This window comes from Trifolium pratense, linkage group LG5 (genome assembly GCF_020283565.1).
Source record: "Trifolium pratense cultivar HEN17-A07 linkage group LG5, ARS_RC_1.1, whole genome shotgun sequence".
In the NCBI taxonomy this organism is placed as follows: Eukaryota; Viridiplantae; Streptophyta; class Magnoliopsida; order Fabales; family Fabaceae; genus Trifolium; species Trifolium pratense.
The window spans coordinates 766,182-838,270 of NC_060063.1; the positions used below are offsets into that span (position 1 = coordinate 766,182).

The 72,089-nt window shown below is 33.9% G+C and overlaps 3 protein-coding genes and 1 pseudogene across 3 annotated transcripts in view; 3 read left to right on the top strand and 1 right to left on the bottom strand.

The window, feature by feature from the left end:
* The window catches only part of LOC123884179 (protein CfxQ), a 4,483-nt gene extending 644 nt beyond the window's left edge, over nt 1–3,839 (bottom strand). The window contains exons 1-6 of the mRNA XM_045933211.1: nt 3,396–3,839; nt 2,159–2,269; nt 1,944–2,042; nt 1,448–1,558; nt 925–1,368; nt 1–489 (exon numbers count right to left, since the gene is read on the bottom strand). The exon at nt 1–489 is cut by the window's left edge and continues 644 nt beyond it. Of these exons, the coding sequence (XP_045789167.1) occupies nt 1–489; nt 925–1,368; nt 1,448–1,558; nt 1,944–2,042; nt 2,159–2,269; nt 3,396–3,533 (1,392 nt within the window). The 5' untranslated portion in view covers nt 3,534–3,839. The remainder of the gene's footprint in view (nt 490–924; nt 1,369–1,447; nt 1,559–1,943; nt 2,043–2,158; nt 2,270–3,395) is intronic.
* A 20,899-nt stretch (nt 3,840–24,738) lies between these two features.
* Nucleotides 24,739–25,287, top strand: LOC123884306 (secreted RxLR effector protein 161-like). Its single transcript, XM_045933378.1, has one exon. The coding sequence runs from the start codon at nt 24,739–24,741 to the stop codon at nt 25,285–25,287; it is 549 nt and encodes a 182-aa protein (XP_045789334.1).
* Nucleotides 25,288–25,919: 632 nt separating this feature from the next.
* LOC123884316 lies at nt 25,920–27,299 on the top strand (annotated as a pseudogene).
* A 3,678-nt stretch (nt 27,300–30,977) lies between these two features.
* Nucleotides 30,978–36,351, top strand: LOC123882925 (probable chlorophyll(ide) b reductase NYC1, chloroplastic). Its single transcript, XM_045931579.1, has 10 exons — nt 30,978–31,552; nt 32,132–32,210; nt 32,621–32,756; nt 33,093–33,167; nt 33,269–33,464; nt 33,749–33,817; nt 33,931–34,070; nt 34,441–34,563; nt 34,941–35,133; nt 35,811–36,351. The coding sequence occupies exons 1-10, from the start codon at nt 31,211–31,213 to the stop codon at nt 35,994–35,996; spliced, it is 1,539 nt and encodes a 512-aa protein (XP_045787535.1). The 5' UTR covers nt 30,978–31,210; the 3' UTR covers nt 35,997–36,351.
* Nucleotides 36,352–72,089: the final 35,738 nt, after the last annotated feature.

A 72,089-nucleotide genomic window follows, 5' to 3' on the forward strand; every position in this document is an offset into this window, starting at 1 on the left:
GGTAAGAAGTTCTTCTGTATCTATACAGTCAAAACTAAGTCTTAGGTCCAAACTTTCTCTTGCATTTATCAACATCGTATCTACCAAACCTCCATTTGATTCTTTGCGCTGTTTTTCGGTTGTTTCCCTTCCTATCAATGCTGATATAGTTTCTATACTACAATTGGAATGCAACTTAAATCCATATAACAAACTACTTTCGGCTAAATTGTTCATCTTGATGTGAAGGATTGTTGCTAGTTCCTTTGAACTGAAATCGATAAAATGAAAAAACTTGGTCACCCGTCTGCAAAAACCTTCGTTAGAAGCAATTACTCGTTTCATCGGTTCGCTGTACCCTGCAAATATTACTACAATTTTTCCACTGTCCATGACAGACATAATCTCCTCCAAGGCTTCCAAACCATAGTCTTTATCATCTGCCTTCTGCATTGGTATTAGTCTATAAGCTTCGTCGACAAAAAGAATTCCCCCTTCTGCTTCTTGGATCTGTATAAAACACGGTTATCAAATCGTGAATCAGAAGACCTTTTTTCTGTATCATGAATAGAATCTTATTATGAATCGCACGATACATTGCCAATAAAAATGACAATTTAAAGTAAAAAACAGAGGAAATGCAAGATTCAAGTCTATATTGAGTGACAAAAGAAAAGTGGTTGGCTATACTAGGTTGAGTTGGCGATTTCAGTAGAATGAATCAAGATTCAAGATAGGATACATGTCCAAATAGATACACACTAGAGATTCATAATGATTAGGTTCAATTTAGTATAGAATGAGATATGACTCACAAGTATCCTAAGATACTAATAACCATGGTATAAAATGTTTGAAGTTTGACTGTTAAGCAATGCAGACAAGTCTAATTTCTAAAACCTACGGAAAATGTAGTAGAAAAAGATTCCAAAGCCAATAACATACCTTCCTTCTCGTTTTTGGACCGGTATGACCGACAAACTCGCCAACTAAATCTGTTCGTTGTACTTCTGTGACTTTATCAGTAGGTAGAATTCCCACCATATGAAGTAATCTTCCAAGGATCCGTGCTACCATAGTTTTACCTGTTCCAGGATTTCCAAGAAAGGCCATATGAGGTGGTCGTCTTGTGCCAACATGCAGACCAAGAGCTCTACGCCTCTCATCCAAAAGCATGCCTTTCGCCCACTTGCGTAGTTGTACTTTTAGATCGTTAAGACCTACAATATTTGAAAGTTCCTTTTCAAGTTCATCCATTTTAGCTTTGGTTTCACTGCACGTTTCAATAGCTCGCTTCTTTCTCTGCTCTTCAAGATGCCAGTTTAATAGTTCCCTAAGTTTGTCATTTCCAGGGCCTTGCGAAAGATGATTTAAAGGCGTCATTCCCTCCTGCAATTCATAGGCTTTAAGCATTGATGATTTGACCAAAAAGATATATAACAACAAAAATAGAGATAAAATTCAATACATTGTCCTTAGCGCTGCAATCTGCATTATGTTCAAGTAATGTTTTCACAGCTAAAAATTCTTCTGCTCTTAATGAGTGCCAAACTGCTAGGTGTAAAGGTGTCATACCGTTCTGCAAGAAAAATGTCAGAACAAACTTATATATGAATTATTACAAAGTATAAAAATATTTCTTGTTTGGGTATAAACTAGATCATTTAGATTATCTTATTTGAGTTTATCTACCGGCATAAGCACTTGTGAGTCTGTTTGGGAGAGCTTATGGAAATAGCTTATGATATTTCCATAAGTTGTTTTCAGCTTATTTCCCTTAGCTCTCCAAGATGGCTTATGAAAACAGTGTTTTTTTTAAAATCAAACTTATGAAAACAGCTTATCAATCCTCTCAAACAGTTTGACTTAGTTTTATCTTTTTTCATAGAAATAGTTTATACATAAGCACTTATACTATAAGCTTCTGATTAAAGGATAAATGAAGTGACGAGAAAAAGAATTACATTTGCTCTTGCTTCAACAGAAGCGCCATGCGCAAGAAGTAACTGTGCGGCTTCACTACAGCCGTTCTTTGCTGCCATGTGCAATGGAGTTTCTCCATACTGTAGAAGTGATAGAAAGAAAACTTTTTACAATTATGAGACAATAACTGGAAATCTAGATCATCCATATTTACATTCTAACAATAACTTCAGTAGAAAAATTTATGGGTACTTACCATATTCTTGGCCTCTATCTCAATCTTCTCTGGTCCTTGCAACTCAAGAAGAAATTTAACTATATCAGTCCTATTGTTACCCGCAGAAACATGAAGCGGTGTGTGTGCCATCTGCATTTAAAACAGGTTTGATCTTCAGCGTATAATTTGAATTCAAGATAAATCCTAAAGTAAGAAATCAAAATGACGGTAAGAAACTACATGGAACCGGATCCGGATCCAGATCCGCTACAAATAAAACATGTAGTTTCGCTCATTAATCGATCTCGGCCATCAGCTTGAGATCGGTCAGCCAAGATAATTAATTGTGTTACATAGTTACTGCGTGGAATCCAAATCCATAACTACATATGCATGCCAAGCAATAAATTTCCTAATTCCCTTCAAACTCCCGTCTCTTCCCTTCCAAACTCGCAAACAAAGCCTTAAAATATTTGTCGCAAAAACCTCAGGAAAGGGAAAAAACCCCAACAAGTGATGAGCAAAGAGAAGCCATAAAAATGCCCCTTAAAGATCTACTGAATTCCACTTCAACCAAATACACTAACGAATGACATAAAAATCACTTTCCAATAAGATGTACTCTCCTAAGCAATCTCCATTGTCGCTAAACCTATTCAAAACCCATTGCACCATGCTTGTCTCTCATTTTTCTTTTGATTAATGTATTAGGCATATTGCATTGAAAAAGTACAAGTATATCAAAAAAGCAATACTAGCAATAAGCAACCTACGTAACACCGACACTTTACATAGATTTTCAGATTGAACACCTACACATGTAGTTACATTCAATTATACTACTTTCTCAAATCATTATCGGTGTGAACATGTCAGTGTCGTGTATGTCGTTTCATAGCTAGCAAGCAAGCAATCAAATCAAGCTAATCTGATCTTTCCTAAGACAACCATTCATCACATACATCAACATCATAACATCAACAAATCTTCCATTAAATTAAAAAAAATGAAACAGATAACACCATGTTGATTAAGCCACAAGTTACAACAAATCAGATCTAAATGCAACACAACCATTTCAAATCCTCAATTCACACAACAAAAACATCAACATTTTTTCTTACAAAAAACCTTAAAGATCTAATTTTAAAAAAAACTTAAGGAAGATCATACAAAAGGTTATCTTAAAAACAACAAAAACAACAAAAAAAAAAGATGAAATTTTGAAGATGGCCCATTTGATTAAAATGAAGAGAAAAGAAAAGGGTAATCTTACAACAGGGTTTTTATCATTGAGAAGAGAAGGGTTATCACGAAGTAGCTTCTGAAGACCAATAAGGTCACCTGATAAAGCAAAGGTATGAATTGTAGCTGGTTTTGTAGGTCTTGACCTTTGATCCTGAGACCTGTTCATTGTTGAATGAAATGAAATTCCTCAAAGAAGAAGAAGAAGAAAGAGAAAGAAGAGAGAGAAAAAGAGTGTGATTTTGTTTTATATAGTTATGAATATTTTGTGCTAAATTTGCGTTATGAGTGTTTGATGGCATATAGCAATTTCCGATTCCTACTCATACGCGTCCTCAAAATCCAATCTTCCTTTCTCCTTGCTTCGCTTCTTCTCTCTCTCTTTTCTTTTCTGCCGCAGACAACTATAGTTATTATTTCCTAAATTAAATATAATTAAAAAACATAAACTAAGAAATTAAAGTAAAGAGTGTGTGTTCTTTTTTCTTTATCGTGTTCTTAATTTAAGAAATAATAAAATATAATTTAAATGATAAATAAACAAATTAAAATATGACTTGACAGTCAAATGATTAGAGCCGGGTATACGGATCAAGGTCCGCGGGCCGACCCGTTAAACCCGTAGCCCCACGGACTTAAGACTAAATTTTTTTGGTCCGTTTATATTTTTGCTCGTGTGGGTTGGACCGTTAAAACTGCGGGTTAAATTCGCGGGTTCGCGGGTTAGCCGTGGCCCACCTTTTTTATATATATAATTAATTACAAAATTTATGATATAAATAATTTGGTCCATGTCCAAATTCAACTTTTTTAACCACACAAAAAAAAAGACTTAGTCTAAACCCTAATTATAAAAAGCAACAACACACTCCAATTTTAATCAAATAGACAATAACACAAAACATCATGATTCAGGCATGTTCTTCTACTTATAATCTTTTGTTCTTTTTCACTATCTTTTTACTTTGTCTCAGCTGTATATACATTTGCTAGTATTTAAAAGATACATGTCCAAATGAGAAGTTATTTTTCTTGGGGGTATTTTCCGCTATTATGTTTTGAATAATTCGGTTACCTTGATGTGATTTAGTTAAGTTGAATCTGTTAATCTTTTTATGCTTTTTGAGGTACATGTAGAAAGTTTTTCTCACTAAAATAGACAATACAAAAATGACGATAAAAATCAATTGAATTTGATTTTAGTTGCATTACTTACAAAGAGAAGATAGATAAACTCAATGATATCACAAACTTTATTTAATTTTATTTGTTAGTTACAATTTATATGTTATAACATAAAATTATTAATAATATAATTTTTTAAGCTTTCATTATATAAATATTTTATTAATTTAGTTTATTTTTTGAAAAAAGTGATTTTTTTTTTTTTTTGTAATAGTCCGCGGGTTAACCGTTTAACCCGCGGGCTTATGCGGACTGGACTCGGACTTAATATTATAACTCGTTTATATTTGACGGTGAGTTAATATGCGCAACTCGTTAATATGCCGACGGGTTAGTATGCGGGCCCTTTAATATGCGGGTTTATGCGGGGCGGATTAAACGGGGCGGGCTAGCCCGCATACCCAGCTCTACACATGATCATGTATCATGTCATTTAAAGAATGTGCAACTCGTCAAATGTGAAAGTTAAATGAAGAAATAGGACCAAATATCTGAATTTTCAAGAATGCATTTATATTTTTTTTTACCTAAAGTTTAAAGACTATTAAAATTTTGTATTTATATTAATATAGTTTTGTGCATAAGATTTATCTCTTTCTCATATATTTGCATTTTGCCTATTCTTTTTCTTAGTCTATTCTAACACAAAAATGTTTTAAGCAATTTTTTTTAACATAAACAATGCTTTTATTGTGTGCCATCAGCTAAATTGGTATAAAGTAAATTGCTACAGCCACAAAACTGTATATAGATAAGCAGAAGAATTAAGCAAAACAAGCATAAACTAAACCCTCAAATAACTATGCAGTAAACCTGAAGTTTGGTAAACCAAACTTGTCCCGAATTAATGATGGATTCAATAAGTTCTTGGCAATAACCGCGCCCGTTGAAAGTCAATAAGGTTTAGACCCATGTTAGCAAAACTATCTACACCATCATATCTTTCTCTGAAAATATGAGTTACAATAAAGTTCATATTTACCTATTTCTTACGGTCCAAGAAATAATTGTAGAAGAATTAAAAGCCTTTACAACAAGAGAGGAGTCGGTTTCAATCCATAAATTATTCCAATTATTCTGACTAGCTATCTCAATAGCTCTCATAACACTTGACAATTCAGCAACAAGAGAGGATTGGTGGTAGGCATGACAATGGGGCGGGGCGGGGACGGATTTTGCCCTCCCCAAACCCAACCCCATAAAGTTTTGGTTTCCCCAAACTCATCCCAAATTTTAGCAGGGATAAAAATGATAACCCCAAACCCATACCCAATGGGGATCGGGTATCCCCATCGGGTTTCGGGTATCCTCATTACGCCTCTTTCCACATGAATTTAGATTGTATTTTAGTATTTTTTTTTATTAAAAAAAAGGTTAAATGTCCAAAATTATTTTCTCTCAACAATATTTTTTTAAATAAAGAAAAAAAATAGAGAAAATGGTTTGTTTAATACTCAAATTAAAAATAAAAAATAAATATATGAATGTAATTTAAGAGATTGTTTAAACGTTTTTAATTTAAAAGAGATGAAATCTAATTTTTAGTATAAGCGGGGCGGGTTCGGGGACGGATTCGGGGTGGGTATCAATGTACTCATTACCCGCCCCAAACTCATCTTTTGAAATCGGGGAAAACCCAAACCCGAACTCAAACTCAGTCAACTCGGGTTTTCCCCGTCAAAGCGAGTATGATTTGGGCGGATACCCGCGGGTATGAGTTTTATTGTCATGTCTAATTGGTGGCCTATGTTCTCAACAAAACAAACAACCATATCTCCAAAATGGTTTTTAAAATCCACCACTAGATGAGGAAAGATTAGAAGCACCATCAAGAAAATTGACCAAAAGAGGATGCCATATAATTTCAACAATGGAAGGGCTCTAGGAAAATGATTTTGAACATTTAATCTCTTAAAAGAGTCAGGATCTGTTGACACCAGATATCAAAACAAATTTTAACACCAAATCTTATTCCTTCATTTGTTTTAATCCAAAGGTGTATATTTATTCATTCATCTATTTATTTTTGCTATTTAATACCTATGATTTATTTCCTTTTTGTTCATTTTGATATTTTTGGAAACATTCTCTCTCTTCTCTCACCCACTCTTCGATTCTTGCTTTCTCGACATTGTAAGCTTCAGTTTTTTTTTTCAATAATGAAAGCTTCAGTTTATATATATATATATATCGATTATTGTGACTTGACAATTATATGTGTTTCTATTTAACAATTATATGTTTTTTTCTTTCTATTTTTTAATAATATGTAAGCTTCAGTTTGCTTTACGTGACAAACAAAATGAGAAGAATGTCTTTCTATTCGATCATGCATAACATTGTTTTGCTTTCTATTTGATCACCATCATATTCTATGGATATTACAATTTCAATTCCTTGCGAGAAAGAAAAAAAAAATGTAATCCTTCACCATAGGTTGAAGAGACAGAGAACATGGGTTGATTACTAACCGATTTGGATTTTATTGCAATAATTACTTACCAAAAATTAATTGATCCCATGATTTAAATGAAAAATATAGGCCTTTGGATTAAAAAGAATGAAGGTACAAGATTTGGTGTCAAAATTTACTGTGACACCTGGTGTCAACGGATCCTGACTCCTCTTAAAAATGGTAAAGTCTCTCATAGAAGATCTGTATGTGAGCTTGGTTTTATTGCCAGAAATTGAGGTATTAGTAGAGGTTCATTGAAACTGCAATCTTCTAATAAATGATATTATTAAACTTTGCCTGATTTCTAGCAAATCAGATGGTGCTAATTAAAATAACCAATATATACTTCAACTATTAAATGTTATTAGTCAAAAAGTATATAGTCAAGAAAACTATTAAATGTTTAGTAAAAAAAATGCTATTTATGAGATATATAATTTTTTTACTTTTAAATATAGTCAACGCATATTAATTAAAAAGGTACAGTCACATATATTTTTACTCATTTATAGGCTTATCACGTCTATATAAACATACCTTCTAAGGAAAACATTCCATACGAATAAGATGGAGAGTACAAAAAAAATTTCTCTAACAATGTCATTCTTGTTGGCTTTTTTTATCATCGCCTCGGGTCTAAAACCAATGAGTAATTTCAAGCATTTTTATCAATTGTCTTTTGATTTTTCAATTTAACTTATTTACTTATAATATACTTTAATTTCATATATAATTTCTTAATCTATTGTTTATAATTTTGTATATATGTAGGTTTTCCTATGGATTCACAAGTTGGGAGAATTAGTGAGGATTACTACATGAGGTGTGACACAAGTCAAGATTGTATTAGACATCACTTTTATTGTCGATCTCCACTTGTTGCCCTATGTGTTCTTCACAAGTGTACATGTGGTCATTGATCTCAATAATACTTCACCAATAATAAGTTTATATTGTGAAATAATCATTGTGTTGTGTTTGGATTACAATAATAATAATATCATTGTGTATTCAAAATCAAATCTCACAAAAATGTTTCTGTTTGGTCTACTTATTTTTTATTTTTTTTCTTCTTCTTAAAAATAGTAAAGAAGTAAAAAAAATTATTTGATCCAACTTCTTATTTTCTATTTCTTTACTTTATTTCTCTAATTCTTAAGGAAAAATAGGGCTATTTATCTTGTTATTATTCGTTGAGGCAAAGACTTTCTCTTGTAATAGTTTCAATTTTATATATATAGAAGTTGTTTGTTTATTCTTTTGTTGTATTAGTTAGAAAGGTTTGGACAATATGAACGATATAATCATGGGGAAATACAACCACTCGAGGAATTTTTTAGAGTTGATTATTTTTTTGTGATTGTTGATACGATAATAACTTCATTAAAATATAGATTTGAGTAGTTAGAACTTATTAAAAGTATTTGAAAATATTTTTTATTTTTATTTAATGCAAAAATGTTGAAATCATTGGATAATGACGAATTAAAAAAATCTTGCACAATTTTTAAGATTTATTTTCTTCATAAGGATTTGTTAGATGTTGATGATATCTTTTCCGAATTGAAAATGTTGTAAATGTGTCCACAAAATGTGTTGATGTCAGCAATTAAAATTCTCGAGTTTGTTAGAGTCGTAGAGGTTATCCAAATGTTACAATTGTCTATTGATTTCTCTTAACTATGTCGGTGATTGTTGCATATGCAAAAAGAAATTATTCGAAGTTCAAATTTTTGAAAAACTACTTGAGATTGTCAATATCACAAGAAATGTTAAATGATCTAGCCCTTTTATTTATTGAGAAAGATATGATAGAACCTATCGATATAGACTCACTTATTAGTTAATTTGCAACTAAAAGTGTTTGTATGAAGTGTTTTGTGTGAGTATTTTTTATATCATCTAGTAGTTAGGCCCAAATTATAAATTCACTCATAGGCCACCAAAATCATAGAAACAAGCCTCGCGATAGCATAACTAACATGTACTACATTTTTGTGTTTTTTACCCCAAAAGTTTTGATTATATTTTAAATAGAGGAACGTAAAAATAGTGCATACCATTAGTTGGATTTCGCCACTATTAATGATTTCCCTTATGGTCTGTTTGATTCGGGGGTTTTGGAGGGGAGGGGAGGGGAGGTGACGGGAAATTTTAAATTAATTGTGTTTGGTTCAATTTTTAGGAGGGGAGGGGAGGTGAGAGGAGGTGAGCAAAATACCTCCAAATCTCAATTTTTGCTTCCCCCCAAATTGGGGGGATTTGGAGGGGAGGGGAGGGAAGGAGAAAGATATCATTACCATTTTAATTATTTTGACATGATTGTCCTCATAATTATTTTAAAATGCCAAAATTATCCATTTTTTAGTTCTAATATGTTTTTTTTCAAACTTTTTTTGATTGTTAGACATGTCTTTTTATATTCATAAACTGTTGTGCTAATTTTTTTTATATTACATTGTTATCTTGTAAAGTTCATATAATTTTTTGAATCAACGTTGTTATTTTTTTTTTTATAGAAAATCAACGTTGTTACTTACTTTGTACCCGCATCATATTAGTATTTATATGCACTATTATATTTTTTAAAATATCATTAAGTTTGTTATGTTATAACTTATAATACAAGAGTTTTTTTTTTTTTTTACAATATTAGTATTAGTACAAGATCTTTATACTTATAAATAAATATTACTTTTCTTGTACAATATTAGTATCAGTACAAGGTTTTTTTTGTTAATAATTATCAAGTAGCTATAAAATTGTCGGACTACATGAAAATTATAAGGATAAAAAAGTAAATTAGTTTTAAAATCTCTCTCTTCCTCCTCTTGAACCAAACATATATCTAATTAAAATCCCTCACCTCCCCTCCCCTTCCTTCTTTTGAACCAAACATATGTGTAAGTACAAATTTCACCTCCCCTCCCCTCACCTCCCCTCCCCTTCATTAAAATACCTCCCCCCCCTCCCCCTATGTTGAACCAAACATACTTACATACCCTTAATGTGTAGTTGTGTGACATGTGACAAGGTAAATTTAGGGTTGTAGATTTAAGATTTAGTATTTTATTAATTAAAAAAAACATAAGAAGAAGATAAAATTTTAAATTTAGTATTTCACCCTGACCCTTAAATTTTAGTTTCTCTCCCCAACCCTTCTTTGGAGGTGTGCATGGTTCGGTTGGACTCACCGTTTTGGGTCGGATCTTGTTGAGCATGAGTTGGGAATTTATGATGATTTCTGATCAAAACCATGTTACCGCAGTGCTTGCTTCTGTTGGATCTGTTCGTTGCGGGTTTGGTTTGTTTGGCTTGAAACAACCTTTTTTATTTTGCTTGATGTGTTTATTGCAGTTGTAGGGGTTGTTGGAACATGGATTTGTCCTGACGGTTGATTCATTCGTCATCCCGCATGACTGCAAAATTCGTGTTTCATTCTTTGATCCTTAATGTTGTTTAAGACTGCATGTTTCAAATGTTTGGATTTCGCGTCAGTGCCGCATGTTATCCGTATCAGTCCTTGATTTCAGACTGATTTGATATCCTCATCATTAAATGTTGGATTGTATGGGTCTAAAGAGTCTCTCTACTTGCTATTGTACACATGAGGGAGTTGTTGGTTCTTGGACCAGCTTCATCTTGATGGTCGGTCCATTCACCACAAAGACCCGAAAACCACTCAAGTCCGCCATACCCGATATTATAAACCCGAAACGGGTCGGATTCAACATGCAAAACGGGTCCAAATGTCCAAAAACTCGGTTTATTGTGGATAGAAACGGGCGGATCCGGTTTAGTTTTTCCCATCCATGGGTAACCGAACCGACTCATGCCTAGTTCTTCTCAATACTCAATAGTCAATACACGTATAACTAGAAGAAGGCTAGGAAAAAGTAATTTTTTTTAAGGCTTAACTACACATTTGGTCCCTTACGTTTATTTTAGGTTTCAATTTGGTCCCTTACGTTTAAAAAGTATCAATTTGGTCCCTTACGTTTATTTTAGGTTTCAAGTTAGTCCTTTCCGTTAGTTTTGTCACTAACACCGTTTGAACAGTACACGTGTCAGCATGTCAAAGTGCCACGTGTCAGTCCACGTATGCAAATTGATACTTTTTAAACGTAAGGGACCAAATTGACGGAAAGGACTAACTTGAAACCTAAAATAAACGTAAGGGACCAAATTGATACTTTTTAAACGTAAGGGACCAAATTAAAACCTAAAATAAACGTAAGGGACCAAATGTATAGTTAAGCCTTTTTTTAATAATTATGTCATAGTGTCTAGATACAAACAACTATCTCCTAACAGACACATCACTCCACCATCAACTTTATATTTTTTTATACTATTCTTTTTTTACTAAAACTTTATTACTAGTATTATTTATTACTAACATTGAACACAAATCAATGTTTTCAATCCCAATTTTTTTTCTTTTTCTTTCTAACCATTTGTTTTCTACTTTTTGTTTCTCTTCCTTCCCATTGAAACTACCTTTACTATTTGGATTGTTTCTCTTCTCTATGATTTGTTTCCACTTCGCATGCCTTAGATTACACTCTAGATTGGTTTATATATGTCTCTATTGAACTAGATCTGTTTGATTTCTGTCTTCTGCTTCACAATCGAGTGTTTGATTTCTGTTTTCTACTTCACAATCCAGTTCTTTTGCACTAGATCTGTTTCCATCTCACAATGACAACGGGTGTTTATGATTTTTTTTCATATTCATATTTCTTTGCTCTATTTCATGATATTATTGGTTTTTTTTTGCAAGATCTATTTTTTCTTCTTAAACCGTTTGAGTTCACCCGTTTGACCCGTGACCCGTTTGACCTGAACCCGTGTCGCCCGAATCTAAAAAATGGTTCGAAATGGGAGAAATGTTTTTCTACCCCTACATTTATCCCTTTAACCCAACATATTTTATTATAAATTCACTCATAGGCCACCAAAATCATAGAAACGAGCCTCGCGATAGCATAACTAACATGTACTACGTTTTTGTGTTTTTTAAATAGAGGAACATAAAAATAGTGCATATCATTAGTTGGATTTCGCCACTATTAATGATTTCCCTTAATGTGTAGATGTGTGACATGTGACAAGGTAAATTTAGGGTTGTAGATTTAAGATTTAGTATTTTATTAATTAAAAAAAACATAAGAAGAAGATAAAATTTTAAATTTAGTATTTCACCTTGACCCTTAAATTTTAGTTTCTCTCCCCAACCCTTTTTTGGAGGTGTGCGTGGTTCAGTTGGACTCCCCGTTTTGGGTCGGATCTTGTTGAGCATGAGTTGGGAATTTATGATGATTTCCAATCAAGACCATGTTGCCGCAGTGCTTGCTTCTGTTGGATCTGTTCGTTGCGGGTTTGGTTTGTTTGGCTTGAAACAACCTTTTTTATTTTGCTTGATGTGTTTATTGTAGTTGTAGGGGTTGTTGGAACGTGGATTTGTCCTGGCAATTGATTCATTCGTCATCCCGCATGACTACAAAATTCGTGTTTCATTCTTTGATCCCTAATGTTGTTTAAGACTGCATGTTTTTCAAATGTTTGGATTTCGCGTCAGTGCCGCATGTTATTCATATCAGCCCTTGATTTCAGACTGATTTGATATCCTCATCATTAAATGTTGGACTGTATGGGTCTAAAGAGTCTCTCTATACTTGCTATTGTACACATGAGGGAGTTGCTGGTTCTTGGACCAGCTTCATCTTGATGGTCGGTCCATTCACCACAAAGACCCGAACACCACTCCAGTCCGCCATACCCGAACTTATAAACTCGAAACGGGTCGGATTAAACATGCAAAACAGGTCCAAATGTCCAAAAACTCGGTTTATTGTGGATAGAAACGGGCGGGTCCGGTTTAGTTTTTCCCATCCATGGGTAACCGAACCGACCCATGCCTAGTTCTTCTCAATACTCAATAGTCAATACACATATAACTAGAAGAAGGCTAGGAGAAAGTAAATTTTTTTAATAATTATGTCATAGTGTCTAGATACAAACAACTATCTCGTGACAGATACACCACTCCACCATCAACTTTATATTTTGGCTTAATTAGTCTATTGGTCTCTTAAAGACATTTTAGGTTTTACAATGGTCCCTTAAAGAAAAAAAGGTCCGGATTGGTCCCTTAAAGAAAAAAAGGCTCGGATTGGTCCCTTAAAGACATATATTTTTGTCGTATTGGTCCTTTCCGTTAAATTTTAACTCCAAATATAACAAAAAATTCCAATGGTTAAAATTTTAAAAATTAATAAGGTTTTTGGTGGACCACTTACACTTAATGACATCCACAATTCAGTCTACTAAAACTAACGTTTTTTGTAAAAAATTGACCGAAAGGACCAATTGAGAAACAAATGTGTCTTTAAGGGACCAATCCTGACCTTTTTTTCTTTAAGGGACTATTGTGAAACCTAAAATATCTTTAAGGGAGCAAAAGACTAAATAAGCCTTATATTTTTTATACTACTCCTATTCTTTTTTTACTAAAACTTTATTACTAGTATTATTTATTACTAACATTGAACACAAATCAATGTTTTCAATCCCAATTTTTTATCTTTCTCTTCAACCATCTTTTTTCTTTTTCTTTCTAACCATTTGTTTTCTGCTTTTTGTTTCTCTTCCTTCCCATTGAAACCACCTTTACTATTTGGATTGTTTCTCTTCTCTATGATTTGTTTCCACTTCACATGCCTTACATTACGCTCTAGATTGGTTTATATATGTCTCTATTGAACTAGATCTGTTTGATTTTTGTCTTCTGCTTCACAATCCAATGTTTGATTTCTGTTTTCTACTTCACAATCCAGTTCTTTTGCACTAGATCTGTTTCCATCTCACAATGACAACGGGTGTTTATGATTTTTTGTCATATTCATATTTCTTTGCTCTATTTCATGATATTATTGATTTTTTTTTTTTGCAAGATCTATTTTTTCTTCTGAAACTGTTTGAGTTCACCCGTTTGACCCGAACCCGTGTCGCTCGAATCTAAAAAATGGTTCAAAATGGGAGATTTTTTTTTTCTACCCCTATATTTATCCCTTACCCCAACATATACCCACCCAAACCATACCCGTTTTGACGGGGAAAACCCGAGTTGACTGGGTTTGGATTCGGGTTTGGGTTTTCCCCGATTTCAAAATATGGGTTTGGGGCGGGTAATGGGTACCCACCCCGAACCCGTCCCCGAACCCGCCCGGTTATACTAAAAATTAGATTTCACCTCTTTTAAATTAGAAACGCTTAAACAATCTCTTAAATTACGTTCATATATTTATTTTTTATTATAATGTGAGTATTAAACAAACCATTTTCTCTATTTTTTTTCTTTATTTAAAAAAATATTGTTGAGAGAAAATAATTTTGGACATTTAACTTTTTTTTTTAATAAAAAAATACTAAAATATAATCTAAATTCATGTGGAAAGAGGCGTAATGGGGATATCCGAAACCTGATGGGGATACCCGATCCCCGTTGGGTATGAGTTTGAGGTTATCATTTTTATCCCCGCTCGAATTTGGGATGGGTTTGGGAAAACCCGAACTTTATGGTTTTGGGTTTGGGGAGGGCAAAACCCGTCCCCGTCCCGCCCAATTGCCATGCCTACATGCAAAGCCAACAACAAAAAAAAAGATTTAAAATTTAATTTTTTTTTTAGATAGGTGAAAAACATCTAGACATCATGGGACAAATCATGCTTCACAGGGGTGGACAACGGGTCGGTCGGGTTCGGGCCCAAAAATACCACCCGGCCCAATCCATAGGTGGAGAAGCGTAGTCCATTTCGAGAAAAAAATTTCTTCTACCCTACATTTATCCCTTTACCCCAACATATTTTTAAATATTCTCATTCTACGCTTATCTTATTATAGTATATTTTATTATTTTTTTACTTTATTGTTTTCTCATTTTTCTGGTAAATTGTTCACCCCTTCAAATACAGTGTTCCGATAAACTTCAAGTGTTCCTGTACGATATTTTCCAGTTTGCAAAAATTTTCATAATTTTCATCGTTTTTATTGAAACACTCATAACAAGTGTTCCAATTTGTATATTATTCGGAACCTATTAAAATTGGTTATCGGAACACTTTTCACACTTTGAAAATGTGTTCCGGTATAGGAAAAATTGCAAAAAACTTTGGTCGTTACCGGAACACTTTTTTAAAAGTGTGTTACTTATGTTAAACTGGAACACTTTGTTGTTATCGGAACACTTTTTCTAAATCTATTATTATTTAGCAACCGATGTTCTGGATTGATAGTTTATCACTTTATCTGGTACTTGTCATCCATTCTTTAATCTTCTGTAGTATATGTCTTGTCTTTCACCATAACCTGGACGTATTTTTTTGCAGATTGATTTAATTTTTTTTTCTTTCGTGTTTTATACTTGAAGAAATAATTATTGTTTGTGTTAATTCTTGTGGTGTCTATGCACTCAATATAGACATGTTTTGTATTTCAATTATCACGGGTTTCTTTTGGGGAAGGGTGTTGAGTGCTTGATTGAACATAGGAAGAAGGTCGCCTAATGGTGAGTGTAGTTCTTGGAACTAAAGATATATGTTGGATTTTCTGGATACAAACATGTATTGCTCTCCAAACTCAGTGATGAGGTGAGAGCTGTTCATTCAATTTGATCTTGTTCTACGTTAACATACCGGAAGATACTTTAAAAAAGTGTTCCGGTAACAACAAAATTCTTTTTTCAATTTTTCTTATACCGGAACACATTTTCAAAGTGTTTCGTTGAGCAATTATAATAGGTCCCGAATAAAATATTGGAACACTTATTATAAGTGTTATGGTAAAAACGATGAAAATTCTAAAAAATTTTGCAAAGTGGAAAATATTGTATCGGAACACTTTTGAAAAATATTCCGATAAAATTAACAAACCGGGAAAAAAACTTATCGGAACACTGTGTTTTTTTTACCAGTCGGAACACTGTGTTTGACGGGGTGTACAGTTTACGGGAAAAGTGAGAAACCGACAAAGTAAAAAATAATAAAATAAACTATATTAAAATAACGGCAGAATAGGAATATTTTAAAATATGTTGGGGTAAGGGATAAATATAGGGGTATGGGTTTTTTTTTGTTGTTGGCTTTGCATGCCGCACATAATTATGAACTTTTAAGTCAATTTATATTTATAAGAGAAAAAAATATGCACTGACAGTGTAAATAATTTTACACTGTCAACTAATACCAACTATGTTTTTCGCCACATTATCCTACTAAATCTCACTTTCTTAATATGATGTGGAAGAATGCTTCATTTTTATTAGTTATCATTGTCAGTGTGAAATTAATTTACACTGACGGTGCTTAGTCTTTAAACTCTATTTATAATTGTTAATTTCAATCGATTATTGGTATTTGAGTTCCAGTATGTAAATCCTAAATGACTCCGATTCGGAAGAACCGTACCAAAATCACTCTAATTCTTAATCCTTAATTCTTGATCATAATCGCATAATCTATTGTAATTCTCGTTTCTCTCCCATCGTGAAACTTCATTGTTTGATGTTGTAAATAGCATAGTGAAATTAGTCAATCTAGGCATGCAGCAATGTGTGCCATTTTGTGGAACTTCATTGTTTGATGTTGTACATGCTAGCTCTTTGTTGAAGTCGCAATAATGCAACCTCTATTGTTTTTTATGTCATTGTACATTCTACTATTGTTTCTTCTACTCTTCTGCAGTGGTGTGGAAATTTTACTTTAGTTTAATGTTGTTGCGCTATTAGTGTAATGTTGTTGCAGTGGTGTGGATAATTTTCTTTTTCTTTTTTAATTAAAAAAATTAATTTCCACATTTGCAAACAAAGGAGATGCCATGTCATTATACGTAGCCACATCACTATTTTTGGGTTAAATTTGGTATAAAAAAAAATATATGAGGGGTACAAAGTGCAAAAGGGTAAAGTTTAAGGGTAAAAATCGTTCATTTTAAACTGACAAATTAATTTTTATATTTAATTATTTATATTTACAATTACAATCAATTAAGGGGGGTGTATTCAATTAGGATTTCAATGGATTTTAAAAGACTTTTTTATGATGATAAAATCTTGTGGTATTCAATTAGGATTTTAAAAGACTTTAAAAAAGTCTAGTGGTATTCAATCAAGACTCTTTACAACTTACAAAAAGTCTTGTGGTATTCAAAAGTATTCTAATTTCGATGGATTGTTTAAAAAATATGATTTTAATGGATTTTGATGGACTTTTTAGTGAATTTTGAGCTACAAAAAGTCTTTCCTCATATCATGAGATTTTGATGGATTCTCTTTTTTTTTTTTTTTTTTCCTTTCACTTTTCCTCATGTTTCTATTTCATGTTTCCTGATTATCTCATGTTTTTTATAATAGCTTATATTTTTTCCCTACCTCTCTATCACGTTTCCTCTTCATGATTGTTCTGCTACCATAGATAGTGTCACGATTCATTATAGGATATAGACATTGAAAATATATACAACAACAACATGTTTCAACAACAACAACAAACCTTGTTCGTCATTTTTTTTAAATTGTTTTTTTGTTTATTCATTGATTTTTTTTTGGTAGAATTTTATTCATTGATTTTTTTATTATATTAATGATTGTTGATTTTTTTAAGGAATGATTAATTTTCATTGATTAATTCATTATTATTTTAGAAGAAATTTATATCGAATTTATTGACTCATTTAAATCTTAAAAGTCTATAAAGTACTTCAAAATCTCAAAAGTCTGTGTCATAAAGTCTCACAAATTCTTGTGTTAAGAATCTTGATTGAAAAAAGTCATTCAAAAAAGTCTTCTAAAATCTCATAAAATCAATACAATCTCACAAAGTCTTATCTTCAAGATTTTTTTTGCTAAAATTGTCTTGTGAAATCTTAATCCAATACATCTCCCTAAGTCTTTATATTTTACAACTTACTATTAATTTGGTTTCTAAATTTATCTATTTATTCTTATTTTAATCCTTAACATATTTTTTTTTAAAGAATTAACATAAATAAAATTTAACAGAATTATATATATATTTTTTAAATATTCATAAAAGACATCTTTAAGAATATGTTATAAATATTTTATTCTAATCTCTTTAGGATAATTGATGTAACACCCCAATATGTTATAAATATTTTATTCCTTTTTCAGTAAGTTTATTGATCAATTATTTTTCTTTTAATAAAAGATTTAATGAAATTGTGATGCTATTTTATTTATTTAATTGAGTGCCTTATTTTATCTTATCAAATTGGTGTGTCTAGTGTATCGTGAGTTGTCCTTAGCAAGTAAATTTCATGAAACTAATTACTCCTATTTAATAGAATCATTTAAGATAATTATTAGCCTAATCAAGCTTGTCCTATAGTCACGTTCCCCATGAACCGTTACATACACACCTCTTACCCAAGTTTCTTTCAAGTACAACTAGCAAGTCAAAGGGATCTCTTTTAATTGACATTATTTTAATTGATTAGGAGATCATATCAATTTATTGCCTTGCCATATTCCAGAATATAATAAAGCTCCTCTCTATGATAGTAGTTCCACGGCCAGCTTTTCTAAATTTCCCTAAAGTCTTCAAAACACATTCTTGCATTATCCTCTTGGCTTACACCACAACTTTCCAAGGTTATTAATCCCCTCAAATCTGGTGTAGCATCAAGCTTTAGTTTTCTCTCTTTGTGTGAGCATCATTTTGTGGACGATAGAGTTTCTTTGCCTAGGAAGTAAAGCATCGGAGGTAAGAGCTTTTTCCCCATACATTCATGCTACATAGGGATTATGTTGTGGAATGATAGTAGAACATTTGTCTATTAAGAGAAAACAAATTAAAAGAAACTAGTAAGAAGAAATTTAACTATTATTTATTTGAATTATTGTTCTTAATTTGATTAATATATGTATACTGTAAAAATTGTCAATTGATATCTCTTGTTTTGTGAAATAACTCCTTGTATATACTGATTCCAATTTGATCATGTTATATTTGCATGTATTGTGAGGCTGAACCAATCCGTATAAAGCTTTGTTTGGGGATTTTATTTCATAAACTTGTGTTTAGTATAAAGCAGAGTATACGTATAATATACGGAAATCTGTTTTTCTATTTATATTTTTTATAGAAATATACAGAAGGCTAGTTCCCGCATCTCTGGTTTGATATGCTTGTTTATGAAAAATATTTTCTTATGATTTTATTATAGCCTTTGTGGCATTATTATATTTGTGGCTTAGTGGCTTAATGGATGACCTTGATGGCAATTATTATGATGGTCTTTATGACATCATTATTATCTTTGTTGCTTAGTGACTGAGTGGCTTAGTGGAAGGTCTTAAGGACAATTATTATTATAGCCTTTGTGGCAGGATCCTTTGTGGCAAATTTTCTCATTGAAATGAGCTTTCTTTCATTTGCACTATTCGAGTCTATTTATCATACAGTTTGACCGGTGATATTGCGAATCAATTGACCAAAAAGTTTTCAATAATAAATTAATTATATATTTTTATGAAATCTTTTGATTGGTGAAGTGCTTTATTATTGTTTTATAGCATTTTTCTTGTGGTGAGTATGATTCAATGTGGATAAGAAAACTGACCCTTACAACCAATATTTTAGGTACTCAATGAGAAAGCTTTGATTGAATGTGATGCTTGAAGCACGTACGAACGGAAAAAATTGGGTTTTGTAAATTTGAGAATTTTATGTAATAAATAATTTGTTGTTGTATTTTCTTCCGCTAGAATTTTTAAACTATTGTTATTTTAAATAAGTTTATATTTCAATAAATTTCCTTTCATTTCCTTTTATAACTATTTTAGTTCATGAGAGGAAAATAAAATATTTGCAAGTTTTATAATTAAGCAAAGTTTTAACAAATATTTTGGATATAAATCCGGGATGGTACAATTGAGCTATATATTAAACCCACTGACTGAAGAACTAACCGTTGTTGCATTTCTTCAAGAATTCAACTCCATTAGCAACACAATCTTCAAGATTTCAAGAATTCAACACCATTACCAACACAACAAGGAAGAAAACTTTTCTTTCTTACCCACATCAATCATTATTGCTAAACTAACATTATTGTTTTCATAATTGTGTTTTCATTTGATATGTGTTTGGACACATGCATGACGACCGTTGAATCATGAAACTAAGTTTACAATAACTTTTTGAATTGTATTTTCACAATTGAATTTACAAATAAATTAATGTGTGATTTGATGTGTGTTTGGACTCATAAATGATTTGAATTTGAATTATGTTTTTATAATTGAGTTTACATTTGGTCTGTGTTGAATTATGGACTCTTGAAAGAGTGAATGAAGTGGTGTATGGTGTACAAGTGTTGAACAAAATTCACCGTTGAATTGAAAGATTGTATCATATAGATAATTCATAATTTTTTTAGAGAAATTGATAATTATATTGAGATCCATCAAGATTAAAGGTTTATGAGTTTTTATTGAATATCATTAATGTGGATGATCCTCGGCAACGAGATTTCAATGAATTGCAAAACTAACATTGGAATGTGTCTGTGTAATTAATGCATAACATTGGAACAAATTGTATTTTATACAATTTAATAAGAGTATAAAGGGACTATCTATTTAATAAAGAATAAATTTAAAGAGTGTTTCTTATAAAAAGGACAAAAAATAAATTTCCAAAATGTTTCTTATATATAAGACTGGAGGGAGTATTTAGAATTTATAATTACTTTCTATTTTTTTTTTGTCAAGTAGCTTAGTGGCTAGAAATTCCACCTTTAAGGTGGATAAGTGGGATGATCGGGGTTCAAACCGCGACCCCCTGCATATATAATGCAATGTCCTTGCCAACCGAGTTAAATTCACGGGACTAATTATATAATATAGATTATCACATGACATATATGAATCTAAGTGTCATTTAATACATGAGAAATTAGGGAGAATGAATTCTTTGAAAGATATGTTGGTAGTGTTATCAATTATGTATGTAGTTGGTTGATGGTATTTTTGGTGATAGATATGAATGATTTCAAGATTCATATTTAATACATTAGAATGAGAGAAAATCCATTGTATATGATTTATTAATATTTAAAATTTATTTTTTATTTTTAAATATAAACATCATGATATTATTGTGGAGTCATGCATGCACTTGGTTGATAATGTTCTTGGTGATTGAGATGGGTGATATTTAATATACGAAGAGAAAATCAATTGAATATTATTTATCTAATATTCAATTTTATTTTTAATTTAAACTTCATGGTTTATTATTTATGTTTTCATCCTTTCTTTAATCAAAATTTGGTTGACTGAAATTTAAAAATTTAAAGTAAAATTCTTAATTTTAGTTTGAGTCAAAATTAAATTCTCAATGTAAGAGTATTTAAGTATGATCTCAAACTTGAAAAATACTTGATTACCCAACAAAAGTCACACACGTCTTGTAAGCTTAGCTTAGTTGGTATGAGACATCACAATATATATTGAAATTTTCTCTCTTATGTTATACACCTCCGTTTTTTTTATAAGTGTCTAGTTAGAATGATAACACCAAATTAAGAAAGTGGATTTTTGACCTTATCTTCCTATTATACCCCATGTTAAATCACCAATAAATTCCTATTTTCTTGCACTCTTTCAAATAAATTTATTGTTATACAAAAAAAAATAATATAACAAGGAATGAACAAACTTTCCTATCGTAAAAAAAAAAGGAACAAACTTTCTTTTTTTTTTAAAAAAAACTTTGTTTAAAAAAAAACTTTAGTTTTTCAAATATATATATAAAAAATTATTGAAAAAGATAAGAATAATTGAGAAAGGGTATAATTGACAAATCGTATCCTTAAAACACAAACTGGACAGTTAATTAGAAACGCTAAATCTGATGAAATTGGACACTTATAAAAAAACGGAGGGAGTAACTAGCTAGAACCGTAAAAATATAACTATTTTTTTTATAAAGGCCAAAAGAGTACAAATGTGTGACACCTAAAGCATCTCCCAACTATGTTGACACCCCAAATAAGCCAACTAAGAAGTACTCTAATGAAATATAGTACGGTAACTAAAAAATAAAATAAGAAGGATACAAGGAACCTTTGAGGGACTAGACCAAAATTCAAGGTATAAGAATCTTTCAGTTTCTGCCTCATTAAAAATTTTACCATGGAAAACCCCATGGGATAAAACTTTGAGGAAGGGAAAAAGAATGCAGGGGTAAAATAAGATTCAAACATAAACAACAAAATCAACAAAACTTATATAAAGGCAAACCTAGCCTATTGTGATTGAAATCATTCCAAATTGAGCTAGGCAAATTATTCTTTGATTTCTTAAGTTGTTTAAAAAAAAAAATTAAAAAAAGATAGAAAGAGTTATGCGTAAACTTGTGCATTCGTGAATTTCATGAGAATTACCTCTCGCGATATATAACACTTCTTTTATATATATATATATATATATATATATATACCAGGTATGAAATGCAAAGAATTATAAGATAGCCATAGAAGACAATATGATGAGATTAATGGATTCAAACAGAAAGTTAATTTTGAAAGCTCCAATGTCAAAAAATTGGACTTTCAAAATTGAACTCAATGTATTGGATTATAAGTGTCTGGCTACTGCAGTGGAGAAAGATGATTGGACTCGGCATTATAGATTTGGACACTTGAATTTTAGAGATTTAAACATGATGCATAGTAAGCACATGGTATCTGGCTTGCCTAAAATTCAAACTCCAAATGAAATGTGTGAAGATTGTGTGCAGTCCAAGCAACACAGAGACAACTTCAATAAGCATGTGATGAGTAGAACCAAGTGTATATTGGAAGTAATGTACTTTGATGTATGTGGACCAATGCAAGTTGATTCAACAGGTGGAAATAGATACTTTGTATCATTTGTTGATGATTATAGCAGAAAATTATGGACTTATCTGATCAATAAGAAAAGTGAAGTGTTCAATGTCTTCAAGAGATTTAAGTCTATGGTTGAAAAGCAAAGTGGTCATGAGCTGAAAGTGTTGAAGACTGATGGGGGAGGTGAATATATGTCAGGAGAATTCACTGAATTTTGTGAAGCAGAAGACATTATTCATGAAGTAATACCACCCTACACACCTCAACAAAATGGAAGTGCTGAGAGAAGGAATAGAACCATAATGAATATGGTGAGATGCATGCTTAAAGGTAAGCATTTACCAAAGGAACTGTGGGGTGAAGCAGTAAACACTGCCTGCTATGTGCTCAATAGATGCCCTACCAAAAGATTGAATAATGTAACTCCTGAAGAATGTTGGTCAGGGAACAAACCTAATGTGAGTCATTTGAAGGTGTTTGGTTCTATAGCATATAGACATATTCCTGATCAGACAAGAAGGAAGCTAGATGACAAGAGTGAAATGATGATATTGGTTAGATATCATTCTACTAGTGGATACATACTCTACAACCCTATAAGCAAGTCTATAGTCATTAGTAGAGATGTAATCATAGATGAATTGAAAGAATGGGACTGGTCAAATAATAAGAGGAAAGATTCAGTAAGCATTGTATTTGATAATGAACAAGTAGTGACAGAAGAAGTTGCTAGTGACAATGAACTGAGAAGATTAACAAGGGCCAGAGTACCATCAGTGAGACTCAATGACTGCATCATTACAAGAGATAATGAGATCACTACTGAAGGTGATTTAGTTCACTTGGCATTCAATGCAGAAACTGAACCAGTGAACTTTGAAGATGCAGTGAAAGATGAGAAATGGCTAGTTGCCATGAATGAGGAAATTGAGCCAATGGAAAGAAACAACACCTGGAAGTTAGTTAACCTTCCAAATGATAAGAAAACAATTGGTGTGAAGTGGATTTACAAGGTGAAAGTGAACCCTAAAGGTGAAATTACAAGGCATAAGGCAAAGCTGGTAGTGAAAGGCTTCTTGTAGAAAGAAGGAATTGACTTCAATGAAGTGTTTGCTCCAGTTGCTAGAATGGAGACAGTAAGGTTAGTAACTGCATTAGAACATTACAATAAATGGTCAATGCATCAAATAGATGTAAAGTGTGCATTTCTGAATGATCCACTTGAAGAGGAAGTGTATGTGGTTCAACCACCATGGTTCATAGACAAAGAGAATGAATCAAAGGTATATAAGTTGAACAAAGCATTATATGGACTCAAACAAGTTCCAAGGGCTTGGAACAAAAGAATAGATAGATTCTTAAGTGACATTGGCTTCAGTAAATGTGTAACTGAGCATGGAGTATATGTGATGAAATCTGCAACTAGTGATACAATCATACTGTATTTATATGTTGATGATCTGTTGATTACTGGAAGCAATGAGGCTCAAATCAGCAAATTCAAAGTGGACATGATGAGGGAATTTGAAATGACTGACTTAGGTCACATTTCCTATTTCTTAGGGATTGAATTTCAGAAAACAAGTGAAGGCCTAATACTGCATCAGAGAAAATATGCAAATGAGATTTTGAAGAGGTTTGAAATGGATAAATGCAATCCAGCACTCACTTCATCAGAACCTAGACTTCACTTGACTAAAGAGACAAATGAAAGGGATGTGGATGCAACTGAGTACAGAAGACTCTCGGATCTTTGAGGTACTTGTGCAACACTAGGCCTAACATAGCCTACAGTGTTGGCATAGTCAGTAGATAAATGGAAAGACCTAAGATGTCTCATTTGACTGCAGTAAAGAGAATCTTAAGGTACATTAAAGGGACATTAGACAGTGGAATTATTTTTCAAACATCAGATGAAAGTAACTTTGATTTAGTTGGATACACCAATTCAAATTGGTGTGGAGACAAGGATGATAGAAAGTCTACTGCTGGCTACATATTTCTGTATGGTGGTGCACCAATCTCATGGTGCATAAGGAAGGAACCTGTTGTAGCTCTATCCACTTGTGAAGCTGAATACATTGTTGCTTCCTTAAGTGCTTGTCAAGGTGTTTGGTTAAGCAATTTGATCACAGAAATAAGCAATGTGGAGTGTAGATCAGTAACACTCAAGGTTGACAACCTATTTGCAATCAACTTGGCTAAGAATCCAGTGGCTCACGGCAGGAGTAAACATATAGAAATGAGGTTCCATTATCTGACAGAGCTGCATATTGCAGATGTACTAACAAAGGTTGTGACAGTGGAAACCGTCTTAAGGTTGAAAAATTTGATGTGCATAAGATCCTTAGAGAATATGAATTAAGGGGGAGTGTTGAATTTCATAAATTCATTGTGTAATTCATATCTCTAAAGTTGTTACTTGTTGTGTAAGTAACCAAAAAGTTTGTTACAACTACTTGCTTAGGTGGCAAGCAATTGGTTAGTTTGTTAGTTAGTTAAGCTAACAAACCCAATTAGTTAGTTAGAAGTGTCTTTAGAGTTACTTGGAGAGTTGTTAGAGTTAGTTTTAAAATTTTGTGTATGTGATTGCTTGGTGTGTCAAGCAAAGTATAAATGCATTAGATGCATCATTAGTGGATGTAATCTTTTTTTTTTTTGCGCCCCAAAGTGGATGAATAAAACTCTTCTTTTTCTCTATATCTCATCATCTTCTTCAACATACTTTACAATCAATTCTCCTTCATTCTTTTCCATCATTTGATCAAGCCTGCAAGCAAGTGAATCTACAACTGTGCTCATAGGAAAGCCTAGAGCCTGTGCAACAAGTGTGTGATCTTGTAAGCTTGAAAGTGATCAAGAGTGTTTCAAAGAGTTTATTGTTGCGCTAACATATTTGTTGTGTGCCATCAATAAAATTTCCCTAAAAAACTTTTGTGTGTCTGTCAAGCTCAATCTGAGCCTAATCTTTCATCTCTACAACAACTTGTTCTTAATATGGGAAGGAAAATTGTTTACACGCAGTATAAAGATTTGATACCTAAGATTTTGAGAAACGATGAAGATGTTGATGACAACGATGCTTAACAAGAGATCGATGAAACGATGCAGGAAACGAAAGCTGCACTTGAGAAGATTGTTAATGTGAGGCTTAGTGCAGCACAACCAACAAATTTGCCGAAACATAATTCTGATGCTAAGTATATAAAGTATAAACCTTCACAACAGAATACGACTTTTAATTCAGGTGCGAGGGAGAGGGTTATTAGTATGGTTGTGATGCTGGTGGTTCCACTTGAGCCACCGAAGTTCAGGCATAAGCGTGTTCCTAGGGCTTCGGGTTCGCCTCATGTGCCAGTGATGCATTCGCCTCCTAGGCCTGTTACTGTGAAAGATCAGCAGGATTGGAAGTTACCTCCTTGTATTTCAAATTGGAAGAATCCTAAGGGTTATACCATTCCTCTTGATAAGCGGTTGGCTGCTGATGGGAGGGGTCTTCAGGAGGTTCAGATTAATGACAATTTTGCAAAGCTTTCCGATGCTTTGTATGTTTCGGAGCAGAAGGCTAGAGAAGCTGTTGCTATGAGGTCTAAAGTTCAGAAGGAAATACTTTTGAAGGAGAAAGAAAGAAAGGAACTTAAGCTAAGGGTTTTGGTTTAGAAAGCGCGGTCAGAGAGAATTGATGTGGTCTCTCCGGCTGCAGGTGTTGTTCCTGTTGTTTCAGAAACGAGTGATGTGGATAATGGTGATATAAGAGTTGATTATGAGCAAAGGGAAAAGAACTATCCCGAAAGAGAGGAACAATTGCAACGTGAGAAGATTCGTGAGGAAAGGCGGAAGAAGAGGGAGAGAAGGTTAGAGGCTAAGGATGCTGTCATGAGAAAGAAGAGCAAGATAACGAGAGATAGGGATTGTGATATAAGTGAAAAAGTTTCTCTTGGTTTGGCTTCTACTAAGCAAGGCACTGAGGTAATGTATGATGAAAGGCTATTCAACCAGGATAAAGGAATGTCTTTTGGATTTGCCACTGATGATCAGTATAATGTCTATGAACGAGGCTTGTTCACCGCACAACCAACACTTTCCATGCTGTATAGGCCGAAGAAGGATCTTGATAATGAAGCTTATGGAGGTGCAGATGAGCAGCTGGAGAAGATTATGAAGACCGATCGTTTTAAGCCCGACAAAGGATTTGCAGGGGCTTCCGAAAGGGCAGGTCCAAGGGATAGGCCGGTTGAGTTTGAGAGAGAAGAAGCTGATCCATTTGGTCTTGATCAGTTCTTGATTGAGGTCAAGAAGGGTAAGAAGGCCATCGATAACGTAGGTGTAGGTGCGAGTGGGATTATGAGAGCGAGTGCCATCAATTTTTATGTCTGATTATCGGATACTACATTTGCTTTATGGTAATGAATGGTTCTCTATTAGAATGAAATACAATTGATAACACTTCGAAATGAATTGTTGTTGTATTTTTCTGATGGTTAGCTTGCATGATTTTCTGTATTCTTCACTCATTCTGAAAGTTTAGCAATTGTGACTAGAGAAACTTGGATGTAATTAATCCTATCGTTATTCTCTTAACAATGATATGATTGATTTAGAAGGAGAAATATCTTTGTGCCAAACCATTTTGGTCCAAGGAAGCAATGAACCAGAACACCTTTGAAACTTATAAATCTCTTTAAAAGTTAAGTGAATCATCCACATTATGAGTCCAAACAAGATTATAAGGAAATTTAACCATGTGAATAGTTTGTAAGAATTAAATCACTAAATTAGGATTAAACACATATACATGCTTAACATATTATGACATATACTTTAGTGCGGAAACAAAATAGTCATAGAAGCATGTATAAAATTATAGGATCGACAAGATGATCTTTAGGAATACCTGGATCCATGGTGAAAAGTCCTTTTGCAGTGATCCTGAAACACAAAGAGATGGTGGCTAGATTGGTTCTTCCTCAACTGATACACTGATGCCTTGATTCTCTTCAGATGGGGAGAAGAGAGTGTTTTGCTTTTGTACGGTGTATTGGGGACCATAGCCTTATATAGGGTGATGGTCCATTAGGGTTCCCATTATCCTGAAATGGGCCATCTTGACATCCACCCATTTGAGTCCATATCTAACTAATTAAATAATTAATTAATTAATTCTAAATAGAAATCTAATAGCCTTTTAACTTTATTTGATCACTTAATCAATTTAGGCTCTTAATTGATAAATAGCTAATATAATTAATATAAATATATATATGCCCACATAATAATTATTGGAATATAATAATTAAATAATATAAAATATTCCAACATAGTTATCTTTCTGAGCAACTTACATAGATTTGAAATGTTTTGCATAATAGATACAGGAATGTGTCATTTATCATTGCGAATGAAATCTCTCACCTTAACATCGAGAATAAGGCTAAAATCAGTGGAAGGATCAATTTTTATCAATCACCCATCTTGATAGTTTTTTATTTCTTTTTTATTTAAATAAAGTGAATTCCACATGTTTTTTAGGTTTCGTTTAAGTTTTCTTCTTCGTGATTTTTTCGTCTGTTGTTTTTTACTCCCATCTTGGTGGAGAGTTGTTGTTTTGATTCTCCATCTTGGTACAATATTTGTTTTAACTTCCCATCTTGATACGGCGTTTGTTTTGTTCATATTTTCTTCAATCCAAATTGAGTGCGATTGAATAACTTTAACGTCGTCAACGTTGCAGTTTTATACGAGACAAAATAAAACTCAAAAGTTGATCTCCATTAAGATAACTCAATTAATAGGAACATCGCATTATATGTCTATATAAAAGTCGAAGTTCGAACTCAGAATTTCCTACTTATTTTCCTTAAAGGTGAATTTCTAACTATTAGACTATATAAAAAATAAAAAATCTAAATCTAAATCTAAGCTAATACATACAAAATGTTGGAACAAGTATATATCTCATCTAACTTGTTTGAACTAACCTTCATCCCCACACACCCAACTTACAGCTAAATTATGTATTCATTGACATGTATTTCTTTCCTCCTAACTTAATTGTTTTTAACAAATTTCAATAACTGGCCATGATTTAAATTTTAAAATTAAAAGATCCTTAAAAATGGACATCCTTACATTTCCTTAACTTTAATACTTTTAAATGTCTTCCCCCAACTTGTTGCTCAAATCAACTTCAATAATTATTAGATTAGAAATAGAATTAGAACAACCATTATCATTGGTAGTTAGTGCAATCTCTTAACACATTTAGTCTGTTTAAAACACTTATTTCACTAACGTACCATAAAATTAACTTTAAAATTATAGTAGTAATTATAAAACTCTTTGAAAATACAATGAAGGTTGATCTAGAGCAATTTTGTGTAATGTGAATTCTATTGAGAAATCTCTGAGGTCATTTTCTTTAGTTAATGATTTGCAACTTCTAATTTAAAATTTAACCTAAACAAACACATTATAGCCTTACATTATATATTTGCTCTACTTATTTTCTACTTCTCTTTAAAAGAAATAGAGAAGTAGAAAATTGTATTTTACCCTATTTCTCCTTAAAAAAATTACATAAATAAAATAAAGAAGTAGAAAATAAGGAGAAGTTTGGTCAAACATAATTTTTTACTTTTTTTTTTGACTAAAAACAACGATATTCATTCAAATTGGTAGAATACATCAATCGAAACCATTACATATTCAATTTCGCTAAAAACTAAAAAGGATGAATCTGCGAACAATCTCACAGCATCCGAGTTAATAGCATAAAACGGCTTAATGTCTACAAATATGACAAAACCTACAATTGATATAACAAGATTCAAGTATCCGAAATAGTCATGCCTCCGGATCTGCAACGTTGATGACTCTAAACTCATTGAATCTGCACTGAATTTGGATCGAGGCGAATCTGCAAATCTGAACAAAACAAACACCGTACGAAGACGGGATAACAACACCGTACGAAGACGGGATAACAACACCGAAGAAAGAAATCACAAAGGAAAAACTCAAATAAAAACTAAAATTATGTGTAAACCACTTATTTAATTGAAAAATAAACAAAAAACGATCAAGAGGGGGTGATTCCGGATCAAAATTGATCCTAAATCACCCATCTCTAATGGATGAATCAAGAAAAAAGCAAAAGAGAGAATAGGGTTTGAAGGCGTGGCGGCTGCTAATCTGTTTTTATAAAATCACTATGGTACTTATTTACTACTTTTAAGGAGAAAAAAAAAAGTGAAAAATAAGTAAGGCCAAGCAGGACCATATTCTTGTTTGCTTTTTTATTTTTTAACACAAAAAGTTACACAGTATGAAATACATCCTAAATTATAGAAAATTAAAAATTCTAATTTGAATCATCTTAATAAGTGGTATATTATGAATCTGTACTTAAAAAATATTTAAAATTTTAAAAACGATATATATTATTGTTTAAAAATATAGTTAAAACAAAAAAAAATAGCTCGTATAAAATTGACGCTAATCATATCATTTTTCATTTCATTTTTTTAATACTTTTAATATTGATCCACAGTGGATCATATTGTTGGATATAAATTTGGTACTTATCAATTAAATATAATTGGTGGGTCAGTTTAAATACTTAAACTAGAGGTTGTTTACCAAATTTCCACGTAAACACATATATAAAGGTGGTCCACTATAACACTATAGTCTAATAGTCCAAATACATGCATTGATTTTCGTATTTTATTTTTCTCTTCTCTTTTTCTCTTTACCAAACAGAGCCACTTCAAACTAATATTTTAATCAAAAAATTGAAACAGGATATTTTTTTAATTAAATATAATATAATAAAAATCGAAACAGGATATTTATGCAGTCTCTCATGTCAACATTTAAATCCAAAAATCATTTTTGTTTCAAAAAATAAAAAATAATATTCTAATAAAAATATGAAAAAGTGTTCATTTTTCACCTCACACAAGCAAAAAAGAAAAAAGTGACGTGTCTACAGACCCACATTGCCACGTGTCGTCCTTAACCGATGAAGATGAGGTTCCTTAACGTGTGGTCATCACATTCCATAATGTTCCTTCTTACGTTACTATTGTTTGTGTTACATTTTTTCTCACAATTCAATCGGTGTTTCTCAATTAGATATTTTCACATTCACATAATTACAAAAACTTTGTTTTCATTATTCACCAAAAATACAACAATAAATAAACCAAACATGTTACATTAATTTCATCACATTTATTTTTCAATAGTAAAGTTTTCATCTTGTTCATGAACTTTGCATCTTAGCCATGGCTACTATTGTAAAGCTTCAAGTTTTTCCAGAGATTAATTTGAACCATCATAAGCTTAGAAGAGGATTTGGTAGTTCAAATTCATCTGGGGTGTTTGGTTTTGGTCATAATTTTAATGGGCTATCTTTGAAAAAGTGTAGAGCTTTCAAGAGTGAGGATAGTGGTGATTTTAAGGAGAAAAAGATTAGAACTTTGAAGAAAAATGAAGTGAAAATTCAAAGGGAAAATGGGTTTTGGAGTTCTTTTAGGTCTGTTTTGTTGGGGAATTTCATGGTGGATTCTAAGTTAGATGATGAGTATAGACAAGCTGTTGTTAGGGTTGATGAAGTTCTATCTAAGGTCAGTTTATGTTTCTTATCTTCTATACTTCTATCATTATTTAATCTATTTGAATAAACAACTTAATTAAGTGCTTGAAGCATAAGCACATGCTTGTGTATAAAATAAAAGATAAAATAAGTGTTTATCTATAAATTGTTTTCATGAGTTCTCTGCCCGGCCACGAGGTAATTAAAGTCTAACCAATAATTGTTTCGGCCAGGGATTGAACTCACCTATAAGGGAGCTCATTAACCACTTGAGTTTGATGTATGGTTATGTTTTAGTTATTTATGTATATAAAATAAGTAGTTTTCATAAGTTATCTGGCGAGTTTCGAAATTATGCTTTAGTTATTTATGTAACAAAAGATAATTTATGGAAATCCGAAATCCTAGAAAGTTATGGAAATAAGTTGAAAAATAAACTTATGAATATGTTGTAAGTTGTTTCTATGAACTCTTAAAACCAAACAGAAATAAGCCAATCCAAATAGACCTTTGTTGTATTGTTGTGTTATTTCATTATTTTTATTTTTCAGTCTTGTGTTTTATTAAATGTTGAATCTAACTATGTATTTTATGTATTTGTGAAAACAAGATTGCTGTTCAAATCGGAAGATATATTGTTACCATGATGAGCACCGGTGTCATCCTTGCAATTGGATTTCAGATGTCAGGTTGGTACATATTCTACTTGCCGAATTTAAAATGTGTATATGAAATATAGTTATAAGTTTAATACCCATATAATATAATACTCTATAAGAGATGCTTCACCTTTGTAATCTGGTCTAATAGTCCAGATACATTAATTATTCAATAAATCTAGAAATGTGAAGTGTCTCTTATCAAAAGGACCAGAGGGAGTAATATATAAACAAGTTTAGCACAAACATTCTCACCAAGATGCCACATTATAATATTAATATATTTTTAATATATATACACAAATATCTATATGGTGAGATATATTTGGACTTTTGTGTAAAAAAGTACACTAAAAGAGTATTTAATTAAATTATATAGTTATATGCATTGGTTCTTCATATGATATGTGATGTTAATTTTTTTTGGAAATTTTGTGAAGGTGAAGATAGTCAAATGGATGCCTTGATATGGTATAGTTGGCTTGGAGGAGTTATCATTGGAACAATGATAGGTGCTAATTGGGTGTTGGAAGATTATTGTCGCGAAGGTCCGCGAAATGTTGTCATAACCGGGAGGTACATTCACTCAATGCTCGTATTCTAGAAATTGATTTCCATAATTTTTTGTTATTGAATCAGCGTATGCATTTTCCTATGTTTGTAAATTGGCTTACGTCGATGGATTTAATTGATATAATCTGTCAATGTAAAATGTTTTACACATGCATCCAATCATATCTCACTATTATGTCAATTTGTTATATTAGTTCTACAATTATCTACGTGGTGAGCTGTGATCGGATGCTTGTGTAAAACATTTTTCACTGACAGAGCGCATACCAATTAAACTATACTTTGATCATATTCAAATTTTTCGTTCATAACACTGCATCATGTAAATTATTTGTGCAGTACAAGGGGATTGGGAAAAGCTTTGGCGCGGGAGTTTCTTCTTTCGGGGGATCGCGTAATAGTTACATCTCGAAGGTGGTATTACAAACTATGAGAACATTTTATAGAGATCGAAATAATATAGTTTGTTTCTCACAACATCTTGTTGCTTCCACTCTCGAATTTTGTGAAGGCAGCCCTGAGTCTGTGCAAGCAACTGTCAAAGAGCTTGAGGAAAATCTAAAGGAAGGCATTGCAAATGCAGTCGGCTCGTCTTTGACAAAGCTTTCTAAAGCAAAAGTTGTAGGCATTGCTTGTGATGTTTGTGAGGCTAATGATGTTCAAAGATTGGCAAACTTTGCTGTCAATGAGCTTGGTTATATTGACATTTGGGTAAGTATGGTTGTTCTTGCTGTTGAACACTATGTAGCACTGACACTTCAGATCGAATGCGTCTCTAATACTTGACACATGTCAACGTTAGACACCAACATGATACTGACACATGTGCTTACTTTCAATCACTTTTATTTTCTTAAATTATTACAAGTGACTGCGTGTCAGTATGTGTCATGTGTCTGTGTTCATAGGTTGAACTTCATTAAGCTACGAGTGGTTTCTTTTTCCAATACTTTTCTAATTCTTTAGTGCTGTTTTTTGTTAAAACTTCTCAACAGATAAACAATGCTGGAACAAATAAAGGTTTTAGACCATTGCTTCAATTTAGTGATGAAGATATTAAACAGGTATATATGATAACGAAAATATTAAGAATGAGATGTTCTCAAAGTATTTTTTCTCTTCTGAATAATCATTTCTTCATGTTCATCCTTAACATGAAAAATTGGTATTTCTGTAGATTGTATCAACAAATTTGGTTGGTTCTATCCTTTGTACTCGAGAAGCCATGCGTATTATGAGAAACCAAACCAAACCAGGCCACATATTTAATATGGACGGTGCAGGTTCTGGCGGCTCTAGCACACCTCTGACAGCTGTGTGAGTTGCTTATCTTAATTTTATAGCTTTAGGTCTACCGCGTTAGTTTTTATTTTCTAAAATTTATGTTGAGTTTAAATTGCTGATAAGGATATTAAAGACTCGTGTACTGAACAACGCATTTTCAGACACAATGAAACACGGTGTTTTGACATTTTCAAATTTTCTAAAAACTAGATGTATGTTCTACAAAATTAAAAGCAAATGATGAAGAAAAAGTTGGATTTATGTTCGATGAGGTGAAAATGAAAAACATGGAATGTAAATAAACTCTTATTTTCACACAAAAATACATGTTCTTCAAATATGCGCTATTTCACATAAATGATTGTTGCTAATGATGCTTACTTTCTTTTCATTTGATGTGTAGCTATGGTTCTACGAAGTGTGGTCTAAGGCAATTTCATGGATCACTATTGAAGGAGTGCAAGCGATCGAAAGTAGGTGTCCATACAGCATCTCCAGGCATGGTTCTCACAGAACTTCTTTTAAGGTACATCTCTATTTACAAAGTTGTTCTTATTTTCCCACTTATTTTTTTTATCGCTTTACGAAATCTTATTTTCATCTAGTCCTTGTTCCTATCATGAATAGCATTCTTGTGTTTGTTTTACCTAACTTTCTCTAAACAATGTTCTGTTTGGATTGACTTATTTAAATTTGTCTACTGGCAAGCATTTGTAAGGGCTTGTAGAAACAGTTTATGACATGTTCATGAGCTGTTTTAAGCTTGTTTCCATAAGCTCTCCAGGACAGTTTATGAAAATAGCTTATAGCTTATATGAAAACAGATTGATTGCATTTTTTTGTTGTTATCGAAATAGCTTATATATAAACATTTATTTGATAATTATGATATGTTTTGCACAGTGGCTCAACCATCCAAAACAAGCAAATGTTTAATATCATATGTGAGCTTCCTGAAACTGTTGCCAGAACATTAGTTCCACGGATGCGAGTTGTTAAGGGAACAGGCAAGGCCATCAATTACTTGACTCCTCCAAGAATCTTACTTGCATTGGTCACTGCCTGGTTACGACGAGGTCGTTGGTTTGACGATGAGGTATGTAATGTGATTATTTCGAGGATGAAATTATGCGCTTCAATTACACATGGTATACTTCAAATATCGTAAAAGAACCTAGTATTGCACATTCATATAAACACTCCTCTTCAAACCTAGTAATTACATATGTAGCATAGACACAGACACCAGACACAGACACAAATAATAATTTATGAAAATAAAAGTGATCAATGTAATTATGTTTGTTGTTCGGTGTTGGACACTCGCCTTCGATATTGTTAGAATAGCAACCGATTTTCAAAAGTAAAAAGGTAATTAAAAAAACACGCAAACAGCTTCTTCAAAAAAAAAAAAAAACACGCAAACAATGAACAAAATATTTGATCGCAGAGTTCAGCCAATGGTGCCTACGTCTCCTACTGCTTAGTGGCTACAATACCTTCCTATTAATCGAACTTAGGATTTATAGTACAACCTGTGTTTAAATACTACAATCTAATTTACAAGATTACCTTTGAACTGTACGAAAAGGGCCTTGCCTTACCTCGTTCGAGCGACTTGCTCACCTATCAGTAAACTATGATTCATATCCAACAGATATGATAATAAGTGTCGGTGTTACTATGATTAGTTAACTTAAGACTCTTATGTCATTTTTCATAGCTAGAAATTGTTGAATAAGAAGCATATAATGATCCACATGTATATTTCAGGGAAGAGCATTGTACTCAGCCGAAGCAGACCGACTTAGAAACTGGGCGGAAAACCGCGCACGTTTTTCCTTCACCGATGCAATGGAAATGTACACAGAAAACACTTGGTTATCGGTGTTCTCACTTTCGGTTGTTTGTGCTTTCATAATTCTTTCTAGCACTGGCCCCAATTTGCCTGGAACATAATATCTTGATGCAAATTTGAAACTACAAAATTAGAAAGGCATGCAATTTTGTGCCTTAAATCATCAAAAACACAACAAAATGAACCTATAAACCATAAAACAAAGTGGATCATTTTTTCCAACATGTCCACTTAAACTCCTTCAAACAGTTATCTTTTTAACATTTTTTTAGTTGTTTTGTTTGTAATCTTTTGTTGTATGTGTTTTGTGTAAGTTTCATGTATAGTCTTCTATGTAATCAAGCATTCCCCATTGTGATGCTTATTTATAGTCAATAGAAGTATCATTGTACTATGTAATGTATATACTTTGATTAAAATTTTAGACTATGATATGAAATTTCATATTTTCTGTTACGTTTATTTATTATTCGAGTTCATGAACATTGTATTAAGATTTCACATCAATTAAAGACCAGTTGTGTTATTTTGACATCAAAATTTGACAACAACTTAGATGGTTAATACATAATAATGGGAAAAACAGGAATAGAAAAAAAAAAAAAAAAAGAATACAATCACAACACTGTCAACACAAGAATATAATGTGAAAATTCCAAAACAGAAGAAAAAATCACGGTCGTTGTATAAACTGACAACCAGAGAATATCACAATGTGAAAATTGTTATAACACATAGACTATCCTGCACCTTTCCACGACCCCAACAGCCCAGGGCCCCATCTTAGGTGGTCCCGACACTGTCACTTCACGATATTCTTCACCTCTTATTTAGTAGAGTTTTTATCTTCCGTGGGAATCGATCCATTCCCACTACCAATTTCAGCATTTTTTACCGGTTAAGTTAGGATTTGTGGATATAGTTTGGTTTTAGTTCAACCTACACAACTATAACAAAGAATTAGTAGTTTTTCTTGCTTTGATGTCCCCGTTTTTGTTAAGGAATCACATGTAGTGTACTCATGTACTATGACATACAGACATAGAAAAATTTCTCGTTCCACCTACTCACTTTCTCACCCACCCCCTGTTTTTCCATTTTTGCCCTTGGTCAAAAAATTCGGAACGTATTTTCCGAATTTTTTTGCCTTTAAAAACAACTTCGGAATGTATTTTCCGAATTTTTTCCAAATTTGAACTAAAAAAATTCGGAAAACGCGTTTCGAATTTTTTGACCAAGGGCAAAAATAGAAAAACAGGGACTGGGTGAGAAAGTGAATGGGTGGGATGAGAAATTTTCCAAACATAGTATATTATTTCTCCCAACTAGTAATGTGAATTATGTGATTCTTCTCTAGCTTTACCTTACAATGTGCTAATTTGTCTTTTACCTAAAAATATTGCTAATTTGTCCCCTAACTTATGAAAATTTTCCAATGCACAATCTTTACATTGTTGGAACAAATCTAGTAGTGAGTAAAGAGTAAAATTCTAAGATTTGTGGCTTAGCAAAACAATTCTATGCAAGATAAGTATTTATTTTTATTTACTACTTACGATACAATAGGACAAATTTTAGATTGACAATTTTGATATGTGGTTTATTACCGACCAACATTTAAAAATTATTCAAAATTTCATTGATGATTTACAGCATCCTTGAAAGTAAAATATTATGATTCTCTTTGTTTTAACCGGTTTATGAAAAAAATACTTAGAAAAAATTAATACAGTGTGTTTTAAAACTCAAATAATCCACCAAATATTCTGTATTTATATTTTTTTTACTTGGTTTGTGTATTTGACAAATAAATAAATATTGTGTAGTACTTATATTATTCAATATGCAAACTATTTTTGTCAAAAGAAATAAAAGATGTTTTCTCTTCCCACCTCCCGTGAATCTTTTATACCTCCCAATATTCCAATTTTACCCTTAAAGAAAAATTCGGTTCGCAGAAACCGAATTTTTACTAGTGCAAATTCAGAGTAAATTTCGATTTTTAGAAACCGAAATTTGTTTTCAAGGCAAAAAAAAACTTCGGTTTCTACGAACCGAAGTTTTTTCAAGGGCAAAATTGAAAATTCAGGGGGGATAAAAGATTCGCGGGGGGTGGGAAGAGAAAAATTGTAATATTGGACCAGCTGAAACAATAAGCCCATGTACACAAGGCCTCCCCAATACTGGGAAATTGCTCTTCTCTTTCTTAAATTTCTCAGAATTTTCTCATCTACCAAACAATAATATAAAATTTTACCGAAAGATATCTTTTAATAGTGTATTTTATTTTTATGAGTAACGGAGAGAAGAGCAATCACTCTTATCATCATCATTCACAAGTCTTGTGCATAAGCATAGCATTTCTGGTCGAACCCGTCCAACCCAACTAAGACGATTCGAAGATAAGACATCCATCCCCCTTTAGAAGCATCAAATGCAAGCCAAGCGGTTTAGAAGGGAATGTTTGGACAAACAAATAGGCTGCAGGCCCGCAGAGTTGGTTTAAGCGGATGCCCGAAGTCTAATAGTAGTTGAGTGGGAGTGGGCGTAAAAGCTGTGAACGAATCGACAGTTACAATATGAAGCCTAAAGTATTAATAATTTATTATTATTATTAGATTAGATTAATAATTTTAAAATTATAAAATATTTATTTAAAATTTATCTTTCAAATTAATTTTGTATTCAGCAAGTATCACTACAATGACATCATATACTTGGCACAAAATCTATGTGATTAAGAAACCAACTCATCTATAAAGATAGATGACTAATGACTATACTCTTTAGTCCCTACCAATCATTTACTAATTTCCACCAAATAATTTGCTACCTAATCCATTTGGTTTAATGCTAGGGCTAATGAATGAATGGAGATAAGATAACAAACGTGAGTGGTACTTTGGAGTCAAGTCATAGAGAGTCACATGTGAATGCCACATTCCAAGACTGAATTTCATTCTTCCTTCAATCACTCTGCATGAGCCAGTTGCTTTCACATGCCATTTTGGGAATATTTTCTAAAAATATTTATAAGTTTTTATTTTCGAAATTTTTCATTATTTTGTTTTTTTTTTGTCAAATTTTTTTTTTTTTTATTTTCATATTCTCTTTTTTGTTTTTTTTTACGAAATATTCTCTTATTTTTGTTAGTTGAAGATAAAATAAAAACATAAAAGATTGGAAGTAATGGGTCTTAAGAGTAACAAAGGGGTCGGGTGTGCCCTAAACAAAAGTGTTGTTTGTAGGACCCTACACCCATTAGTGTGTTCGAGCTTTCAAAGATTCAAGGAGATATTTTTATCAATCAATTTTGATTGGAAAAGTTGTACCCTATATTAATAGATATTTAGTTTTTAATGACAAATAAAATAAATTAAGACGGGATTAAAGTAACTACAAATAAGGGTGTAAAAAAAAAAACTAATCCCGGCCCTCTCCCCCTCTTTATAGGACTATAATGCGCTAATGTAAAAAAAAAAAAAAAAACTATAATGACTAGTTGGGGTGTCAATCAACCTGCGAAATTATTAATTGCATTCTTTTATTAAGAATTTAATTGCATTTTTTTTTTGGTAAAAAATTTAATTGAATTTCTAAGTAAACATTTATTATTTGAATCCAATCCGGTAAGAGCAACTTTAACGTATGGTTTACTAAGCTCATACTCCCTCCGTCTCAAAATATAAGAAAAAGTTAGTCAACAAAAGTGAATGTATTTAGTCCAAATTTTGAACTAAATACATCAAACTTGTTTGACTCGTTTTTGCTTATATTTCAGGACGGAAAGAATAAATCTATTAAAAACAATTTTTTAATCAAGCATGTGGTATCAAGTTTGGTTCTTTATAAACAACTACTCCCTCCGTCCCAAATTATAAGGGAAAAAACAAAAAACACACTTATTAAGAAAATCATTTAATATTCTAAAATTTGTCAAAAACATAATTTTGTTTCCAAAAATACCCTTATTAACTTATCACATGAAAAATCAAATGATAATCATAATATTAATTAGAGTGACTCTATAAAGGAATAAATGTTGTTGATTAAGCAATTAAAATACGTAAAGTTGGTTAATTCATGGGTTCAATACCAAGAAAAAGGGGAAAGAAGGGTCATCCATTAATTCAAATTTTAATACCAAGAAGTTCTTGACCATAATAAATTCTAGTAATCATAATAAATTGAATTGTTTTGGAAAACATAACTAAGGGTATTTCTGGAACTTTAGAATTAAATTGGTCAAATTTGAGTTTTTTTTATATAATTTGGGACAAAAAAAAAAAGCTTTTTTCCCTTATAATTTGGGACGGATGGAGTACCATTAAAGTAAAAACTACTTAAATTAACTATAAATTTCTTAAATCCTACAAATCACTTTGAAGTTTGAACCCACACAAAATAACTTAGTTTAACCACTTAATTTACTTTCACTAAAGATGCAGAATGTGAATGAATACTCTGTCGAAATTACATACCCTGGCTGGCAGGCTCATCTTTTGAGCAATAGTGGTCTGTAATGCCAGCCTCATCCATATGTTGGCATGACATGGCATACAAGTTGGCATCAAAATTAAGATATTTTCCATGTTCATCATACAACGTGATTGCACAACAAACAAATCCTCATCTCATTAAAAAAATCCACAAATGTATGAGACATACATTCGTCTTGTATGTAAAATTAAAATTATAGATAGAGCTATATGATCATGTTCCTTAGGTCTTGAAACTGGTCCTAGCTAGTACAGTGAAGCATGAAGCATGTGTGTATATGGACACAAAAATGTTATTGTACATGTTATGAAAGTGGGGTTCTCAAGTAAAAGATTATGACTGTTGTTCCTCAAAACTAGTTCCAAATGTGCAACGGTAGATTTTATGGTTGGAGTTTATGTCAACATTTTAAGAATCTCAATGTCATTAAGATTATAAAAGAACAATGCCCAACTATTTTTTTGGAAAATGCTAATCAGTGCATGCACCCGAAACATTTGTTAAGCATATTAATATAGTAAAAATTTATTTTGGAACGTGTGATTCATTATCTTAAAAATCTAAAAAGTTACTTTTACAACATTAATTTATCTTTTAATTTTTATTTTGGTATGCTTAACAAATGTCTGAGGGACATTGTTTAACATAACCCTTCTTTTTTTAGTATCATCTTATAAACACTCACTTTAACATTTTATTTTCAATCAACATTTTTATTGAATATGCGTATAGATTTCACCACACAATCGTTTTCAAAATAGATATTGAATTACATGCGTTTCTTTTTGTATTTGAGACAAAATAAAAAAAAAAGTTTCATTCATTTTATTTTATTTTTCTAAAACTTGAATCTAACCGCTTTAAATTGAGCAAACAAAAATAAATTAAGAAATATTAGGATTTTTTATTTAAATTTTTTAATCATCTTTTTTTTTTATAAAAATACCTACTACAATTTCTTATAGGCTTCTAGAAAATGGAAGTCCAACGCCTTAAGGCACCTTACACTACACTCCCTCAAGACCTGCCCTGCCAATATAAACACTACAAGTCATACTCACTCATAACTAAATTATCTATCTAAACTTTCTTTGCACATTTGTAAAGCTTATTTTTGCTCTTTTTTGGGGTAAAATATTTACTCTTTGAGTACATATAGTACATATAGAGGCTTGTTGTGCTATGTGTCGATTAAATTTGGATATCCTCTCATGCAGTGGCCTAGCTAAACCCTAATCTAGAGGTTTTAAAATATAGGTGATAGGTGAAGTGATATTAGCAATGTAAAAAAATAATTTTAGGAGATTAAACGTACAAAATTGGTAAAACATCAGCAAGTCGGTTTTGTAAGATTGAATTAGACTCAATACTTATTTATAAGATGATATTAGGTCTCTTCAAGATCTGTTTGGTCACTCGTTATTGGGCCACCCGTTGTTTATATCTACGCACCAAGCCCAAATAGTGTTAGGCGTGAGGAAGTGTGTGTTTTGAAGTCCAACATTAGATGTGTGTTGACCTGAATAAGGATTTATAAGTAAAAAACAATTCTCACCTTATAAACTGGTTTTGTAGAGTTTAGTCAGGTCTAACATTCATTTCTAAGAATGTACATACATTCTTTTTATGTTCAAGACTTCAACGGGTTCAGCTGAGGAGAAGATTAATATATATATTAAGAGAAATAGAATTATATATATTGTTAGAATCAGCGATACATAAATAGAAAAAGAGAAAGACAATTAGGGTTTCAATAGAATATCATTGGATTAACTTAACATTACAAAAAGGTTACTAGAGAATATATAATAAAACTTGATGGACTCTAAACTAACAGGCCCAATAACATAGACTATTATTTTATTATTATCTAACACCTACTCTCAAACTCACGATGCATCAACAAGAAGCATTGTGAGTTTGTCAAACAAAATACGAAAAACATACTAAATACTATAAACTATTAAACTTCAAACACTACCCTTCAAGCTAAAGCTTACTAAGCTTTAAGCTTGTTACAAATTAAACGAACAGATCCAAACCAAACAGAAGAATCAACCAATAGAAGGAGAAGTGCAATGCAATCAGAAGAAGTCATGAAGAAATGCAATCAATCAGAAGAAGCCAGAGAGAAGTACAATGCAATCAGAAGAAGCCAGAGAGAAGTGCAATGCAATCAGAAGAATCTAGAGATAAGTACAATACAATCAGAAGAAGCGAGAGAGAAATGCAATGCAATCAGAAGAAGTCAGGGAGAAGTACAATACAATCAGAAGAAGTCAGAGAGAAATGCCATAAAAAAAAAAACCAACATACCAACAAAAAAAGGATCAACCAAAGAATTATGAGCATTATCTTGACTCACCAAACAAATCAAAACAAACATAACCAAGTTGAACCGAACAAACCAAACAAAATCAAGACAAATTGAAGAGAACCATTTTATCATTACTCATTGTAACCAGTGTGAGAGAACTAACCAAAATCAAATGTTGTAACAAGTTGCTATACTAACAAAAATAATAATGGCCACCGAAAAACAATATACTCCTCACGTAACAATATGCCCCTCAAAAGCAACGAACCAAAATAGTACCAACGATTGCAAATTACACAGAAACTAGAAACTAGGAAAAGGAGGAAACAACACATGATGCTTACGGTGCTAATAATTCCAACAGAGACGATAAACAATTTCTTTGAGAACATGCTCGACAGCAAAAACGACGACGGAAACAACAAATATATTCCCAATTTTTTTTGGGAACTCGGCAGCGGATACAACGAGTGCTTCAAGGCGGATCGAAAACATGCGCTAGATACCATGTTAGAATCAGAGATACATAAATAGGAAAAGAGAAAGACGGCTAGAGTTTCAATAGAATATCATTGGATTAACTTAACATTACAAAAAGGTTACTAGAGAATATATAATAAAACTTAATGGACTCTAAACTAACAGTTCAATAATATATACTATTATTTTATCATCTAACATATATATATATATATATATATATATATATATATATATATATATATATTAAGAGAAATATAAAGAAAAATGAGATCTTGTGGAGCTATGTTGATCATTGAAATTCCAATTACCAAGCAAGCACCATTAGAATTGGAACCAGCAACAATATAAACTTAATTTTTTTGAACAAGACAATATAAACTTAATTGAATTTGATTGATCATCTTTTCATAATGTTTTACGGTTTTCATAACAATTATCCCAACAGTAATAATTTGATTTTTGTAAAACAAAAAAAAAATTATATTCAAGCCTGAAGCAGGTCAAGCAATCTAATTTTCTCAGTAAAAAAACTTATAATGAAAGAAAAAGCTAAGGTATTACTTCCACATTATAATATTATATTTGTATTTGAACAAAGTGAGTTAAAATTCACACATAACTCATAATTATAAAGTTTTAAATTTAAGTTCATATAAAAGAAATTGGATTCTCTCTTGCCTCGTGTTATTTCATTTCTTTTACCTTAATCTAATGATTGAGATTGTAAAAAACAATTATCAAAGAGAAACAACAACAAAAATCCTACGATCATAATTGATGTAGGATAGACGCATGAGAAGATTAACTAAAAAAAGTCTGAATCCTAAAAATATTTTTATCAATATTTTTATCAATACAGTCATAATTGATGTAGGACACACAACATGTCTTCCGAGAAGTCGCTTGATTGGGAAGTAAATATTCAATATAGAGGAACTCGATTTGAGACCCGATATCAAGAGAGAATGAGAGAGTTAGGACACACAAATTAGTACATTTGGAACAAATGTGTTGAGCATATTATATTTGGTCCATACATAGGCAAAATCAAACGAATGTTACGGCTCAAATTATGGGGAAAGGTAGAAAGCAAATATAATAATATTGACACTTTGATACCCACCAAACAAAAACCATGTGGTGTGGGTGGCTATCTAATGAGAAAGGAAGAGAATGGTATCCATGTGACATATCTGACTTTCATACCCCCACCTTAGATTGTTGTTGGATTTCAACAACACACATAAAAAAAAAAAAAAAAATACAATAACGGCAATTCACCCAATAGAAAGAAATAAATTTGGTCTTGTGAGTTTAATTCAGTTGGCAGGAATATTGTATTATATATTCAGGAGATCGAAATTCGAAGCTAAGTCTTATCACTTATTCACCTTAAGGATGAAATTTCTAGCCATGAGAGTATATGACAAAAAATGAGTTTGATTCACGGCTCTTTTGTGTATAGAAAAAATTTGGTTAGGAAGCCCGAATCAACTTTATATATCATACATATTTTTTTACGAAAATTAATCATCATTAAATTTCGTACATATATCTTACTAAAAATAAAAACAAAAACGATAATAACAAAATACTATCATTTAATTATTTTTTTGAACAACTTTCATTTAATTTTCTTATCATTTTGTTCTTGTTTTTTCATTCTATACTTTGATATATTTTAACGAACTATTGTGAATAGGAAGGTTCCCTACATATGAGACATAAAAGCCATTTATACTTTTGTTCAAAAAAGGAGAAGAAGCCATATATACGTTAATCATTATAGCAATGATCAATAATGTGATTTGTATAAAAATAACAAATTTGACCGATTAAATTATTGTTGACCATGCATAGAATAGTTGCTGGGTGGTTAATGTTTAAAAGAGTTCCATATAGGATTATTATATACTATATTGCCACATATATTAGTATGAGGTAAAAAAAAATACAACCAAATATACAATAAGTTGAGGTAATAGTAAATTTTCCACGCTGAGATTGCTAAATATTTGTTGTTTTTCTTTTGGATGTTAAAAATTTGGTTAAACTCTTTTGTTTAATTAAATAAGTGAACTTAAATTTAAAATTTGACTCATTAAAAATCAAAATTTCTATTTTCCTTTTTTTTGTTACAAAATGGAACCGGAGGAGAAACTTTGAGATGATAAAACATATATTATATGAGTCCATATATATATATATATATATATATATATATATATATATATATATATATATATATATATATATATATATATATATATATATATATATATATATATATATATATATATATATAGAGGATGTATATTATGAGAATGATAATGATATATGAGAATATGAGAATGAATAATAGCCATTGGATTCAAATGGGAGGGTTGAGATTAAATTAACTATTGTGAACGGTATTTTATATATATATATATATATATATATATATATATATATATATATAGGGGGCTGCTAATTTAGACCCAGTTGGGTCTAAATTAGCAAGGTGCACCTTTTGAGTTGGACAAAAATACCCTTTCTTTTTTTTTTAAAAAAAAAAAAAAAACATATTGGCGCTGATCCAGTGTCGCGCGCCTACCGAAGGACCACCGTTACAGACCGTTGATTTCCATCACACGGCCAAGAGATGATCTCATCATGGCTGTCGGATCAATCAGACAGTCCAGATCAACCATCTCCATGATAAGCCAGCGCGTGCACCACACTAGATCTGCGCCTGGAGAGAGAAAATTTCATTTTAAAAAAGCAGGACACGTGTCAACTGCTGGGTGGTTGGCGTGTTTTTTTTTTTCATTTAATACTTTAAACTCAATTATTTCGTTGTAAATTAATTTTTTATTTTTTTATTTTTATACCATAATTCATAATTTTTTTTTGTCTACAAATAGAGACTTGGTTCGTTTGATTTGGACACAAAAAAAAAACTCAATTTTTCACTACCTTTAATTATCTTTATATAATACTGTGAAACCATTTAGCTGGTAGAATGGTTTCACAGTATAACTCTCTGAAACCATTTAGCTGGTACAATGGTTTCAGAGCGTTGTACTTTGAAACCATTTCACTGATAGAATGGTTTCAGGGGAGTTGATTTTTAATTGTTTGCTTCTGAAACCATTTTACTGCTAGAATGGTTTCACAGTATAACTCTCTGAAACCATTCTTCCAGCTAAATGGTTTCAGAAGCAAACAATAGTTTTTAATTACCGTTTTATATCATTTAATTAACGAAAAATAGTTTCAGGTCTCAAAAAATTTCATAAAATATACCAAAAGTTCCAGAATATTATCTAATATTTTATTAGAAACAAATAAAAAAACAATTGGTTTCAGAGTACAAATAAGGATTATCTAATATTTTACATACATGCCCCAGTTGCTCTATTGTTTCAAAAAAAAAAAAATGGGTATTTTTGTCCAACTCAAAAGGTGCACCTTGCTAACTTAGACCTAACTATGGTCTAAGTTAGAAAACCCCATATATATATATATATATATAGGGGTTTTCTAACTTAGACCCTAGTTAGGTCTAAGTTAGCAAGGTGCACCTTTTCAATTGGACCAAAATACCCATTCTTTTAATTTTTGAAAGAATAGAGCAACAGGGGCATTTCTGTAATTTTACATAAAAAAAAAAATACTGACACGCGCCCCCACCTTCTTAAAAATTAATAGACGTGGATCCAGTGTCGCGCGCGTACGGAAGGACCATGGTTACAGACCGTTGATTTCCATCAGACAGCCAAGATGTGATCTCATTAAGGCTGTTTGATTGATCAGACAGCCCAGATCATCCTACCATCTTGTCTGCGCCACACTAGATTATAAGCTGGAGAGAGAAAATTTTACTTTTGAAAAAGGCAGCCACGTGTCAGCATATGAATGGGTCTGCGTGATTTTTTCCATTTTATGCTTTAAACTCGATTATTTCGTCGTAAATTAATTTTTTATTTTTTAATTTTTATACCAAAATTCATAATTTTTTTTTCTCTACAAATAGAGACTTGGTTTGTTTGATTTGGACACCGAAAAAAAAAACGCAATTTTTCACTACTTTAAACTCGATTATTTCGTCGTAAATTAATTTTTTATTTTTTATTTTTTATACCAAAATTCATAATTTTTTTTCCTACAAATAGAGATTTGGTTCGTTCGATTTGGACACCGAAAAAAAAAAACGCAATTTTTCACTACCTTAAATGAGATAAAACGATAATTAAAAACTAATGTTTGCTTCTGAAACCATTTATCTGGTACAATGGTTTCAGAGAGTTGTAATCTGAAACCATTTTGCTGGTAGAATGGTTTCAGTAAGTTGATTATTAGTTATTTGCTTCTGAAACCATTTAGCTTGTAGAATGGTTGCACATAGTTGTATTCTGAAACCATTTTACTGGTAGAATGGTTTCAGTGAGTAATTTATTAATTGTGTTTGCTTCTGAAACCATTTATCTGGTACAATGGTTTCAGAGAGTTGTAATCTGAAACCATTTTGCTGGTAGAATGGTTTCAGTAAGTTGATTATTAGTTATTTGCTTCTGAAACCATTTAGCTTGTAGAATGGTTGCACATAGTTGTATTCTGAAACCATTTTACTGGTAGAATGGTTTCAGTGAGTAATTTATTAATTGTGTTTGCTTCTGAAACCATTTATCTGGTACAATGGTTTCAGAGAGTTGTAATCTGAAACCATTTTGCAGGTAGAATGGTTTCAGTAAGTTGATTATTAGTTATTTGCTTCTGAAACCATTTAGCTTGTAGAATGGTTGCACATAGTTGTATTCTGAAACCATTTTACTGGTAGAATGGTTTCAGTGAGTAATTTATTAATTGTGTTTGCTTCTGAAACCATTTATCTGGTAGAATGGTTTCAGAAAGTTGTAATCTGAAACCATTTTGCTGGTAAAATGGTTTCAGTAAGTTGATTATTAGTTATTTGCTTCTGAAACCATTTAGCTTGTAGAATGGTTTCAGAGATTTGTACTCCGAAACCATTTTTCTGGTAGAATGGTTTCAGTGAGTTGATGTAAGGTAGTGAAAAATGAGATTAAGGTAGTGAAAAATTGGGTTTTTTTTTCTGTGTCCAAATCAAACGAACCAAGTCTCTATTTGTAGAGAAAAAAAAATTATGAATTTTGGTATAAAAAATAAATAAAAAAAAATTAATTTACGACGAAATAATTGAGTTTAAAGTAGTGAAAAATTGCGTTTTTTTTTCGGTGTCCAAATCAAACGAACCAAGTCTCTATTTGTAGAGAAAAAAAAATTATGAATTTTGGTATAAAAATTAAAAAATAAAAAATTAATTTACGACGAAATAATCGAGTTTAAAGTATAAAATGGAAAAAATCACGCAGACCCATTCATATGCTGACACGTGTCCTGACCTTTCAAAAAGGTTTCTCTCTCCGCGTCAGCCTTCAGACCACTCGCGCCTGTCGGCGCGTGTGCTGCACGCGCTTTGGTTTTGGCAAATAACAGCGTGACACGTGTCCTGGGGGGGGAAAAAGAAGTGGGGGGCGCGCGTAAAATTGCAGAAAATTACAGAAATGCCCCTGTTGCTCTATTCTTCCAAAAAAATAAAAAATGGGTATTTTTGTCCAACTCAAAAGGTGCACCTTGCTAATTTAGACCCAACTGGGTCTAAATTAGCAGCCCCCATATATATATATTGTGAAGTAATCATAAGAAGCAAACAAAAATAAATAATAAAAAATAAATATTAACAAACACTAACCTTTACATACTCCTTCCACACTTCATCACTATCCACCGAGATGGAATTGTCTCTAGTAAAGTTTTTTTTTTCCAGCAGAATCCTAACCATTCATTTTTTTATTTGTTTATTTATTCAATTAAAAGCAACTTTAAAAGGTTAAGATGTCCACTGCAGGGAATCCAGTAAAATTCCCACCGGAGAGAACCGTTTGCCCTATCCACCATAATCATATTTTTCTCTTCATCTCTTTTATCCAAACAATTGGCCATGCCTTATAATTTATCTTGGAATGAGAAATTTTTTCTCTAAAATGCTAAATCAAAGGTTTTAAACTACATACTCACCACAAAATCTTTTATATTATAAGCTTGTATACACAAGCAAATCCTAAACCCTAATTTGTTATCTCTGTTTTCCCTCCATTTTATCTTGCAATTTTTATTAAAAAATAATACAATTGTGTCTTGATTAGGATTCGAACCCACAACCCTTTCGGTGCAAGACAATATTTCCAACCACTATGGCAAGTATACCAATTGTGATTAAAATTATCTGCAATAATTGTTAAGCACCATTAATTTTAAAAGTATATCATATCAAAATTATTGTTGACTATATTATTCATCACGAAATATTTTTATGTATTTCCTGATCAATGATTTTTTTTCTACCGGATCATAAATTTAGAGAATAATTATCATGTGAGATTTCGAAAGTTATTATCACGTGTGATTTGGAAAGTTATTATCAAACTCAATTCTGCTAAATCAATTTTTTTTTGCAATACAACCAAACACAACCATAGTCATGTCACTAATCACATTCATTATTTTGATTTTAAGATTGCAGATTTAATATTAATCGATGATCAATCAATACAATATGCACTAGCAGATATTGAGATGATGTTACGTAGTTGTGGGAAGAGTTTAAAAGATTATCCTCCAATTTCTAGAGCAGACACATTATTAGTTCCTGATATACAAAATAGTTTAATACACGACGAATTGAATTATAACAGACAATCATTAGCTGAGGAACATGTTAGATTGATGTCAACTATGACTTCAGAGCAACGTAAAGTATATGACACAATCATGACAAGAGTTAACGAAAATAAACCTGGTGTGTTTTTTCTTTATGGTTATGGCGGTATAGGATCTGGAGGGTCATGTCAGCCGCATTACGCTCAAAAGGTGAGATAGTTTTAACAGTTGCCTCAAGTGGGATCGCTGCATTGTTTATACCTGGCGGTAGAACATCACATTCAAGGTTTTGTATTCCTCTAAATGTTGACGAGTTTTCAACATGTACCATAGTTCCTAAAAGCCTTTTGGCGCTATTAATACAAAAAGCAAAGCTCATTATATGGGATGAAACACCAATGATGCATAAACACTGTTTTGAAGTTGTTGATCAAACTTTAAAATATATTCTCAAGTCAGTTGATGAAAAAAATAAACACATTCCCTTCAGTGGAAAAATTGTTGTTTTTGTCGGAGATTTTAGACAAATTCTACCAGTAATACCCAAAGTTACAAGGCCAGAAGTTGTTCATGCTACTATTAATTCTTCGGTTCTTTGGAATTTTTGTGAAGTTTTAACATTGAGGAAAAACATGAGGTTTCTCGGTGGTGCTTCGAGTGTAGACGTTGAACAAAGAAGATTATTTTCTGAATGAGTTTTGAGTGTTGGCGAAGGAGAAATTGGAGATGACAACGACGATGATTTAGAACTTGACATTCCATCAGATTTATTGATTCCAAATTCAGGTGATCCTCTTGCTTCTATCGTTGAAAACACATATCCTCAACTTTTACAAAACATGAACGATATAACGTATTTCCAAAATAGAGCTATACTAGCTTCTAAAAATTCAATAGTCGACACAATAAATGATTATATGTTGGATTTAATTCCTGGTGAAGAAAAAACATATTTGAGTTATGATACTTCACTCACACAAAATGTAGACCATCAAATAGTGGATGATGTTCATACTCCCGAATTTTTGAACACGATTTCTACGTCGGGACTTCCAAATCACAAGTTGAGACTTAAAGTTGTAGTTCCAGTTATGCTATTAAGGAATTTGAATCAAAAATTAGGATTATGCAATGGAACAAGACTTATTATTACGAGATTGGGAAAACGTGCTCTTGAAGGAAAAATTATTTCAGGAAGTAATATTGGTGATCAGGTTTTCATACCTAGATTTTCTCTGACACCATCTGATGTGAGAATTCCTTTTAAATTTCAACTGAGACAATTTCTTATAATGATTTCTTTTGCGATGACTATTAATAAGAGTTAGGGACAATCTTTAAAGCATGTTGGGATATATCTTCCGTCGCCAGTGTTTTCACATGGTCAGTTGTATGTTGCAATTTCAAGAGTTACTTCTAGAAAATGATTAAAATATTGATCATCGATGACGACGGTGAAGATACGACTAAGACTTCGAATGTGGTCTATAAGGAAGTCTTCCGTAGTATAACATAATTTACTTTGTATGAATATTTTTCCAAAATAATTGTTGAACTATCGTTTAATGTTACTCAACTTTTTTCATATACCTTACATTATTGAAATTATCATATCTTATTTAATTATTATATAACTTACAGCTAATCAGACCCGTGCACCGCACGGGTCGATGTTCTAGTTGTAAGAGTATCGGTGCAAATTTGCGATAAATTTTATCTATAAATATCTATATAGAGATTTGTTACCTTAATTCATCCGCTAATAATACAAAACTATCTACCACAAAAAAAAAAACTGCTATATAGTCATAAACATAGACACATTTGATAAACTTTATTATACGGTTTACGTTGGTTTATATCTTCAGTTACTAGTGAGTAATATTATTCTAAGAACAAGATGATTTTTTCAACCCTACTTACACTCAATCGGATGTAAATCTAGAAGCATACATCACACAAATGTTTGAAGAAAAAGCTAGTTGTTTATTAATTAATTCTCCCATTTCTAGTAAATTAATTCTCTATAATTGGTTAATTATGAGCAAGTCAAATATTAGGTTACCCATTTTTTTTGTATGTATATATGTGTATTTTGAGAAAGACAAAGTGTTTCTCTTTTTCCTTTTTAAATACAGTAGCTGTTACTCTAAGTAAGGACCAGCTGGAAACCAATGGCTATCTACGTAGCAAGATATGGACGTGCTTGCTTGCTTGCTAAAAATATAAAAAGAAACAAATTTCAAACTTGTAAATATTAAAGAACTCAACTTCATATACTATTATTCATTGCTTGAGGTATTTTATATTAATTATAAAGCAGATAAAAAATACTTGACAAAAAAAACAAAACAGCTAAAAAATAATGATAATATATTTTTGACCTAAATATGATGTTAGTCCTTGCAATTATAATATTTTTTGGTTTAAATTTTTGTAAGTTTTTTTTTTTTTTTTTTTGGTTTAGTCCTATAATTTTAAAATTGTTTTTTTTATAGTTTTTAATGCCATATTTCACTCAATATAACCATGATAAGTGGTGTCACGTGACTCAATAAGCCAACTTTAGAGCCGAAAAGCAAACTTTTTTTGAAGGACAAAAAAAAAAACTATAATTATAAAGACTAACATCATATCTAAACCTATATTATTTATGTTTAATTTAAGTTCATTTAATTCTTTTGCGGTTATTTTATTATTATTATTATTATTATTATTATTATATAAAAACAAAAAACTAAAACTTGCATTTTTTTAATCAACAATATGTAACACAAGTGGTAGATGATTGAGATTAATCATTTGATTTAATGTTTGATTTCTAATTTGATACATATATAAAACATATGTTTAGAGAAGTCAAACTATAAATAAATCTCAATTATCTCGAGAAAAAAAAAAAAAAGCATATTATAAGATATGCTTTTCAAAGAGATTGACCTCTTAAAATTTGTTATGAGAGGCAATCACATTCACAAGACCACAACCATCTCCGCATGCTCAAATCACGAAGAATGTGTTCCTACAAACACGGAAGAACCTCAAGCAAACTAAGCTTCACTAATATATGTGTTTGTAAGTACTTATTAGCATTTAATTTCCTAATTTTTTTCTTTCTATATATGGGTCTTTAACATGGAGTACTCTATCTATTGGTTAAGTTGTGATTGACGTTGAACTTAATAAGAAAGACCATAGTTCGATACTTCGCAACTGCGATCAGGAGAGCTTGATGTCAGAACTAATTTAACGTCCCTGAATCAGATTAAACAGTTTAGTGGACCGAATACGGGTGGTGAAAAAAAATGGAAGTAGTCTTAACATGGGGTCTATTTTCAAATATTCAATTTTTTTTTAAGAAAAGACATTCAAATATAATTTGTGCGGCAGCTGCAGGCTTATGAAATTTGGATTTGATATTAACGTTTGACTAAGAAATCTTCCCATTGTCATTGACCTTCTATAATTTCATTAATAATGCCAAATGTAACTCAGTTAATTTAGTGTCTTTTCTTACAAACTCATTAATTTAGTTTTTTTTTAACTAATTTAGTGAATAAAAAAATTTCAGCTTTAAGATACGACAAAAGTTCAAACCAAGCTGAGGACATTTAGTTTTTTTCTTTGGGTACAAATTAATTTAGTTTCTAGAAATGGTCTAAGCGTTTTTAACTTTTTCTGTCCTATAAAAAACATTCTAATGTTATGAGTTGTATTCAATTAGTAGGTGGCTTATAGGATAGTACCATAGTTGGGTACCACCATATAGTTTCTAGAATTTTTAATTATAATTATAGACAGATCTAAATATAATATTAGTACCAACAATTATAAGATTTTTTTAAAAAAAATTTTAATCTTTAATTTTTTTGAGTTAATTATATTTTTGGTTTTATAAATATTTTAAATTTTATTTTTAGTCTCTAAAAAAAATTTCAATAAGTTTTGATTCTCAAAGATTGTCTGTCATGGTTTTTGGTTTATGCTTTCAGCCAATTGGTGCATTTAAATTTTTTTGCGGTCTATTTAGTACATTATAAGAAGAGTAGTTAATTAGTATTTTAGTCCATTAAAGAATTTTTTTAATTTCAAATTGGTCCCTTAATAATTAAACGTTCCTCTTTAATCCTTTAAATATATCTCTGTTTATCACATCGGTCCATTCTGTTAACTTTTTGCAAAAAATGTTAACTTTGTTTTCATATTGGTCCCTTATCTACTTTAATAGGTTTTATATTGGTCCCTTATCTATTTTCATAAGTTTCATATTGGTAACCAAGTTAACATTTTTTTACAAAAAATTAACATAAGAGATCAATATGGCAAACAGATATATCTTTAAGGGACCAAAGATGAACATTTAATCATTAAGGGACCAATGTGAATTCAAAAAATTCTTTAAGGGGCCAAAATACTAATTAAGCCTTATAAGAATCTCTCCTGCAAAATTTTAAATTTATTTAACTAGGGATGAATTAAATATGAATCTTTTAGTATTTTGCGCATAAAAAATCATCTTTTGTTAAAAAATTCTAAATTTTTGTGGGAGAAGTTCTTATAAGTTATAATATTATAAACATGAATACAAAAATTCATTAAAAAAAAAAATGAAAGTACATAAGAGTTGGTTAAAAGTAGGGATAAAAAATTACTGAAATTTTTTATAAGAACTAAAAACAAAATTTAAAATATTTATAAAGACCAAACACATATTTAACCCTAATGTTTGTTTGGATTTAGTTCAGCAGATTAAAAAACAATTGCTTGTAATTCCTAAAATCACTTTATTAGATACATGGCACTATTTATGTAAAAAAAGTAAAAATACATGGCACTATATGTCATAATTTTTTTTTGAAGTAGGCACTATATGTCATAATTATATAATATTTAAATGGAGTGTTATATATATATATATATATATATATATATATATATATATATATATATATATATATATATATATATATATATATATATATATAGAGGATGTATATTATGAGAATGATAATGATATATGAGAATATGAGAATGAATAATAGCCATTGGATTCAAATGGGAGGGTTGAGATTAAATTAACTATTGTGAGTCATATCACATCCAACCAAACATTTTCTTCTTCTCAATCTCTCGATCCTCTCTTACCCATTCCCGTCCGTTCTTTTTCCCTTTCCTTCCACCACTAGTTCCGGCCGGTCATTTTCTTCCCTACTCTCGTCGTCGTTTTCTCTCCCTTATACTAGTTTCGGGCGTTATCTAAAAGAAGCAAACAGAGTGGCGGTGGTGGCGATTGAAGGGCGGTGGTGGTGGGTTGAAGTGGAAGAAGATGAAAAGTTGAAAGAAATAATAGAATAATTAATCCTTATAATCGACCTATCAATTGCTAATATTGGCTGTTGGAAGCAAAAGTTAAATCCCCAAATCTTAATCAAAACCTGCAAAAATTTAAAATCATCCCCAATTTATGAAATTTGATTCAAATCAAAAGACAAAGACCAAATCAATTTCAATATGTCACATAAACAATTATAGAAGAAGAAATAGAGATAGATATGGGTATTAATGTGGCTGACGAGGTGATAAAGAAGGAGAAAATAAGGATGCAGGAAGATGAAACGAAGAAGAAGAAGAAGAAGAGGTGACAAAGAAGGAAGAGAGAAGGTGATAAATTATAGTGTCATGTGGTACATCTTTAGTGTTTTAATCTCAACCATTCATTTTAATCTAATGGCTTATTATTCATTCTCATATTCTCATATAACTTTGTCATTCTCATAATATACATCCTATATATATATATATATATATATATATATATATATATATATATATATATATATATAAATCTCTTCAGCACAAGACGTGCCAAAAGAGACTATAAAAGGTTACAATAGAGTCACAATACAAAGCCAAAAAGAAACTATACAAGGCCCAAACATAACAAATGACTAGACCACCAACTATGGCAGTTTAAAGCTAAAGTGGTACTCGTCGCTTTTAACCACCTATATGAAAAAGTCTTGATCTTGTCCAACATCTAATGTAATGAGTTTGTTGAGCCGCTAAACAGTATGTGGTTTCGTTCATTCCACACAACCCACACACAAGCAAGCCATATGAGTTGCATGAAAGAATGTCGTGCTCGAAGATCACCTGCCGAAATAGTGAACTGAACGAAATTATCTAAAAGGGTCTGAGCAGTCACCAATGAAGAGTCAATCCAAGAGCTAACAAGAGACCAAATATCCCCGAAAGTGCTGCAAGAGAGGAACAAATGCTGAGCCGATTCGACCGCTCCACATCCCGAAACACAAAAATGAGCCGCCGAAGGTACAATGCCTCGAGAGACCAGGTTTGTTTTGGTGGGTAACCTGTCTCGCAAAAATCGCCAACCAAAGATGGAAACCTTCAAAGAAACCTGAGTGGGCCAAATGAGTCTTGTCGCATCATCCAAAGTAATCACATCCTGGACCATACGTCAAGATGTGATATGCACTACGAACAGTGTAGCCTTTATCCGGATCAGGCCGCCACTGCCACCGATCCTAAAAATGATCCTGCAATGAGATATTAAGAAGTAAGGTTGTTGTTTTATCGTTGTTTTTGTTGTTTCTATGATTTCTTGCTACTATGTGTATGACAATTTTAATTTGATACAATTTAAATTTTGGCAATATTTTTCTTTGCTTTTTTAATTTATTTTATTTTATGTTAATTAAAAATATAATATTTTTTATAAAAAAATGTATTTGTTTTATAAGAATAATTTTTTCATTTAATCATATCATGTCAATATCAAGTATGTACCAAACACATGATATGATAAAATAATGATATCATCTTTATTATCTTATGTGCACTAAACACATGACATTATCCAACTTATTAGTTATTATATTGTATCATATTTATATCCTATTGGCAAATGATGTTAAAAATTATTTTTATGCTAAAAAAAATATTTATATCCTATCATGCGCATCAAACAGATCGTAAGATTCTTACCACTTACACTAATTTATTGTTGATAAATTAATTACTGTTTATTATTTCTAAAAATGGGTCATGCTAATTAGTATCTCTAAAAAATTAATTAAGGATAAAAAAAATTGTATTAAGAATCATTTTTTACACTTTTAACAATTTTTTTTTTTTGAACCATTACACTTTTAAGAAATTAAACACAAAACTTTCAAGACAATTATACGATATTTAATTTTCTTAACTAAAATTATTAATTACTTTTTTATTGACAAAAACAAATATTAATTACTTATTACTTATATTTTTCTTATAAAAATCATTTGTCATATGTTTAAGGAACGGACAAGGATCTAGATTTAGATTAAGACCGCTAATGATAGAATATAGTCGCTTTTTGCAGTGAAGTGTGCGCTTAACGGTTGAAACTTGAAAAACCAATAGCCAGCTAGTCTTACTATAAAACCAATAGCCAGCTAGTCTTACTATAATAGTACTCCCTCCATCCCATAAATAGTGATTCAGTATCAGGCGATTGTTTCACGTTTGTCAATGTATAACTTTGACGATTAATATATTTAATTGTATAATAGTAAAAATTATAAAAAGTTGATATTTTAAAAATATTTGTCGAGACGAATTCAACAACATCTTATATGCTAATAATTATTTTTATTTATTAATAGAAAATAAGGTCAAAACAATATGCGTGAATATTGCACAATAGTCAACTGACTCACTCATTGTGGGATGGGGGGAGTATCTTTTGTTTTTGTTGATAAACTAGTATGTTGACGTTGAACTTGGTAGGGAGAACCACAGTTCAATCTCCCGCAACTACGATCGGAAGAGGGCTGAAACCATTTGATGTCAGAACTGACCGCTGAATCAGATTAAACTGATGGTGAAAGTAAATGATCTTAACTGTTGATCAGAACAGGTAGAAGGCCAGCTGGAAGTCCGTTGAGCAGGTGGTAGGCAACAAGTCCGAGCAGATGATCCACGGAGGGGGGGGTTGTACCTGCAGGTGCTCCGATGCCTAAGTCAGTAAGGGTAGAGAGCAAAAGAGGTACTAGAGAGAAGTTAGAGAGAGAGTAATTGCAATAATGAATAGTGTTCTACCTTGCTCTCCCAAGAGGGAGAGTATTTATAGCCCCCAGCTCTGGGCCAAAGGTCCTCTTAGTGGGCTGGACTAGCCAAGGCCCATTAAGAGGGACTGCCAAGATATCACCCTTAGATAGTGGGTAGAGTAGTAATTTTACCCTATCTTGGTGGAGAGGTTGTGCCATGCTGACATGGAGGTGATTGGGCAAGCCATGTGGACTTTGTGAGGGTCTAGGTGGACTAGCATTAGTCTAGTCCAGAACAGGAGCCCCCCAAGTCGTTGCTCCTAGGCATAGGAGTGATGACTTTAGATGTGTGCCCGAGTGCAGAAGGAAATCTCCTTGCAACCTCTCTTGAACGAAAGTGGACGAGGAAGTTGCTCGTCTAAGCCTTGCTCGCAGCAAATACATGCAATGTTTTGCTCAAATGTGTTGCTCGTATCTCCTGCGAAGAGATACTGCACAAGATGGAATAGTTGCTCGTATCTCCTGCGAGGAGATACTGCACAAGATGGAATAGTTGCTCGTATCTCCTGCGAGGAGATACTGCACAAGATGGAATAATTGCTCGTTGCCATGGCGGAGAGATAACAACGAGAAGTATATCTGCTCGTGACTACGACGAGGAGGTAATATCAATTGTTGCTCGTTGCTGCACCTAAGAAGTTAGCAACGAGGAGGTTTTTGTAAATATAGCCCTTTTGCTTGAGGGCTTGCTCGAGTGAAATTCGGGGAGCTTTACTCGTTGGGGATGCGAAAGGGTGCATTTACTGCTTTGATTTTTACGAGGGAGTGTAAGGACCATTGGATCAAAGCGTCTCTTCCCTTTCCTGGGTTGATCTACAAATAGAGGGGAGAGTGAATTTCATTTTTACTTTTCACTCTCTCTCCTCAATTGAAGTTTTGGATATTCTCTCTGAAGTTTCAACTTTACTAGTCAAATCGTTCTTCAGATTTTCTCCACATTCAAGGTAATTTCTCTAAATTTCGCTATTTAGATCCATTTTCTGCTGTTCCTGCCCAGCTTTGGGCGTTTTTTCATGAAGAATTCATATGAATTTATGAACATTCATATGAATCATACGGGCGCCATATGAATATGGAGCCGGGGAGCTTTTCTTTCCTTTGATATTTTTAGGTTTAGTTATTAAGACGGGGAGCCTATTTCCCCGTTTCAAACTTTTAGATAGCTTATTTATGAGCCGGGGAGCCTATCTCCCCGTTTGAAACTTTAGATAGTTTGTATAGGTGTCGGGGAGCCTATCTCCCCGTTTCTAACTTTAGATAGTTTGTATTGCCGGGGAGCATGTTCTCCCTTTTTAACTTAGGAATTTTTTCATGAAATTCGTTGTTTGAAATTCAAACCGGGGAGCTTATCTCCCCGTCTTTCACCTGGGCTACCTTCCTCGGTTTGATTTTATTTGCCATTTGAAAAGGGCTTTGGTCGGGGACAGCGTCCTCGTCCTATCCTGCGCCCTTTCACTTGAATTGCGGTGAAAGGGTGGATTTGATCATCGAATTCACTTTGTTTTTGCTGCATTTCAGGTTGTAAAATGTCAGAAACCGAGGAGGTTGCGGAAACGCAGGGTGCGGAGAAGTATACATTGGTCGACTGCATAACCGATCCTGCGCTGGATTGGGTTGCTCCAGAACCCCGGGGAATAGCCTCGTCGCTTACTTCCCAGGATCCAAGATTATATATGACCGTCGAGCAGCAGAGAGCAGACGGGCTTCAGAATTGGTCAACCCGTATACCCGGGGAGGGTGAACGGGTATGCTCGTCTTTTGACGGGCATGGTTTCGCTATGTATGAATTTGTTTTTAAGGAGATGGGGCTTAGGCTGCCGTTCAGCCCCTTTGCGGCCAGCGTGCTTAAAGCCTTGCAGGTGGCTCCGTCGCAGCTGCATCCGAACTCGTGGTCTTTTATTATGGGGTTCGAGCACCTCTGTACGTATAAGGGCGTTCTTCCCACTCTTCCCCTTTTCTTTAGAATCTTCAAGATTCAGCGTAAGCCGACGAGGGAGGTTGGGCGAGCACCTCGTCAGAATTGGGTTTCATTAAAGCATCACGAGGATGTTAAATTATTCAAAATGTTTGTGGATTCCGTTAAGGATTTCAAGGAAAGGTACTTTGTTGTCCGGCCAGAGTCTGCATCTGCCCGGGAGAGTTTGATGGAGCTGGAGGAAGATAGGGACGAGCAAGGTGATGCCCGTAAGGATGCCAGCGGGCAAGTTATAGTTCGGGCAGTCCCTAAGTTCCCGTTAAGCTGGTCGTACACCCATTTCCTGAAGGAGCCTAAGGAATATACAACCGGGGACGCAGACTTGTCTCCCGAGGACATGGCTGCCTTTGAAAGTCTGAAGACCTTTGTGGCCGGTTTTACTCCCGGGGTCTGGATGACTCGTAAGGGAGTTACAATACGAGACGAACACGGGAAGCCTAAGGCCTCTCCCCGTCTTATCAATACTAGGACCCTCCTTAAGTGCAAAAATGCCGGGGAGGTTAAACTGTGCTTGGGTATTGTTTCCTTTCTTTTTAACTTAGAAAAATTTATGCTATTGTTGTGTACATTCCTCGTCTTTTACTAACGTGCTCGTCATTTATTTGCAGACGAAATGGAAACCATTGCCGAGCGCATGTTGAAGGCCAAGCAGGATGAGAAGGCGAGCAGGTCTGGCCGAGGAAAAAAGAAGATTGTTGCCAGAGCTTCCCAGGAAGTGAGGCCGGGGACCCCTTCCGTGCAGGTTATTGGGACCTCGGGTGTTGGTTCGGGCACCCCTACCTCAACTCCCCGGCCTCCTCCAGCGAAGAGGACAAGAGAAGAAGATTCCCCGGTTGAAGATGCGGGCATGGGAGGATGCAGAAAGTTTCCAGTTCCTCGGTGCTTTACCGTGGATAGATTTTTTGAGAAGTATCCTCCGGAGGTCTTTGAAACTGAACGGGCTGCTATTCTTGACCAGGAACCAGAGGTTCGCCGGCAGCAGCATGCTCGTGACATGGCTGCTATGGTGCGAATGGTCTCGAGCAGCCTTGTCCTTGGTGACGAGCGGGAAACGTTAGTCAAGCAGCTGGACGCTGCCCAGACCAGGCACGAGCGGGCCAAAGGTCGGATCAACCAGCTCGAACTTGTTGTGGATGACCTCAGGGAGAAGCAAAAACATTGGGGTGACCAGCTGGACGAGCACCGTAAAAGGGGAGAGGATTTGGATGCTGCTCGGGCTGAAATTGAAAGGCTTAATGCTGTCATGGCTCCGGGCGAGAACGAGCATAAGGCTGCCGAGGGGTTGACCACCCGAGCAGACTTGGTCAAGGTGATTGCTCAGCTGTCCCATGATTTTGTAGAGGGCACTGAGTACGCCTTCGAAAATGCCGTGCAGCAAATCAAGTGCCTCAATCCTGACGTGGAGCTGGTGACCCGAGGAATGCATGTGAACGGGCAGGTCAAGGATGGCCAGATTGTTATCCCGGCTGGCCTGGCCGACTCTGACGAAGAGGAGGAAGATGCTGAGGGGGTGTTCGAGGAGGGTCAAGAAGACGAGCAAGGCGACGGGCACGAGCAGGAGGATAGGTGCGAAGAGTAGATGTCCCCGGCCTTGTAATTTATTTTGTTTCTTTGAATTTTGGGGCCTTTGAGCCATGGTTTGTAATTTTGGAACAAGTGGGCTTTTGTCCCCGTTTGATTTTTATGATAATTCCGGGCAGGTGCCCGTTTTATTTATATATGCTTGTTTATAACTGCTCGTCTATATCTGCTCGCATGTATGTTTACATTTTCTGCTCGCGTGTATGTTTCCTCCTTTTTTAACTTAGAAAATTTTTCATGAAATTTGTTGTTAAAAATTTCAACTGGGGAGCCTCCCCGTCTTTTTAACTTAGAAAATTTTGGAGAAATTTCGTTGTTTAAAATTTCAACCGGGGAGCCTCCCCGTTTCATAACTTAGAAAATTTTTCATGAAATTTGTTGTTAAAAATTTCAACCGGGGAGGTCTGGTCCCTACTTTTAACTTAACCAAGTTTTATGCTAATTTATTGCTCAAAATCTGAGCCGGGGAGCTTGTCCCCATTTTTAACTTAATGAAACGTGTTGTTTAAATTTCGTGTCGGGGAGCTTACCTCCCCGTTATTGAGGTGCTCGTCTGGCATGCTGGTATGCTCATTCGAGCAAGTTGGTGTGCTAAGTTTTGCCTGTTTACTTTTATGCCTATTTTGTATACTTATCATATTTTTGCATGTATGAATGCTACGCTCGTTGTTATTTTGCCGGGGAGGTTTCCCCTGCTTGATATTGAGCATGTTTTATTGAGGGTAGTCTCCTCTGTTTTGACTTAAACAGTTTGGGGAACTGTATAAGCACTTAGAGTTGTTTCTAAGTTACGCGAATACAAGCACGCTAGTGTACCCTTCTTCGCAACCTGAACCTCCCATCGCGAGCTGGGTGCTAGGTCGTGGCACGGGGACGATGGGCTCGTTTCGAGAGTTATCCTCGTCTAGCAGGAGTTCCATTTCCCTTATGGTGAATTAGTTCCCCTGCTATGGTTTTAGATGAGCACGTGTGCCATGGTGCCCTCCGTTGTTTAAGGTGCTCGATTCGTTGTGTTCTGAAGTGCGAGCAGCCTTTTAGTGTGGCAATAACTTAGCTGTAATATTGTTTCAATTTCTGGGCATTCCAAGGTCGAGGAAGTTTCTTTCCTCGAAGGTCCTCGAGATAGTATGCACCATTTTCTGTTTTGTCAATGACGCGGTATGGTCCTTCCCAATTGGGTGCAAGTTTGCCATCCTGGGAATCTGCATTGCGTCTTAGGACGAGGCTGCCCACCTCGAATTCTCTTTTGATGACTTTGGTGTCATGACGGGCAGCTATTTTCTGCTTCAGGGTGGCTTCCTTTAAAGAAGCTCCTGTTCGAATTTCTTCGACGAGGTCAAGCTCCTCTCGAAGTGCTTCGTCATTTTGCTCCTCGTCAAGAGGCTGCTCAGTCCGACGAGATGGTTCCCCAATCTCTACGGGGATAACTGCCTCCGTTCCATATACCATTCGGAAGGGGGTCTCTCCAGTTGTGGAGTGTGGGGTTGTTCGATAGGCCCAGAGTACATTGTCAAGCTCTTCGACCCATTTCTTTTTGTTCTGGTCAAGTCTTCTTCGTAACCCTCTTAGGATTACTCTGTTGGCTGCTTCAGCCTGCCCGTTGGTTTGGGGGTGCTCGACCGATGTGAAGTGCTGCTTGGTGCCCAGGGCAACAAGGAATGCTTGAAAATCTTTGTCTGTAAATTGTGTTCCGTTGTCTGTGACTACCACCTGTGGTATTCCGAATCTAGCTAGCACATTTCTTTTGAAGAAGCGCAGGACTCTGAGTGATGTGATGTCGGAGAGGGGTTCGGCTTCCACCCACTTTGTGAAGTAGTCCACTGCTACTATTAGGTAGCGATTTTGATAAAGTCCTTTGGTAAAAGGACCAAGTAAGTCCATGCCCCACCAGGCGAAGGGCCAGGGGGAAGACAAAGATTTCTCGAGGGGGAGCTAAGTGCATATCCCCATGCCTTTGGCATTTGTCGCATTTTTTAACGTGGTCTTTGGCGTCCTGTTGCATAGTAGGCCAGTAGTACCCTGCTCGTAGAGCTTTCCTGGCAAGTGACCTTCCTCCCAGGTGTTGGGCGTTAATGCCTTCATGGACTTCGCGCAGGATGTAATCTGCTGTGTCTTCGTCCACACATTTTAGGAGAGGAATGGAGAATCCTCTCCTGTATAATTTTCCATCAAGGATGACATAGGAGCAGGCTCTTCGTCTGACTATAGCTGCTTGTTTCTGGTCGTCAGGGAGAGTTCCGTGCTCGAGGAAGTTGTATACTGGAGTCATCCAGCAGTCTTTGTCGCCTATGACGTTTATGTCCACAACCCTGCTTGGTTTTTCTATGCTTGGACGAGGGAGTATCTCTTGGATGACAGATTTGTTTCCGCCCTTCTTTTTTGTGCTTGCCAGTTTGGACAGGATATCTGCCCTTTTGTTGTGTTCGCGGGGAACATGTAATATTTCTACAGAGTTGAACTTTGTGATCTTTTCCTTTACTAGCACTAGGTATTCAGAGAGGTTATCATTCTTGGTCTGATACTCTCCTAGCACCTGTGAGGCGACCAGTTGCGAATCTGTGTAGATTTTTATCTCCTTGGCCTTCAGGTCCTCGGCCAAACGTAGTCCAGCGAGGAATGCTTCATATTCTGCTTGGTTGTTTGAAGTTGGGAAGGATAGTGCTAGGGACACCTCGATTAGTAAGCCATTCTCATTTTCAAGAATGATACCTGCACCTGCTCCTGTAGCGCTTGATGCTCCGTCCACAAAGATTGTCCATTTATCTGCCCCGTCCACTGTAGGGGAGGGGCTCGTCATCTCTGCGACGAAGTCAGCTAGGACTTGGGCTTTTAGAGCTTTTCTGCTTTCGTAACGAATGTCGAATTCTGAGAGTTCGAGGGACCATTTGAGCATCCTGCCCGCCATATCTGGTCGGCCAAGCAAAGATTTGATTGGTTGGTCTGTCCGGACCACAATTGTATGGGCCAAGAAATAATGTCTTAGTCTCCTCGCAGCATAAACTAGTGCAAGGGCTATTTTTTCAATTTGTTGGTATCTTAGTTCAGGACCCTGCAAGGCTTTACTCGTAAAGTATACTGGTTTCTGCCCTTCATTTGTCTCACGAATAAGGGCTGCACTTACAGCCTCTGAGGCGACGGAAAGGTACAGGTATAATACCTCCTCGTCACTTGGTCGTGAGAGGACAGGTGGCTCTGATAAGGCCTTTTTCAGATGTTGGAGAGCTTGCTCGCATTCATCTGTCCATTCGAAGACTGCTTCTTTCTTTAGTAGTTTGAAAAAGGGGAGTGCATGTTGTGCTGATTTGGATACAAATCTGGAAAGCGATGTTAGCATTCCATTAAGAGTTTGTATGGACTTCTTATCGCTCGGAGTGGGGAGCTCGGCAAAAGCTCTGCACTTGTCAGGGTTGGCTTCAATTCCTCGCTCGGTTAGGTAAAATCCCAGGAATTTACCTGCTCGGACCCCGAAGGTGCACTTCTCTGGGTTGAATCTCATGTTGTATTTCCTGGCCTGCTCGAACACCTTTCGAAGGTGCACGACATGGTCGAGTTCCTCGGGGGATTTTACGATCATGTCGTCCATGTATACCTCGAGCATGTCTCCTATTTGTCCTCGGAAGACTTTATTCATCATTCGCTGGTATGTAGCTCCTGCATTTTTGAGACCGAAGGGCATTACGTTGTAGTAATAGTTGCCCGACTCGGTCATGAAAGCTGTTTTTTCTCTATCTGCTACTGCCATTGGAATTTGGTTATAACCTGAATAAGCATCCATAAAAGACAATAATTTAAAGCCAGAAGAATTATCAACAAGTCTATCAATGCAAGGTAAGGGATAAGAGTCTTTAGGGCAAGCCCTGTTAAGATCGGTATAGTCGCAACACATCCTCCACTTTCCATTAGATTTTTTGACGAGTACAACGTTGGACAGCCAGGTTGTATACCTGGCCTCCGAAATAAAATTTGCCTCTAGGAGGTCTTTTACACATTTTTCTGCAGCCTCCGATTTCTCAGGAGACTGCCTACGCCTACGTTGTACAATGGGAAGTGCAGTGGGATCAATAGTCAGCTGGTGACATGCTATGTTGGGGTCCAAGCCGGGCATCTCAGAAGCGTGCCAGGCGAACAGATCAGCATTTTCCTTCAAGCAGGCTTCAAGTTGCTTCCTAGCAAGTTCGGGGAGCCCCGTCCCAATCTTCACTGCCCTGCTCGGGTCTTCTCCGAAGGGCATCAGCTCGAACTCCCCGTCTGGAACCGGACGACGGTGCTCTTGGCTTGCCTCGTCGTCTTCCTTCTTCTCCTTGCGGAGCTTCTTCTCATCTTTGTTTTCCTGTTTGGAAAAGCGGCTGTCGAGGTCGATGGAGCTGATTTCTGGTAAGGGCAGGGAAGTTGTTGCCTTGGACTTCTTGGACTCGGGGAGCTGCCCGATATATTCATTTCCTTTGGAGGACGCATTGAAGACTCTCCTTGCAGCTTCAATGTCTCCATGCAGTGTCGCAACTTGGCCTTTATGAGTATAATATTTCATCTTGAGGTGGGCGGTTGAAGGGACAGCCATTAAGTCAGCAATAGCTGTTCGGCCTAGGATGCACTGGTAGAGAGAAGGGCAGTCTACTACCAGGAATTTCACTTTGATAGTTTTTGCGGTTTCTTCAGAGCCAACGGTGACTAGCAGGTCTACATAGCCCCATGGCTTAGTTGTTGCTCCATTAAATCCGGAGAGATCAGATCCAAAATAAGGAGTGAGGTAGGTTTCATCTAATTGCAGAGTCTTGAAAAGTTGGGAATACATGATATCACAGGAGCTTCCTTGGTCGACCAGTACCCTGCGGACGTCCATATTTGCCATGTCCACTCTGATGAGCAGGGGTATCTGGGAGTTTGCAGTTCCACCGGGCAGCTCTTCCATGTAGAAGGCTAAGGGCTTTGATTGCCCTTTCGGTTTATCTAGAGTTGCGCTCAGGTTGGAGGAGCCATCTATCAATTCTTCAAATTTTCTCTTGATGGATCCCACAGTCTGTTTGTCGAAACCTCCACCAGAGATAACCATAGCGTGTGCAAGTGCGTCCCATTTGCTCAGCGTGGGAGCAACATAGGTGTCGTCCAAGTAGTCAGGGACAAAGAAGTCTTCAGTTCTGGAGATGGCAAGGGCAACTGGCTTGTGCCCGGATTTTTCTGGTGCAGCTTCTTCAGTATTGCTGGTCTCAGCAGCTTCTGCCCGGGGAGCATTGCCCCTCTTCACGTATTGTTTGATTTGTCCATTTCTAATCAGGATTTCAATGGCGTCCTTTAGTTGTATGCAGTCGTCAGTCAGATGGCCGTAACCTTTGTGGTACTTGCAGTACCTGCTCTTGTCTTGGCCAGGCTTTGTGGGTTGTTGTCTTGGAAATTTAATTCCTGCTTTGGTGAACTCAGCTGAGTTGCACTCTTTCCAAATTTCTTCCTGGGTTCTGTTAAGGGGAGTATAGTTGCTGAACGTGCTAGGAGGTCCACGGGGTTCCCTAGGCCTTTGCCTCTTCGTCTTCCTCCTCCTCGGCTGGTCTGTTCAGCATTTGAACGAGGAGCAGGTTGACTGTTACCTGCTCGCCCATAACGGGCAGCGTCTGCAGCTTGTTGCTCTTCATATTGGATGTAGGGTTGAGATTTGAGGAGGAGGTCGCTAAATGTGCGCGGCTTTTCGATTCCAACGGCTTTTGCAAAGTCAGAGTTTGGCCTAAGGCCCCTTTGGAGCAGGTATTTCTTCATGTCATCAGTTGTTTCTACCTGGACGGCTTCCTTGTTGAACCTCTCTATGAAACTGCGGAGAGATTCATTATCAGCCTGGAAGATGGCGTCCAGGACTGCTTCAGTCTTTGGTTGCTTGCGGGAAGCAGTGAAGTGCCTGCGGAACTGGTCGGACAGATCCATCCATGAGGTTATGGAGCGAGGAGCTAGGCTGTGGTACCAAGCCATAGCTCCCTTTCTTAGAGTAGTTGGAAATATTCTGCATCTAATTGCTCCGCTGACCCTTAAGAAGTTCAGGGTAGCATTGACTGATGCAATGTGTTCATCTGGGTCAGAAAGTCCATCATAAGCTGGGAGAGGAGGTGGTCGCTCACATCCCTTTGGAACGGGTGCTTGAAGTATGTCGTGAGATAAAGGGCAGCGGGGATCATCCTCGTCACTCTCATGTGAGTTTAGGGGAGGTGAGCCCTCACGATCAGGAGTTGGGCTCCTGGAGAATTGGTCAGTGTGATGGCTGCGGCTTACTGGCTGCCCTTGTTTGGTCATTAAGCTGAGTCCCTGGGGGGAATGACGACGAGGAGGTGTTCGGTCCACACTTTTTCCTTTTTTCACATTTGGAGAAGATATACCCTCGCGGGGAGGGGAGACATGGTCTCTTTTCTTGCCAGGTTGCTCGATCCTCTCAAGAGCAGGTCGTCGTTGTCTGACAGTTTCCTGACGAGGAGGGGATGGAGAAGTAGGAGTTCTCCTCGGGGGAGAGTTGTTCCTTGAGAATCGCTGATTCCTTTCCAAGCGATCAAGTCTCAGATTCTGCTCGTCCATTCGGCGATTCTGGCCTTGGAGAGCTTCAGTGGTTTGTCTTAGGGCAGCTATGAGTGCTGCTAGTTCAGCATTGGTAACTGAAGCAGCGGACAAGTCGGTCTCTGCTGATTTGCCCTGCTCGGACTGAGGGCGCTTCCCTGCCTGCTTCTCAGTCAAGACGACCAAGTCGCCATCCTCAGAAGTCCAGGAAGTTTCCTGCCCGTCTCTAGGGTCAGACTCGGGGAGGGCCTGGAGGTCAGTGATGAGAGCAGGAGACAGACGGGGAGAAGATGGAGGAGCAGCGTCCTCAACGTCATTGTTGAAATGAGATGAACTGGCCATGATGAAAAAGTGATTGATTGGTTTTGTTCTTTGGTTTACTTGCTCGAAACAAAGAAGGGGAGAACTCAGATTCCCACAGACGGCGCCACTGATCTTAACTGTTGATCAGAACAGGTAGAAGGCCAGCTGGAAGTCCGTTGAGCAGGTGGTAGGCAACAAGTCCGAGCAGATGATCCACGGAGGGGGGGTTGTACCTGCAGGTGCTCCGATGCCTAAGTCAGTAAGGGTAGAGAGCAAAAGAGGTACTAGAGAGAAGTTAGAGAGAGAGAGTAATTGCAATAATGAATAGTGTTCTACCTTGCTCTCCCAAGAGGGAGAGTATTTATAGCCCCCAGCTCTGGGCCAAAGGTCCTCTTAGTGGGCTGGACTAGCCAAGGCCCATTAAGAGGGACTGCCAAGATATCACCCTTAGATAGTGGGTAGAGTAGTAATTTTACCCTATCTTGGTGGAGAGGTTGTGCCATGCTGACATGGAGGTGATTGGGCAAGCCATGTGGACTTTGTGAGGGTCTAGGTGGACTAGCATTAGTCTAGTCCAGAACAGTAAAAAAATAATAATATCTTAATTCTTTTATAAAATAAATTTGGTACACTTATTTTTGGTAAATACAAAATGACAAAATCATTATAAACCTTTTAAAAACATAAGTGGAAGAGTCGAGGTTTGAAGTCAGATCATTACGCCCGTCTTAATAATTTCAGTAATTTTTGCTATTTAAATTAAGATTTGTGGACTTTGCGGTACACTTTTTATTCTTAAATATTGCAAGAATCTTTGGTTAAAACTATATACTCCCTCCGTTCCAAAATATAAGGGAAAATTTGTTAACCAAAGTTGATGTGTTTAGTCCAAAATTTTAATCAAATATATTAACTTTTTCTAACCAAACTAGAACTTTGACCCATGCGGTGCATGGTTCTAATTAAGTGTAATATGTAACAATAAAAAATAAAATACAAAAATTCTAAGAGCATTTTTAATAAGAGTAGTATAAGGAATTTCATGGACTAATTATTCTATATTTGTTTATGTGCTTATTTTATATTTTATATATTTTTTAAATAATTTTGGAACCCCATCGTTTTGTTTACTTATTAAAAAAAAATTGCTGATAACTAAAGGTTAAAAAATTGATGATAATTAAAGGTTAAAAAAAAATTAAAGACATAATCAAGAACATAAACTTAAGTAGACATCCATAAATAAATAAAAATCGTGATTAATTCCGCCGTTCAAATTTATTGAAAACAGGGTTAACATATTAGGATTCCTAAATTCTTTCATAATTGAAGCACATGTTTTAGCGGTTGAAAGGTTTTATTGTAAGTAAGGGATACAGGTTCGATGACAAATATGTATTTTTTTTTAATATAAAGCTGCAATAAAAAGAAAGAGAAAATGAGAGGGGAAAAAATTTGGTTTAGGGTTAGCTTATGTTAGCAAGCTTATAATATAAGAGATTATCGGTTTTTAATTGTTTAAATTGTGCAATGAAAATTGATGGTGCTTAATTGTCGTATGAAATATTTCCTATGAAAGTTGATGGAGCTTAACACTTTGTGGACATAATTTAAATCACAATTGGTCTGCTAGTGCATAATGTATCAATTGATCATCGGTTAATATTAAATCTGCAATGTTAAAATCAAAATAATGAATGTGATTAGTGACATGACTATGGTTGTGTTTGGTTGTATTGCAAAAAAAAATTGATTTAGCAGAATTGAGTTTGATAATAACTTTCTAAATTACACGTGATAATAACTTTCTAAATCTCACATGATAATTATTCTCTAAATTTATGATCCGGTAGAAAAAAAAATCATTGATCAGGAAAGACGTAAAAATATTTCGTGATGAATAATATAGTCAACAATAATTTTGATATGATATACTTTTAAAATTGATGGTGCTTTTCAATTATTGCACATAATTTTAATCACAATTGATATACTTGCCATAATGGTTGGAATTATTGCCTTACATTGAAAGGTTGCGGGTTCGAATCATAGTCAAGACAAAATTGTATTATTTTTTAATAAAAATTGCAAGATAAAATGGAGGGAAAACAGGAAAAACAAATTAGGGTTTAGAGTTTGCTTGTGTATACAAGCTTATAATATAAAAGATTTCGCTTATATTTTGAGACGGAGAGATTACGGTACACTTTTTATTTATAAATATTTGAATCCACAACTCTCACATGCAGGCCAAATTGTTTTATTCTTCGGTTCACTAGAACTTTGACCCATGCGGTGCATGGGTCTAATTAGATGTAATATGTAACAATAAAAAATAAAATACAAAATTCTAAGAGCATTTTCAATAAGAGTAGTATAGGGAACTTCATGGACTAATTATTTTATATTTGTTTATGTGCTTATTTTATATTTTATATATTTTTTAAATAATTTTGGAACCACATCGTTTTGTTTACTTATTAAAAAAAATTGCTGATAACTAAAGGTTAAAAAATTGATGATAATTAAAGGTTAAAAAAAAAATTAAAGACATAATCAAGAACATAAACTTAAGTAAACATCCATAAATAAATAAATAAAAATTGTGATTAATTCCGCCGTTCAAATTTATTGAAAATAGGGTTAACATATTAGGATTCCTAAATTCTTTCATAATTGAAGCACATGTTTTAGCGGTTAAAAGGTTTTATTGTAACTAAGGGATGCAGGTTCGATGACAAATCTGTATATTTTTAATATAAAGCTGCAATAAAAAGAAAGAGAAAATGAGAAGGAAAAAAATTTGGTTTAGGGTTAGCTTATGTTAGCAAGATTATAATATAAGAGATTATCGGTTTTTAATTGTTTAAATTGTGCAATGAAAATTGATGGTGCTTAATTGTCGTATGAAATATTTCCTATGAAAGTTGATGGAGCTTAACACATTGTGGACATAATTTAAATCACAATTGGTCTGCTAGTGCATATTATATCAATTGATCATCGGTTAATATTAAATCTGCAATATTAAAAACAAAATAATGAATGTGATTAGTGACATGATTATGGTTGTGTTTGGTTGTATTGCAAAAAAATTGATTTAGCAAAATTGAGTGTGATAATAACTTTCCAAATTACACGTGATACAAGATAAAATGGAGGGAAAACAGGAAAAACAAATTAGGGTTTAGAGTTTGCTTGTGTATACAAGCTTATAATATAAAAGATTTCGCTTATATTTTGAGACGGAGAGATTACGGTACACTTTTTATTTATAAATATTTGAATCCACAACTCTCACATGCAGGCCAAATTGTTTTATTCTTCGGTTCATGTAGGTGTGGAAAATGGAAATACGAAATCGGGGCATACTTTAAATACAATTTATTTTTTGATTTAATAATGTAGATAAAAGCTGTAAAAGTCAATAATTCACTCTTCCTCAATTAACGTACGCGTAGAAAACCAATTCAAATCACATTTATGACTTATTTATCTTCTTACCCAAATAAAAAAGTTTCTAAACATGATTTTTGAAATTTGTTGACTCATTTCACAAAACATTTATGAGCACACTTGCAATCAAGCCAAGATTTCTGCCTAAAATGTCTATCGTTGATCTTTCGTTGTGGAATAAATGTTTTTTTTTCTTCAAGTAATTTAGTGACTATAAATT

Coding starts and splice junctions, on each gene's coding strand:
- LOC123882925 (XM_045931579.1), top strand. CDS start 31,211: ATGGCTACTATTGTAAAGCTTCAAGTTTTTCCAGAGATTAATTTGAAC. Junction 31,553..32,131: donor TTGATGAAGTTCTATCTAAG/GTCAGTTTATGT, acceptor TGTGAAAACAAG/ATTGCTGTTCAAATCGGAAG. Junction 35,134..35,810: donor GTCGTTGGTTTGACGATGAG/GTATGTAATGTG, acceptor TGTATATTTCAG/GGAAGAGCATTGTACTCAGC.
- LOC123884306 (XM_045933378.1), top strand. CDS start 24,739: ATGGAAAGACCTAAGATGTCTCATTTGACTGCAGTAAAGAGAATCTTA.